This window comes from Pseudoliparis swirei, chromosome 12 (assembly GCF_029220125.1).
Source record: "Pseudoliparis swirei isolate HS2019 ecotype Mariana Trench chromosome 12, NWPU_hadal_v1, whole genome shotgun sequence".
NCBI classification, from domain to species: Eukaryota; Metazoa; Chordata; class Actinopteri; order Perciformes; family Liparidae; genus Pseudoliparis; species Pseudoliparis swirei.
This window is the reverse complement of record NC_079399.1, coordinates 16148142-16217939: the sequence shown is the minus strand read 5'-3', so window position 1 is coordinate 16217939 and position 69798 is coordinate 16148142. Positions and strand designations below refer to the sequence as shown.

The window sequence follows — 69798 nt, the reverse complement described above, 5'->3', positions numbered from 1 at the left end:
CTCGCCCCACGGAGAAGACCATCTTCATCATCTTCATGCTCGTCGTGTCCTGCGTCTCCCTCGTCCTCAACGTGGTGGAGATGCTCTACCTGACGTACTCCTGGATGTCCAGGCGAAAGGCAAAAAAAGCGCCGTCGGCGGCCATTGCTCTTCAACTGCGTTCAAACGGCGAGAAGCCCCGCCACCATGACGTCAGCCAGAGCGCCGCCTGAAGGAGGCGCGAGAGGGGCGGATACACGTGTAACTGAAGTGAGAACTATTGCACCAAGAGTTATTTATTTATGTGACGCAACAACAACAACAATCCTGAAAGTGATGTACATTTGGAAAAATGTAGACTATTTATGGAAATTTAAAAGAAATGCACAAGAAAAAATAGAATATATAAAGGCAATGTATCACTGAAGCAAACTGTTAAAGATTGTACAACATGTGAGCTTTTGTGATTTATATTTTGTTTTTTTTGTGTGTTTTGTACTTACCACCAGAGGCGGTTTTTCCTACAGGCGGTATAGGCGGCCGCCTAGGGCGCCATTCAGAGGGGGGCGCAAAAAAATGCGCCTAGCAAAAAAAAAAAAAAATGCCAGCCATTAACAGAACAGAAAACAAAAAAAACATCAAAGCTGCAAGCAGCGTCGAACGGGTCCTCGCTCATCTGACGCCGGCGCCCCCGAGCGAGGACCGAGGACGCAGGCACGCCGGTCAGACTTGACTCGGGCCGTGACTTGTAACGAGCACGAGAAGTTTGGGGCAGATTCGACAAAGTCCAGTTGAGCCAGTAGGTGGCGCTTTGAGTCTGTGAACATATTCATGCATCATGTGTCCCTACGTGAAGTGTAGAGCACGTCATGTAAATTCAATGTATAAAAAAAAAAGTGATGGAAAAAAAGCTGTCTTGTCCTGGAATCCATCACACATCTCCAGGTATCCAGTCAAGCACTCATCATGCTGAGCTATAGATCTAGCTGGTTTACAGGCAGCCGTAGGCGGTCACATTATTTTGGGCACGAAGAGGGAGTGAATGTGCACCGTTGATCAGGGGGGCGTGGCCGGAGCGTAGTTCAGCACAGACGTGACATTTTCTCAGGGATTTTGTTCTTTATTTAATGTTTGTTCATTGTTGCGATCGTTGTTCTGTTTATTTGAAAGAAATTCAGTCTTGCAGGGCAAAATAGCGTTTGAAAGTTGAAATTCTGTTTTCGTGCAAAAACGTTTTTAATTATATTTTTGGGGGGGCGGGGGGGGGGGGGCGCCACGAGTGAAGCTCGCCTAGGGCGCCAGATGTGCTAGGGCCGCCCCTGCTTACCACGATATATATTTGACTATTGCTCCCCGAAATGGCCCATTGGTAACTGAGACTCCCCGCTGTGGTCTGACCCAATGGGTTGTGTCCCAGTTTGCACTGGTTAAAGGTTAGTTAGTTTGTTTTTCAAAGCCGTGTGTACAGTTACCGATATCAGTTAATATTCTTAATATTCACAGGCATGCCTTTTAGGACTGTACTTTGTTTCATGTTTTGTATTGAAATATGATATGTGCGTGTGTTTGTAACTGACAAAAAAATTATTAAATTATAAATGATAATGTTTATTAAACATTTCAAACTGCATCTCAGTTTTTCTTTTGATGATTTCATGATTCATTACATTTTAATATTCTATAATTCACTGATTTAGATACATAAACAAAATAAAAACCACGAAATTAGAAATGTGTATATTGTTATTACACTATAATACCGTAAAATCTCCGATCATCGTATAATTTGATCACCATAATCACAATGCAAGTACAATCACAAATGCATTTTATGGACATTTCCTCAAGAACCCAGTGTCCCTGTGGTGTCAGTGTGAATGATGAACTGTGCAATGTTAGACTTTTGAGTTGCTTTGTTTAATACACTTTTATTACTCGTTCCATCTTATTTTATTAGCTTTATTTTACTTTTATAAAATGAAGAATGAAATGTAAGATTATTATATATAAAATCAAAAATATCACTAAATATACTTATATATTATTATTATTTTTAAGCTTTACCACAAAAATCAAATTTTTTGTTTTTTTTTTTTTCTTTTTTAATTTCATTGTTCTATACAGCTTCAAGAAAGTATATTTGATTTTGAGGACACTACTAATAATGTGTCTATCACGTTATCAACCCCCTATGACTACTACTTTTTCTTGACCAGCCAGGATGATTATTATTATCATATACACATCATCTCTATTTTATAAATTAGGTCTGGATTATTGTATATTCTCCACACGTGTCCCCTTACTAGTCTTTATGAGGGCGCGACTCTCTAATTCGGTAATCTCAATAACTCTCCTAACTGACGTCAAACTATTTCTATTCCACTCTTTTTGATAGCAACTTTAGTTCTTCTGTTGGTTGGTTAAACCTCGAGGTATTCACCTTTTTTAAGTCAGGCTAGATGTGGACCAGTCAGGCACCGGAGGTGGGAGCACATCTCTTGAAAGAAGGCCAAAAGCTTGTTCGTAAGTTTCACTATCAGTCCCCAAATGGGGTGAAAATTTGTGTTTAAGAAAAGATTAGGTTTACAAAAATAAAGAAACTCAGTCGAGTTCGCTAAATAAGTTCACATTACCTCGAAAGGTTATAAGTAAAAGAAATATGATCCACCCCAAGAGGGATTATCTGTCAAACACAGAGGATCTCTAAGAAAGAAAAAGGATAGAGAACGCGCTCTGCGTATAACAGGTGTTTCCTTATATACCCGCAGAAAAGGGCAGTGAAGAGTTGTCATTGCAGGAAGATGCTGATTTAGGTATCAACCAATAACCACAAACTGCTGCACTAGACATGTTACGCATACCTAAGCATTTTTCGTTTTGACATTTCCAAATAACACAAACATTTTCTGCAACACTGCTGAGACAGGATATGAGGGTATGCAGATGAGCAGGCACCTGTTCTTCTTGTGGTCAATGTCTCTAACATTAAGATCGGCTGTGTTAGCAAAATGCACTCACAGATTTGTAAAGGGATAGGTGTGGGTGAAAATCGTTAATTCAGACCTAATTTAGAAATAGAGGGATGTACATATGATACGAATAGTCCTGAGCCGGTACATGAGGTAATTAGCCGGGATAAATAAAGAGATAATAACTTGAATATAATTGTGCCTGCAGGGTCCTCAAAATACTTATTCGACTCAATGAACAATTAACTTTTAAAAGGAAGGATCACTAAAACCAATCTGAATGGTTTCGTAGTAAAACATAGAGTGATACAAGTGATCTTAAAAAGACAGTTTGATTTTAATCCAATATAAGCAAGGGATTAATATTCACTCTATAAAGCCGCAGGAGCTAGTAAAATAAGGCGTGATTTGAGTAATAATTAAACAAAGCAACTCAAAAGTCTAATATCGCTCGAGTCATCATTCACACTGACGCCACCCAACCTAAAATGACTCATAACAGCAATTGTTACTCCACCCGACCTGTGGGTGCTGCGCCGCACCACTAGAGGGCGCTGTTATCCCGCACAACGGTGTCCTCCAGTGGCCCCGCCCACACTGGCCCCGCCCACCCGCTCCCTTCGCCTTCTCACACAATAAACAACAGCTGGAAAAGCAGCTAAAGATGGCCGCCGCGACCATGGTGGGGCTCGACGCCCACAGGATGGAGGAAAAGAAGTTCGAATACTTCTCCTCCATCAACTCCATGGCGAGGAAGATAATGCAGGAGAGGAAGCACATCGAGGACAAGCACGGCCCGTCCTGGGAGGCGATGACGCCGGAGGAGCAGGACAGCGCCATTGACAGCAGCATGATGGATCCACACATCCGAGCCCGATACGCCATGCACCGAGTGGACCGCGAAGAGGTCGTCTGCTACCCGAAGCTGCTCATCCAAACGGGCCAGAAGATCGTTCATTTCGGCGAAGAGGTACTTAGACCGCATTTCAATTCATATGACGTGGTTTAGTGTGTTTTTAGAGGCCAGGGTAGTCCGTGTTGTTGGCCACGTAGCCCAGCGAAACTCATTACGTCATTGTAGTTCCCTGATATGTGACGTACGAGCTGCCGTTTGGAGTGACGTCTACTCACAATCACAGGAAATCATCGTGTGGTAAATATATATCGATACGTTCTGCTGGACAATCGGTTCATATTAATAAGTTTAACGTGACTATTACATGTGTGTGTGTTCGCTTCCTGTTGCTGTGGTGTGTGTGTTTTTGCTGGCTACAACGTAAATGTTGTAATTCCACTACTTTTAGCGGTAACGAGCGTGTAACGAAGTATTTTTTTAAATCAACTAACGCAGTTACAGTTACTGAAATGTAAATGAGTTCGTTACTCGCGTTACTCTCTTTTGTGAAAAATGAACACTTGCAGACAAGAAGACAAGCTAGGCTACTTTAGCTGCTTCTGATGTGACATCGCAGGACCTTGGTGGCGCAATGATATTGTAACGTCTCGGACGTTATGGCACTGATGACACGGAGACGGGACGACGTTATTATTCCTCCCTTTATTGGGCATCCACCAACACAGACAGCTGCTCCTCTCAGCTCAGCAGCTCGAACATCAACAACAACGGTACCCGTCAACCACCCGTAACTTCCGTTTTACGACAGGTTAACCCCGCCTCCCCTCTACTCCGCCAATCACAGGCACGCCCCCTCGACCAGCATCACGGTGCCACACTGTGATTGACAGCCACTTCCAGTGTTGCCAGGTCCGCGGTTTTTGCCGCTGGTTGAATTTTTTGTCCGCTGGTTCGGGTAGACCTATTTTGCATGCAAATTACATGAATATCTTTAAATAAAAATCCATATTTTAAATGAAATAATATATTTATACCCAAATCCTACCAAACTGACTCCAGATCAGCACGTACACGCCTCACTAGCACCTCCCCCCCTCAATTATATGCAGCACCTCAAGGCACCTTTGTTTTCTCTTTTCATTAGTGTTAATACTGTGTAGGCCAATCACTTTTATTTCATTGGGCCTAATGTAAAAAACCCACTGTTAAATGACTGAGACAGTTATTTTGTATTAAGTTAAGTATTAAAAGGGACTTTTGTACTACTGCTTGATTTGAAGGCCTGTTGCCCTGTTGATTGCAAGAAATAGGTCTACAACATATGTTTATTGTGTTTGACTGTTCAGTACTGTTCATTACATTAAAAAAGCAGACATAAAAGTAACTTAAAAGTTACTTTCCCGAGTAACTAATTACTTTTGATATACAGTAACTAGTAATTAAATTACTTTTAAAAGAAGTAACTATAACTAATTACTAATTTTCAGTAACTTGCCCAACACTGCCTAAAACTATATAAACTGCATTCTCATCATACCTATTAGGCTATTTAAGGAAATTCCTCAGTGCGTCATTGAACTTGTTGCCACACTGTCGTTTCTCTGCAGGATATCACCTGGCAAGACGAGCATTCTGCCCCGTTCTCGTGGGAGACTAAGGTAATTATGTTCATTGTTCAGTATTTAATTATTAAGTGTTATCTATTAAGTTTGATGTGCTCCATTACATTGAGAACAAGGACTTCACCGAGGAGAAGATGCAGTTAGGAGTGGAAGAAACTCTTTTGTTGACATTATCAACACACGGATTGACAACATTTTTAATAAAATAAAATAGAAATGTAACCATCCTCTTTAAGACCCAGAGAATGTTTGGTGTTGTTGCCGGATAATGTACTTAAATGATTACTCTACTATCATAATGTTCAGCAATCCCCTTCCAGGACTTTGTGTTGTAGTTTCAGGTCAGCTGAGGGGTCTATGTAGCGTTGTGACGTATTGTTGCTTCCTCCTCAGAGCCAGTTGGACTTCAGCTTGACGTTGAGTCCTTCCGACCAGGGGCTCTCCGCCTCGCAGGCCGACTCAAAGGCTGCAAAGGTCCCTCAGCTCGGCAAGAGCACGCCAGGAGCCAAGGTATGACGATTAGTGCTTTGTTGGCTTGATTGAATTGCAAGAAATAAGAAAATGTCCCAGGAATGTCACCAAAGAAACCAGGGAATGGTTTAAATCTAATGTGTTATTGTGTGACTGTGAAGGTGTCCGTCAGTGAGGTACGGAGGTCAGAGGAAGAGTCGTCTTTCTGGAAGATCAGCGCAGAGAGGTCCAGGCTGGAGGGAGAGCAAGCCGACTTCCAGTCCCTCACCCCCAGCCAGATCAAATCCCTCGAGAAAGGAGAGAAAACCCTCCCCTCCTACCTCCGACAGGTAAACGCTGAAACCTTCTGCGAGACACTTAAAGGGAAACGGACATGCGACTCTTCTTCGTCACAATCAGTTTTCTAACTATTTTAAAACATCTCCATGTGTTTTACGATCTCCTTTTAAATCTCATCAATTGTACCGGTGACCTTTTGATGATGTCAACAGTAAATGTATATTTCTTCTCCAGGAGTCCGCCGTCGGCACCAAGGAGCATGAGGCGGTGGACCCCCACCCTCCGGCTTCCTCCAGGTCCGCCAAGCAGCGAGCGCCCAAACCTCCCGCCCCCGACCCCCCCATCAGTATCCCCATCAGTATCCCCGTCGCTGTCAGCGCAACGCCTGCGTCCATCTCGCCAATTCCACCACCCCCTGTGAGCGTGTCGTCGTCAGTGGCCGGATGGGAGCGCTCTCAGAGCACCCTGCCGTCCGCCGGCAGCACCGTGGACGAAGTGTTCTCCCCCGCCCCGATGTCCAAGCCCGCCCACCGTCCCGCCAGGGCGGAGAAAGAGAGGGAGGACGACGGGTCATCCGCCAGCCCCACCTTTGCCCAGGTGAGTTGTGAAATATATATATTGATATTGCTTTAACGCGCATTCGTAGTAACGATTATATGTGACGATAATTGCTTCATTGCTTATAGAGTGTTACCTTTTTGTAAAGCTGTGCTCGCCTCTCAATATGTCTACTTAGAAAATAAAAGGCAAATTCCCACTGTGACATCACAGGAATGCAACGTCACTTAAAATCACGTTCAGCCCAATATTTATATTTATAGATCTTGTTCAAACACCAACTATGAGCTGTAAATATTTAGTGACGGTCAGTTGGTGGATTAATGCTACAAGATAAATCTCGCGGTCCTGCAGTTACTCTGCTTTGATGAGGCAGACGGGCAGCACCAGTCCACTTGGAGCTGAACCAAACCTCAGTCTCTGGTTGTTTAGTCTGAACCTGAGTTTCATTCTCAGCTTCCAGACCAGCACAAACAAACACAACCAAGTGGGTTTAAAAGCATCCTGACGGGTAACGAGGAAGAACATGAAAGACGGCTTCGTGCTCGAGGGAAATGAAATGGGCCGACTCTTGAGAGAAGCGATTAAAAGAGAGTCCAGCTAAATGAGTTGTAGATCGAGTAAAAATAATAATATTTACTGAACTGTGTCTCTCTCTCCAACCTCCCGCCCCCTCAGTTCAACACTAACAACAACCTCCTGAAGACTGGATTTGACTTCTTGGACAACTGGTAAACCTCAGCCGAGACCAGTCACCGCTCTGAATGAATCCTCATCATCATCCTCATCATCACTCTAAAGAAGGACCACACTGCCGTGACCACAGACACCCGTCTTTTAGAATGACCATGTTATATATTGTTGTAATTATCTTCAGTGGCTTGTTAAGACATTATCTCACTGCGTGTGTGTGTGTGTGCTGGTGTACCCATCCCCCTCTCTTAATCAGGTTTTCCCATTCGATGCCCACTAAGTGCAGAGTGAGTCGGGGTTGCGCTCCTCATTACTTTGCATTCACACTGCGATCAGCTCAGCGAAAAGATGACGACAACGTTTGGAACGGCATCAAAATGTCATAAAGTATATACATGCTTTTACCCCGCAGGCTGTTTGGAAAAAAAAAATTGGAATAAATAAATTGGAGTGAGGTAGTATGAAAACCCCAATGTGTTCATATTCCCGACACCAACACAAGTTCAGTCGTGGATACATTTTCAAAGATATCAGTGAGTTTCCTTGTAACTCTGCGTCTGCAGTGTGAGTCCACGGTAGCAGTGGGACGAGGCCGCCCTGCACATTTAACTGTTAGACACTAATGTAGCAAGCGACAACATATTTTGTACTACAAGCATGTCAAATTGCCTTGTGTGTAAAACACTAGAACAAACAAAAAAAAATTGTTTGACCTTTTTTTTGTTACAAAGATTTTGATCTTTAATGTGCTTTTTATTTATACGTACCTCTTTATTCCGATACACCTAGAGTGTCAGTCTCAGCCCACATGATGCAGTTACCACAGACGATGTTCCTACTGGTTATATATTTCTTGGAATATCATGGAATTTTTAAAGGATTGTTTTCCAGAGGGGAATATTACAGAATTTTGCATTAGGCAGAAATGAAACTAAATGTTCTGTCCTTCTGTACGCATTACATCTATTGCATCTGTCCATCCTGGAGAGGGATCCTCCTCTGTTGCTCTCCTGCAGGTTTCTTCCCTTTTTTTCCCCCTGAAGGGTTATTTGGGAGTTTTTCCTGGTCCGATGTGAGGTTTTGGGGCAGGGATGTCTATGTGTGCAGATTGTAAAGCACTCCGAGACAAATTTGTGAAATTGGGCTATACAAATAAACTGAATTGAATTGAATGTATTTCCCAACATTCACACATCTTTGAGGCAGATGGTGGTTGAAATGAAGCGGAACCCAAAGAACAGGAGGGAAGAGCGGCCATAGAAGTGTTCAAATGTCAATGTCATTGACCTTGAAGGCTAAGTGGCAAGCTGTTACGGATGCCCTGTGTAGATTTTAGTGTCTCCACATCGCTCCTCCATCACGTCGCCGCGCCCAGCCGCCACCGCGAACGGCAAACTAGCGCAGAGTAACGCTGCTGTGCATTTATAGTGAAGAAAGATGCAGTTTTAGATAAATAGGCCGGCATGTCGTGATTTGTACCGCTTGTGCCCGGTTTACATGATTAGAGTACTATTTTACTGAATTTTATATTTATCGGCTGATTGTATCTAAAGCTATACTTGTATATTGCCCTCGGTGCATTTTGAGGTCAAACATTGGAAGAAAGTAAATAAATAGGTCAAATCTGTTTCTTGTCTTTTTGTCTTTATTTTTCTGCGTAACCACAAAACATTTTAAATGACGCAAACTGACCCTCCAGAGAGGGGAAAGAGGATGTCACCACCACCAGGAGTGTGTTATGGTTACACATGCAACATCAGTCAATCCCTCCAGGCTGTATTTCCTACCAGGAGGAGGAGGAGGAGGAGGAGGAGGGATGGTGTCTGGTGCTCAGAGGAAACTTTGTGCTGTGCACTTGAACAACACATTGGCCCAGTTTACAATAACCAGACGTCATTCCACCATCGCCCTCGGCACACAGAGCGCAGCGTGGCTCCGGAGTGTTGCCGTGTTTCATTCGTGGAAATCAAATGACATTGCAAAGCCAGAGAACAGGAGGTACATTTTTTTTTTATTATAAGAGAAAAGACAATACATAGACATAACACCTCCTAGAGGATGACAAAACAGTGGACAAAACATCATAAAGCCAGAGTATTAGAGAACGTGTGTGTGTGTGTGTGTATCTGAGCCTTTTTGAAATCAAAGAAACAAAATACATAGATGAGGGCAGATTGATATGTATGTGTGTATGCATGTACGTGGAAGGTGGTGTCTTCTTAAAGACACCACCTATAGGTTGAGGATCTACTCGATCTCTTTGAAAACCTTCATCCCGTCGGTTACCGTCAGTGAACTGCGTGACCAGAACACGTGAGCCGGCACAGCTGGACAGTGGTGACGGGCTCCAGGGTGAACAGTGCCGTGGCTGTGAGCCTTTGAATGAGAGCGTTACGCAGAACGAGGTGGCGTGCAGGTTTATGTTGACCCGTCTCATCCTCGTCTTCCTCGCATGTCCGTGTGGCACGCTGCCTTCTCGTATGGGTACAATGCAGCGTAGCATCTGTTGCTCTGAAGAGGATAAGGATGGTATCATTTTAACTTTCACTTGACTTCACGCTGCTCCCTCTGGAGCCACTTAAGGATTTTTTAAAGAACTTTTCCCCCCTTTTGCACTTGTACAACCCTGTAGCTACAAGACACGTACACACACTTATCACAATGTTTTACAATGTGTGTGTTAGCACTAATTGTTGATATTTGTAGGCCTTTAAACTGGCCGGGTAAAAAAAAAAAAGGTCCCGTCTAGAACAAAATATACCACAAACAGATTAAATCTAAATATATTATGTGTTGGTCTTTACTGGATGTTTGTGTTCATCCCTCACTGAACTGGGGCAGCTCTGTCGGGTCCAACCGCCTCCCTGCAGCACCTCCCTGCACCTCCACACTCTGAAGGGCTGCTTTGTGCTCACTCTCACTTTTTCTTCACTCCAAATGTTTGAATGAAAAAACGGCAACGGGACGGTTATTTTTGTTCTTAAAAAACGTGGCGGATTATTTTACTGAAAATTAATTAAACCATAGGACTGATCGGACGGATAGGGAGTTAGCTGTGCACCACACTGACAAGTTCTCCTATTTCAGAGGTCAGAGAGGTCAGCAGATAGTCGTCCACATGGCAATGTCATGTGGTCAGAGCAAAATATGACAAATATCTGCATTTCAGTGCTATATTATATGCACAATTACACAAATGTATAGACCCAAATAAATATGTATACATTGTAACCTTGTGGACAGCAATACCAAAGAGACACATTGGGAAAGTGATAGGGTGTTTTTAAATGTAATGCTCATATATTTAAAAAGAGCAGGTCTGTAACTTATATAATACTTAGTCATTGTCATTATTAACTATTAATCTTTGTGTTTATTAAATGGGAGACATGTTCAGGGCAATTCCTTGAAGCCCACGGTAACTTCTTCAAATTAGTGTTATTGTTGATGAACAGTCCATAATATCTCCAAATCATTCATTTAATATCGTGTAAGATAAATAAAAGCAGGACATTTTTCACATTTTAGACACTGAAAATGTGTGCTATTTCTTCTTCAAAAAGGACTGAACTTCTTTGATTCCTTGTCAGTCGATCGACAAGCCGAATAATTGACGAGTCATTTGACGACCACGATAAACAGACCCTTGTTCCAATCTGAAGTCTGGAAAAAGAGTCGGCGTTTTGGACTCCGCCGTGCACTGGAACAGATGTGTGTGTAGATGCACTGGAACAGATGTGTGTGTATGCAGACGTCCTGCACACTCACACATTCGTCCCTCTTACTTGACGGAGCTCCTCCTCGTCTCCGGATCACAGAGCCCGGCCTCCCCTCCCCTGGAAACTCTGCTGGATTCTTGGGGCATTTTAACTGGCATACCTCCTTTACAGCCTCCCCCCCGCACACACACACACACACACACACAAACATTTACTTGAGCGTCGTCATTTCCCCATAACCTCATATTTCTCTTGCTGAGGATTTATCTCATTACACTAAAGAGCTTGGCGAGCAGGCCTGACTTTTGGCCAAATTAATAGAAGGGCTGTGTGTGTGCATCTATGTATGCCAGCGCGTGCGTGTGTGTGTTAGTGTGCATAAGTGTGTGTCAGTGAGAGAGAGTTTATGACCACAGACTGCTACAGGCATGCAGGTTTTTTTTACTCGCCACCAGATTCAGCCGTAACGTTTAAGCCAGACATCAACATTCAGGACGTTAACACAAGATACAAATTGTACGCGGACATTGAGTTGAGATTATTACATAAAAGTCTTCACAACTGCTTTGAGCTTCATGTGCTTTACAGGCATTATAATTTACTTTAGTTTACACTGCTAGTGAACTGAGGATGTTTGTCAATAGGAATAGAAGTCTTGAATCTCCAGATAATTTTTTTTTTCCATTCAAACTTTCAAAATGTTCTCCTAAACCTCATCTCAAAGTTTGTCTATTTTAACTGCTTTTATTCCCCCGCGTACGACATTTGGGAGATACAGTACGTGGTTTTCTTTGGAAAGTTAATTTCTCTTTAGGCTAACATACCAAAAACTAACATTTAAAGGACCTTCAGATTGCATTCCCTGTGTTGTTATCCCCCGCATGCGTAAACACGACACAGTTCACACAAAGAGTGGAAACGGGAGGTGGAGCACAAACACAGAGCTTTCCTGTTGTTTGGCAGCAGAGGAGAGTGACATCCTGAACTGGGACGACTGGGATGTGACTCTGACTGGTTTTCCAGACAACTGGCATTTCGGCATCTGTCTTTCTTTTTTTTTTTTCCTCGTTCACATTTCTAATGGGAGATCCCATGAGAGAGAGAGAGAGAGTGAGAGAGTGAGAGAGAGAGAGTGCGAGAGAGAGAGAGACTGCTGCTGAAGTAAAAGCAGAGTTATGAGGACGCAGAAGATGGGACCGGCTGCCTCCACGCTCGCTCTCCTGTGTTTCTGGTCTCTGGCTGTGTGTGTTCCTCCAGGGACGGCCGCCGCCGCCACACCAACACAGGTCAGGACCGATGTGTGTACTGTGCGATTGTGTGTTACAGGTCTTTTTTTTTTTTTAGCTGACGCTTTTATCCAAAGCGACTTACAATCCTGTTACATTCATACACCGTAGACGCAGCTAAAACCTCCAACCCCCTGATTGAAAAACGGACCTGCTACCCACTGACCCGTAGTCGCCCAATGTGTGCGCGCATGGACTCAATTGACTTCAAACTGAGTACGTTATCGGAGGTGTTGCTGCTGTGCGTCTGATCCTTCGAGGCAGACCACCGTGCACAGAGCGGGTCGGAGGGTTGTGTGTCGGAGGGAGTCTGGTGGAGCTACATCAAGCCACAGATACATAAACAACCAGATGTCTTTTTTTGCTAAATATTAGGCGGAGATGTTCGGAGCGCACTGTAGCCAGACACTTTGAGGACGACGGCGGTCTCATGTGTATGATGATGTATGTGCATCAGTCCATGTGAGAGGCAGCGTGTTGACACACGTGGTGAAGCTGACGGTGATTACAGTTTACATGGTGTCAAACTTAAACAGATTCATTGGGACAATATTAAAAAGTAAAGATCTCAAACATGAAGAGGACGTTGAGGATGGATAATAATTGAAATATGTGCAGCCATTGTGGTCTGTTATTGAAAAATCTGTATATATTTTGTTTATGTGATAAACATTAAGTTCATTATTTGAGTTATTTAGGTCTAGAAGTTTAGAAATGAGTAGGACCTTATAATTGTGTACCTGTTGCTCATTTTCCAACATATATTTATTGATTGAGTTCTTTTAGAATTTGCTATTTATGATTACTGATCCTTTTTATTGGATTATTGTTTTGTCTCCTATCATCATGATCATCTCGTTATTATGTATTTATAACAGATACCCATAGCATTAGGATACACTTTGAGGGGAGGTTTTATTTTATTCTTGTAAACACTGTGGCGTTTCTTACCTTTTTTGTTATATACTTTAGTTGTAGTTATCTTAACACTTACTTGTGTGCTATAAACACAAACTAAAGTAGAAACCATCATTGACCTACAGGTCCAAAAGCCTGCAGTAAATGTATGAGAATATATTTTACCCATGCAGCCTCTGAATCCATAAAGAGTGAAATGACTCTTGACCCTCTCGTTCCATCATCCTAATAAAACTAAAAGTGGCTCACCTCTGGAATGCGAGACAAATTAAGAATTCAAAACAATTCCAGATGTGTACAGAGATGTCGTGTGTGTGTGTGTGTGTCAGGCATCCCTTTCAGAGGTGAAGAGGGTGCGAGGGGACGTCCCTGATATCCTTCCAGACCCTGAACCGGAGCCAACCAGCCCAGTGTCAGACTTTGAGAACTCATACAACTATGTCTGTGAGTCTGCTCGTCCAGACCCAGTTCACATTCAATGCTCCCTGTGTGCCGCCACTTTGGAAAATAACTGCATGATAAATGATTCCTAACCTAATAACTATGAGCCGTGTCGCTGTACTTCAAAGTAGCACAGTCGGATTTCATATGAATGCAACACATTCCTCTTTCCTGTTCCCCTGCTCCATCTGACCCCACTGTGTATTCTCCATAGTGTCCAGATTAGCCGACATGGACCAGGCCATCCACAAGCTGAATGTGGGTCACTACACCCTGGATGTTAAAGTCAGCCAGTTAATGGACCGCGTGATCCGGGTGGTCGGTGAGACCAGCACAACACATCCACAATTCACTTTTCACCAACTCATTTTTCTATACTCTAAAAAAAAAATTGCACCGTATGAAAGACGCAATATGAAAAAAAAACAATAAATGAGAATGAAAGAAAGGGAATTTACGCCCTCATCATACGCGGTGATGGTGCAATTCCTTGGAGAGTCTCATTTGCCATGGTAGATCTGTACCGTTAAAAGGCGGCCAGCAGGACGATGCCCTGTACTCAGCTTCCCGTCTCCTTGTCTCTGGTGTCCCCCGTCACTCACATGGCAGCTAAAGTGGAGGAGCTGGAGGACAGCGTCCGGGAGGTCTCCCGGCACAGCAAGGACAACCGCAAGGAGATGGGCCGACTGCAAGGTACCAACACGGTTACGACTGCTGTATGAAATAAGCAAACCGTTTGCTGGTCAACTTCTCTCCAGTTGTCTTTGTGTCCACAGCTCGTTGCGCTGCCCTCTGGTGGACAAACAAAGAAACACGTGTTGATTGCAGCTTTTAAGATTGGACGATTGATTGCGTCCCTTTATATTTCTCTGCTTCTCAGGATGCCAGAAGGGTCACCGGATGGGTTACAAATGCTACCTGGTGTACAACAGCCACGTGGACTACGCCGGCGCGTCCCGGAAGTGCCTGGAGCGCGGCGGCCGCATGGCGATGCCCCGCGACCGCCGCGAGCAGGAGGCCCTCGCCGATTACGTAAAGTCCTTTTTCCACCCGGGGAACTGGCCCGTCTGGCTGGGGGTCAACGACCTGCGGTCCGAGGGCACGTACCACTTCGAGGACGGGACGCGGGTCTCGTACTTCCAGTGGCGCAAACACTTCCTGTCCAGCCAGCCGGACGGCGGGAGGCGGGAGAACTGCGTGGCGATGTCGTCGGACGACGGCGACTGGTGGGACCACTACTGCGACCGGACCATGAACTACATGTGCGAGTTTGACAACAGGGAGGCGCTTTAAAAATGTTTATTTCCAGTATTACTCCTTTGCCACCTTACTTTGACCTCCAGTCATTAATTCTTAGAAATAAAAGCACACTATATTTTCAGATAACTTATTTCCCGTCGAAAGACACCTGAAACCTCTCATAGGAGAACTAATGTATTTCAATATGAATTTCAAGTATCATTTCACTTCTATATGCTTCATGCGAAAGTGTTTAACTAGTGTCAGTATGTTTGTAGGTTGAAAACATTTGGCCTGAAAGTATTTCAAGGTATTTTTCTTTTTTTGAAATGCCCTTTTTAATTTTACAATGCGCACAAATCCATGTAGTGCCATTTAAGTTCTTAAAGCACAGAATAAGTAAGAGTAGGTAACTTCATCAGAGGAAGTTAGTATAATACACATTATTGTATTCATACAGCTGCAGTGATATGAATGTAAACCAGTCACAACGCTGGGATTTCACGCAATTCTAAATATTTGCTGAAAGTTTACAAAAGAAAAGAGGAAAAGCTGGAGGCACTTTCTTCAGAATCAGCACATAATGGACCTCTTGAAGATATAAATCAATGTGTGTTTGGGCTTCACAGCCGGTGCTTTGTTGTTACTTCTGAGCTTTGAAGCCGTTTTGATAAAGTCTGGTCAAAGTGCTGATGCTTCAACATCTCTGGCCAGAACATTTTGACATCGCTTTGCATCTCTAAAAGTGACACACGATGACTGTAAATGTATTCTGAGTCCTACAGTATGTAAAACAAAAAAGTTGTCTATAAAACACTGAATTTAAATGCTTTTCATGACAGGCATACTTTTTTGATACCTTACTTTTGATTATTTAGGCCGAGACATATTCTTCGACAGAACCTTTTACTATTTTACCAAAGTTTAAAAGGTAAACAGTGTCTCAAGCAACTATACAAGGACTCTTGGCAAACATTTTTGATTTAAATCAAAAACAATCTCATCAAATTATACGCCAAGAAGACTACTTATCTGACCAGATATTCTATTGCAGTTTTTGGTACATAACTCTTTTGATACTCACCAGACACATTTTAGTTGGTAACAAAGAGGCATAAAGGTTTCTTACCCAGCTCCTACTCTTCAGAAATCGTGGGTTGTCACCTCGGGGGACTTAAACATCAAACACAAACAAATGATGTGCTTATTTATTTATAGATTCAGAATTTCATTAATTATGTCTTTTGTATTACAGTTAAATCTCAAAGTGCAATTTTTACAATTACATAAGAAAAAGAGGATGCAGCCACAAAGTAACCATTATTTTTGGAGAGTAGTCATTTTTCTCTTCCAAAACAAAAAATGTTACCTCTTACCGCCACTTTGGGCCGCCAAAATACAAACCTTAATTCACGATTAAAAAAGGTACGAAATGCCAAAATCAGAGCAAATTAGTTGACTCCACAAGGCTCTCAACATGGCCGATGACTAGTAGCGCAAATACAACTAACAGTGTACCTGAGTAGGAAACTTGAGGATGGGGCCCAGAGTCGGGACGGCGTGTTGTAATCCGAGGATTACAACGCACACAGAAGGGGAGGGGCTTAATACTCTGCTCAATAGTGGTTTGCTTCCATATTAATGCTCTTACTGTCGATTTCAGCCCGTTTAAAGTAAAGCCTTGAGGAATGCCATACGATCGCACATGACAGATTACAGTAAAATGCTCAAATCAGCATAATTAAAAATTACTATTTATATCAAATAGAATTAATTTCATACTGAATTATATTGTAATCCAGTTGAACCGCTCATTAGAAAATACTCCCTTCACAACACTGACACCACCAAGAGAAGATCATTTTGTATTTAATTCACAGTTCTGCATCGGCCACGTTTCTTCATGGTGTCATGAATGTGAGACGTGACGTCATAAACGTGAGTCAAAGAGCTGCTCTTCCTCTGTGGTGTCAGTGATGTGGTAAAAAAAGAAGAAGAAACCCCCCCGAGGAACTCAAGTGTCTCCAGTGTTCACGTATCTGGACGTTACTCTGCTGAGTCGGCGGAGCAGCCGGGAGGGCCGGCGGCCCGCAGGATGGCCGTCACAGTCGGCCGGTCCATTGGGCTTTCACACGGGTGAGAGAGAAAGACCTTCCCTTCTTCATCCAGCAGAAAGTTACCTCCCATCTGAAAACACAGAAACACATTCAAGCTTGTTCTATTCTTAAAATAAGAGTTGAGTTGAGCCTCACACTCGTACTAGACTCTGCAGCTCTATTGTTCATTGTTGCTGCGTGAACTAAAGTACAGAAGAGAAGATCTTTATCATGTCAATGTCATGTTTTGAGCGAATGAGGATTATTTAATTGAGATTGAAGACAATTAATTGAGGGAAATGACATTTAGATCACAACAGACGGTCTGTTATTGAGTCCCAAAGTATTATTTTCTGAAACAAAAAGACACATCTCTAGTGTTTTCAACTGAAAGCAGTGATTTCCATTAGTTATTTGATTTGAGATTTAGTTGTAGACGTCATTTCTCTAAAGTTGCACTTTAAAACGAGACTGATGACTGGAGGAAGTTTCCTTGTCGTCAAATCTGAATCAGGCAGTTATGAACCAAAGTCTTTTCTCTCCATTTAAAAAAGGCAGCCCAAAGAGAGGGAGAGAGAGGTGGGGCGAGCTTTTTGTTTGTAAACCCCGCACACGTAACCCATAAACATGTTGGCACGTATCTCCTCGGCTCGCGTCACCGATTCAGGTTCCCACATCAGCACCTCCTAAAGCATTTGCGGCCGCGTCGTCCATCTGTACCTGGTAGATATCCTCCAGCAGCCGAGGGGGGACGTCGGGGAAGTCTCTGTCCACAGCTCCGTACTCAGAGTACAGCAGCAGGCAGCCGAACTTCATGACCTTGGCGTAGGAGGAGCCGAGGCCGAAGCCCCTGTACACCTGTGGCAGAGACGACACGCCCTGCGTTAGGGAGGCGCAGTGTGTTCTGCAGGAGCACCATCAGAAGGGGGAAGGAAAGACATCCGCCCTGGATATGTGGCATGTGGAAAATCTTCTGTCTTCATATTTGGTTGAATGCCCTGGTTTCCATTTCACATCTGCGTGAACATCTGGCGGTTGACTTGTCAGAGTGAATGGTGCGGAGGCTTCCAGCTCGCTGGGCTTTCAGGACACATCGTCAAACAGCGGCTAAATATAACTCTGGTCTCATGCACCTACCCACCTGCGCTGCATATCAATATGGCCGCAGTGTATTAACATGCACACAGGTTTAATCTGCTGTAATCTGATCCTTTTATATAGTTGACTGCATTATGTCGACCTGACCTTTCTCTGAGGATCCAGCAGCAAGTCGAAAGTGCATCCAGTCTGCTCCAGCCACAGCTGAGCTCCCTCCATCCCGCCGAAAGAAACCACCAAGACGCGCACTGACCGAGCCTCCAGGGCAGCCTGCAGGGACGCAACATGAAACAATTTCACATCAATGAACATCTGTCAACACTAACCAGTCCTGTCCAAAGTCAAGTCATTTATTTATTTAAAAACCAATGAATGGTGGCTGCAAGGCAGCGGGGAAAAAACCATGTGGGACACTTTTGTAACCCAACATGGTGAATTAAATTCAGAAATTGCCTCAGAGGGCTTTACAATCTTGTGGGGTTTTGACCTTAAAGATAAAGCCCCGCTAGGTCTCTTATCAGTATGAGCTTTATGACCTTGAGTCCTGTGTGGTGTGGGTGAGTTATGTGGGGAGACCTGAAACAAACCCTTGTTCCTGTGTCTGCTCATTACTCAGATGTGACCCTGGAACCTTTTGCTCTCAGGGTGACCGGTATAGAATAAACAACACAGCAATAATATGATTGTAATTATTAATCTTCTTCTAATAATTACAACCCTGAGGAGTAAACAATAATTCATAGGGCGTATTCTTTAATACAAATTGAAAACACATGCTCTAAAACCTAACAAATCTGTACACCAGTGACGTGCGGTGAGGTTCATGGTTGGTGAGGCACTGACTCCTTTAGTGTCAGATTTACAAATATATAAACCCAAAAGGGGCTTATTCAATTGGCTCCTGGTTATTTCATGTCTCATCAGCATTCTTCACACAACACACACACGCACAAACGCACACGGTACATATTACAGATACGTAAAACTTACTTACGTACTTCCCGGCAAAAAAAAATTTATATATATATTATTTTTTTTAATGCAAAGTAGTGTGAATATATGTGCATAAACTTGACTCACAAGCATTATAGTCTTGTTTTGGAGTAATTTGATTCGTGTGTTTTTCTGTCTGTGTGCTTGCTGTTTGTCCTGGCGATTCGAGAATCGCCGTCCCACCCACCCCGATGTGGATCTCAGAACCCCCCCTCCCCAGGAGGGTGAACCCGCGTGAGATTCACAGAGTAAATTCCTGCTGGAAATCACTTCTATATATAAACTCTGTTTCGGCGCTCTGTGATGTCACTAGTGACGTCACAACACAGAACCAGAAACGCTAGAACGCTATTAGCATCCGCTAGCTAAACGGCGATAGCCTGAATTTTTGAAGCAAACCTTTTAGCTCCGGCGTTGGTCTACCTGTGTTAATCATGTCCACTTTTGACTGAAAGTCCAGTTTTGATACATTTTTAAGCTTAGATATATAATCCTCTTCCATGTTGGCAGTCAGACGTAGCAAAATATAAAAACAAACAGACTTGACTCGCCTGGCGCCTCAGCGTAGAAGAAACAGCAACAAGTACCCGTTGGCTCACTAGCGCCCCTTCAGTGAGGCAGAGTATTATCTGCCTCATCCTGCGCCTTTTCACTGCGGTTTTATTTATTTTAACTAGATATGTCACTTACAAACATTAAACTGTAATGATTAAAGACCTTAGCCAGACTGTGGGAAATCAGGGCAAATAAACATATCTGCAAACATTATATTGACGACATGCAGATACGGCAACCCGCACGGGCCAATTGCATCAACCCAGCTTGTGATGGATTGCGCAATCAGAGGCTCGGCTCGACTCGTCGCCTCAGCTCTCGTTTCATCCTGTATTTGAACAGGAAATAGGCAAATTCAGCGATTTTGACAATAAAATGTTCGAAATTAGTCATACATAAAGATCGGTGGACAAATATTAATATAAATTTGATGTTATCATTATTTTATTTTTTTCCGCACGTCCCTGCTGTACACATACGACATCCCTGACCCAGGACCTCACATCGGATCAGGAACAACTCCCAAGAGTTAAAGGAGCAGTGGGATCGTACGTGGTTCTGTGTGCTGGAGGATAAACTGTATTTTCTTTAACCAACACTCGCAGCAGTCCTCACAGAGCGCTGTCAGGGTGCAGCAACAGGTTGAGACGGTTGATGTTTAACAAAAAAATGTTTCCATTAGATTGAAGATTAACTGACCCGATTGGCCGCCAGCTCGGCCACGTGGTCTCGTCACGGCAGTCAAGCAAAATGTCTGATGAGGACCAGCAGCGGCTTCTGACCCCGACCCAGGTACTTACCCAGGGTCACACTCCTGGAAACAATGACGAGACAACACGGATTGTAATACATTTTTTAAAAGGCACCTTTGTGCTGATGACCAACCTCACTGTGGGTTTTAATCAGCAGAACGAGGCGGTTCAGGTTGTGACCGGCGGTGTGTGAACTCACTCTCCACTCCGTCCATCAGTGAACGGGGTGTCAGGGCTCAGGCGCTCTGCGATCTTCCCTCCCGACAGCTGCCTGTCTGTCGTCTGCAGACCTATGTCCACAGTCTCCAGGAAGGAGTCCCACTCCCGCTGTACACACACACACACACACACACAAACAGCACACCATACACCCCATAAATCACACACAAATAACGTAAAAGCATTTCAAGAAATTGTTTTATTATTTTTGAAATAATTAAAAAGGAAAAATAAAAGTAAACTTAACCCTTGTGTTGCCTTAGGGTCATTTTGACCCGAATCATTACACCCTCCCCCCGCCTTAGGATTAATTTGACCCCATTCAATGTTTAATGTCGGTGTTCTTTCGGGAGTCAACAAACAAACATAAAGTGCCTCACACTTAAACTTGGAAAACAATATTAATTCTAATAATTTTCTGGAGGTTTTAATTGCTGGCGTCAAATTGAACCCAAAGGGTAAAATATGTTAGTAAATATAAAGGTAACAGGAGGGTGAAACATTGAATCGGGTCAAAATGACCCTAAGGCAACACAAGGGTTAAACAAAACTGGACGAGACATAATCCAGGTTTACAAGCACAAAGCATCAACGTCTAAATGAATTTTTATGTGAAAGTCAGTTTTATCAAATGTTTTCATGTCACAGAGTCACAAACACACATTCTGCATTATGACCCAATTCTATTTCAGGAATCCAGGGGGAAACTTTTGTTTTGTTGTTGTTGATTTATTACTCATTTATAACTGAAGATCCTGGCGAATGAGAATACAAATCCATGTATATAAATACACACACTGTTGTGGTGGATAAAATGTGTTAAATTGTGTGCGTCCACAACAGGCACGTGCACAGACATTTTGGGGGGCAGGTGCTCAATCCTAAAAAAAAAGGGCATCCATTGCCAAAAAAAAAATTCTGGCAGAGTTGAAGCATAAGCAGCATTACACTGATGATGCCGTCCTCGGCCTGCATTTCCCCTGGGCAGGATTAGACAGCTACTTACATTTTCTTTATGAATAAAGATGAATTATTCTATGGAAACAACAGTACAAGTGTTCTGATTGGATAATGGGTCGTCATGCCAGCCACTATCGCCCTCCTCGCTGGTCTGATACAGACCCGTATTGCCCTCTGACCTCATTTTCAAAATGAGCGATATTGATCGACATCAACAGCCAAGAGGAAATTCAGAAGCAGCGAAAATGTGTTATTGAAAGTGAAGACTAAAACTATAGTTTGGATCATTTGTGTTGTTACTTTACTGTAAATTAAAACTATTTTAGCTGAACCGTGTTGTCCGTTTTCTACAAGATTGATCGTTCTAAGACTAGAACAGACCAAACTAGAACGGGCACTCGGTAGAGCGCAGACCTTCGCATATCACAAGATTGGGCATTGAATTATGACACCGAGAGCTACACCGAGAGCTAGCATTGTTAGAATAGTTTAGCTGCTATTTTCTGGCTGTGAATTCTTGTGAAATTTATAAACATACTTTCAAAATTGTCTAAACAGCATTTATACAACACAAAAAAGATTCTCTCTCTCTCTCTCAAACATGATGTCAGGCTTTGAAATCATGGATTTCTGAGTTTTTTTTTTTTTTTTTTTTTTTTTAGGAAACGTCGACCAGTTATGTTTTCAGCAGCGCTAATGTTGTGGTTACAAAACAACGTCAGGGGACAAACACCGTCATGCCCTGTTGGTCTGATGCTGCGGGTCAGAGGAGAAGGAGGGGCAGCCGTTTGGTGGCGTGAGGAGCGCTGCGTGGAGTAGGAAGTGGAGGAGGAGGAGGAGGGAGGGGCGCGGTGGGGGGGGGGGCTCGTGAGCGCCGCGGAGCATGTCGGGGAGAAATTCTCACAAGAACTCAAATAAATGCTCCGTCGGATATTAAAACACATTTGTGGGGAGTTTATGACAGAGAGAGTAACTTTTATTCTTAAATACTGATGAATGAAAAAAATGTGTCTCCAGCAGAAAGGGCACTTTACTCATCCAGGGCAAAAGGGCTGGTGCTTGAGCACCACTAGGGCTCTATCTGTGCACGTGCCTGGTCCACAACATATATAGTAGCGTGTGTTAATAATGGCCATAATGGTGTATTAGGCTTAAATTACAACTGCACAGATGACCTAGGGGGCACACACATCTCTCTACCTGAAGAGTAGTTACAAGAACACCAGAGTAGATAGACACAGCGGCCTCGTGCTGGTCCAGTATTAACCGGTAGAGAGGAGGCTGTAGAGCAATGGCCGGGATGCTCAGACACTAACGATAAGAGAAGTAACGAGGGGGGAGACGTCAGCAAGAAACCTCCACATTCCTAAAAATAACCGTCTTGAACTGAGACAGGGGTGAAACTGAGTGACGAGAAATAATATGTAATAAGGGAGTGGACGGAGGAGCACATGCATTGAGTGTGATGTTCTAATAATATGTCAATTTTATTTATTTGGCAGTTGGGAAAGACAGATGTGGAGGAGGTTGTTGTCTTTGAGACCGGATCCAGCTCAGGATTATTTGTGAAACTGTTGGTTACAAATAAATCTACGTGAATTGAACTCTGATCCGAACTCTCTGTGTCCTGTGGGTGTTTGATTACTGAGGTCCAGTGGGTGAGTATCCTGTGGCGTCTCACCAGCAGTCAGATAGGCGAGAGATACAAGTTTATATGATCAGGGAAAGAGATTACGGTAGTCAGAATGGACCAAAAAGGAAGAAATCCAGCCACAACACTGTATTTTAGGGAGTCGTTATATTAACATCCACCCAAAGCGTATACTGGTGTGGACCCCTATCTTCGCTGTATTCAGGGTGTAAAATGTCACTTTTTAAGTTTTTGAATGTTGCATATGGTCACTTAAATTATGATCAGCAGTAAAATTAGATTAGATTATATTAGATTAGATTCAACTTTATTGTCATTACACATGTACAAGTACAGAGCAACGAAATGCAGTTTGGCATCTAACCAGAAGTGCAACAGAAAGTATCATAATAAATACATGATATACAGGTTATAAATAAATAAACGATCAGCTTCACATACAGACCTCGAGCTGCAGGAGTTCCTCCACCTTCTCCCTCACTGCTGCAGTGCTGGGAAAGGAAGAAAGGTTACGTGATAAAGAGGCGTCGACTCTGAACTTGATCCATTACGTAACTAACCAATAATATGGAGAACAAGAGCCAACACCAGTCTGCAAGTCGAGTGGAGACTTAAGTGCAGGTTTGAGCAAAGTGTTATGGTTTTGGGGTGGATGGAGGCAGAGTTATGATATTTGTGTTCTCATCTTTTTCTGGCGTTTCCTCACTTAACATACTTAGATAATTCATCCCGATAATGTTTTATCACAAACAGACATATGTACACCATTTCAAATGCTGGAGGGGATGAAAAAAGGGCCTGGAAAATTATTAATGGACATTATTTCACATGTAAGATATAAACATCTGTATTTATCAAGATTGTTATCATCATTTAATAGGATTATATTCTCATACTTACTGATCAGACTTTTGCCAAATGTCCTCGGCTTCACTCTTCTTCTTCACTCCTATGCTGCTCAACAGAAACACACAGAATCATTTCACAGCATTGAAATATGTATAACTAGAAGGGGCACTCGGTAGAGCGCATACCTTCGCATATCACAAGATTGGGCATTGAATTATGAACATGTTGGCATTGGTTGCATGCCAATTGGATACAAATTGACCGTGCTATGGTAAAAAGAAGATTGTGAACTTGTCATGACCTTGACATTGACCTTTGAACCGATCGATCCCAAAATCTAATCAAATGGTCCCCGGATAATAACAAATCATCCCACTAAATTTCATGCGATTCGGTTTAATACTTTTTGAGTTATACGAGTAACACTCATACAAATAAATAAATAAATAAATACACGGCGATCAAAACATAACCTTCCGCATTTTTAATGCAAAGGTAAATATGTATCGTAAAACTGATTAAAATGCTTCTCCTCACGTTTTGTAAAAGTCTGCTCCGGCTGTGATCAGGCCGAGCAGGGTGGTGATCTTATACGGGACAAGCTTCTCCAGGGAGTCTGTCGGAGAACAGAAAGGGACAAAGCTATGGGTCAGGCTGATGTGTGGAATGTCACTGTGATCTGCTATAATCACTCATGAGAGGCGCATGTTGGAGCCATCTTGTGAAACAGTCAAAAGTTAAATTGTAATTATTCTGTTGTGGTATGTGGGGGTAAGGTTACAAGTGTGTTATTGTATGTATGTTAATGCTACATTGGATGATTGATCCTATACGTGGTGAAAAGCAACCCCAGACTGACATTAATTAACTTGCATTTTAATGAGGCAGGTTCCCAAAAATGTCAATGTTTCTTTAAATTAACTCAGTTACGTCACTGTCTCTTAACTTTTAGTTTCTTTTAACTTGTTCTGGGTTTTTTGTTTGTAACTATGTGTTTCATATGTTTCTGCCTGTCTTTGTAATTTCAATGGGGCTCACCTGGTTAAATAAACGTTTAAACAAAGATGTTGTTTTGCTTATTGGGCAAAATACATCGGTTATAAAACAACCTTTACACATTACACCCAAATTAATCTTTTACATATAATCCAATTCGGAAAACCAATTATGAATACATGTTTATTATACACATATATAATGACACAATGAGGGACAAGTGGAACAATTTAAAAGCAACTTATGAAACTAGAATTTGACGCTCGCCCATCGGAGAGCCAGCGACAGTGGTGCGTTCAGGTGCACCTGGGATCTACGACGCTACACACATTCCTCCTTTTCTCGCACGGAGCCGGTAACACGCGCTCCTCACTGTACTCTGTGTTGACATTAGCGGTGTGTGAGTTTCCATCATCCCGCCACTGGATCACATGATACTTTACACATATATTTTCACGCCTCTAATCAACCCAAAACGTCATTATTCAAGCCGCATCCTCCCTCCTAAGTGCTCCTACCTTCCGCGTCCTGCCGGGCCGTCTGCAGAAGGAGTCGGCCCAAGTTCACCAGAAGGGTCAGAGCACTCGCCAGAGTCTCCTCCGACACGGTGGCACCCTCCGCCATGGTCGGCTCCTCTCTCACCTGCACGCTGAACCAACTGCTGGCGCACGGACATCCATAGGAGCTCATGCGCATGGCCGGTGGTCACGTGGAGCCGTCACGTGCTCAAAGCCTCGTATGGGATAGTCTTTAGCTGATTTAGTCTTCCAGTGTTGGCCTAGTGTCCAAAACACATGTTGCATGGCCAATACGGACAATTATGATTCAAAGATTATACTAAATGGATCTCAAACAGATATTTTCATTATTAACGTGCATTTTGTTTATTCCACATAAATTGTATAATAAAGAATAAGCGCAGGTCCCATGTTGTGTGACCCAGTCAATCAAATGTGAAATCAACATATCCCTACACATGGAGCTGCAAGACACAACTCTTCATATGGGATTAAAGTATTAATACCATTTATTTATAATATTTTCATGGAGCTGGTCCTCATCCCACATTTTGGATCAGGTCAGTCAAACTTCGATCTGATGGACATTTGCCCTGGTATCGCTTTTTGTGTTGATCAACTAAAGCGGTTTGCGTCACTTGCGTTACATAGTGGTTACATAGTGTTTACATCTATTTTATTTCCCCCCGACTATTCTCAAATTTCTAATGTCTATCCTGGTGGAATACAGATATAGATAGATAGATGGATACTTTATTAATCCCGAGGGAAATTTAGGTCATCCAGTAGCTTATACACTTAACTTAACTCACAAACATACATACACAAGTCACAGTAGAATCACAGAAGAAAAACAATACACATAGGGAGAACATGTTCACAGGGAGTAGGGTGTATACAGATATTATACAGATATTACAGTGTGCAAAGTGATATAAATAGTACAGTCAGTGCAATGGGCTAGTATAGCCAGTAAAAAGAGTAAAAAGAGTAAAAAAATGGACAGTGGGATGGAAAAATAAAGAGCTGAAAAGAGGAGGGGAGACCGAGGTAGACTCATGCAGAGAAGTCCCTCCCCCTCCCCCTCTGCATGGCGTTGTACAGTTGTATTGCCCTGGGGACAAAGGACTTCCTCAGCCTGTCCGATGAGCATGACAGTGACAGGAGTCTGCCACTGAAAATGCTCCTCTGTCCGTTAAGAGTGCTGTGTAGTGGGTGGTGGTCATTGTCCAAGATGGTCAGCAGCCTACTCAATGTCCTTTTTTCTGATGTTAGGCAGTCCAGTTCCATGCCAACAACAGCTCCTGCCCTTCTCACCAGCCTGTCTAGTCGCCCTGCATCCCTCTTCTTCACGCTGCCTCCCCAGCACACCACCGCATAAAAAAGGACGCTGGCAACAACAGACTGGTAAAACATGCGCAGGAGTTTGCTGCAGACATCGAAAGACCTCAGCCTCCTCAGGAAGTAGAGCCGGCTCTGACCCTTCTTATAGATGGCATCTATGTTGGCTGACCAGTCCAGTTTACTGTCCAGATGAACTCCTAAGTACTTGTAGGTGTTGACCACCTCCACACAGACACCCCCGATGGAGACTGGTAGCAGAGGAGGCCGAGACCTCCTCAAATCCACCACCATCTCCTTGGTCTTGGTGGCGTTCAGCTGCAGGTGGTTCTGCCGACACCACTGCACAAAGGTGTCCACCAGGCTCCTGTAGGCCTACTCATCCTCCTGTCCATCCCTGATGCATCCCACAACAGCAGAGTCATCAGAGAACTTCTGGATGTGGCACGCCTCCGTGTTGTAGGTGAAGTCTGATGTGTACAGGGTAAACAGGACAGGTGAGAGTCCCCTGAGGAGCGCCAGTGCTGCACGACACAGTCTCAGACACGCAGTCTTTCAGCCTGACAAACTGAGGTCTCTCCGTCAGGTAGTCAGTGATCCAGGATACCAGGTGGGCGTTCACACCCATCTGCACCAGCTTGTCACTCAGTCGGAGGGGCTGGATGGTGTTGAAGGCACTGGAGAAATCAAAGAACATGATTCTCACAGCACCTTTCCCCTTGTCCAGATGAGAGTGAGCCCTGTGCATTAGGTAGACGATGGCATCTTCCACGCCCACCTTCTCCTGGTATGCAAACTGCAGCGGGTCAAGTGCATGGCGTATGATGGGGGGGATGCAGGAATAGGTGTTAGACAGTCATTAACACCTGGCGCTGTGTTGTCAAACCTGTTGTAGAAGTGGTTAAACTGGTTTGCCCTCACCACATCCCCCTCCACAGTGCCGCCGCTCTTCTTGCAGCCTGTGATGGTTTTCATGCCATCCCACACCTCCCTCATGTTGTTCTCCTGCAGCTTCTGCTCCACCTTCCCTCTGTATGAGTCCTTTGCCTCTCTCAGCTTGGTCTTCAGCTCTCCCTGTACGCGCTTCCGCTCTGCCTGGTCCCCCTCTTTGAATGCCCTCTTTTTCATGTTGAGGAGATGTTTAACCCTTGTGTTGCCTTCGGGTCATTTTGACCCGATTCAATGTTTAATGTCGGTGTTCTTTCGGGAGTCAACAAACAAACATAAAGTACCTCACACTTAAACTTGGAAAACAATATTAATTCTAATAATTTTCTGGAGATTTTAATAGCTGGGGTCATATTGACCTCAAGGGTAAAATATGTTAGTAAATATAAAGGTAACAGGAGGGTTAAACATTGAATCGGGTCAAATTGACCCGAAGGCAACACAAGGGTTAACATTAGAGGTAATCCAGGGCTTGTTGTTAGGGAAGCAGCGCACTGTTTTAGTGGGAGCGACAATGTCCATCCAGAAGTTCAGGCAGTCAGTAGTGCAGTGTGTGACCCCTTCGATGTCCTCTCCAAAAGAGTCCTGCAGCACACTCCAGTCCCTGAAGGCATCCTCTGCCTCAGGAGTCCATTTCCTGAAGGAGCGTGTGGGGGTTGGTTGCCTGCGCACTTTTGGTGTGTATTTGGGTTGTAGGAAAACCAGATTGTGATCGGATTTCCCGAGGGGAGGAAGTGGCGTGGCTTTGTATGCATCCCTCACGTTAGCATACATTAGGTCAATTGTCCTGTTCTTTCTTGTTGGGCAAGACACAAACTGGTGAAAAGCAGGCAGAGTTGAGTCCAGGGTTACATAATTAAAGTCCCCCGAAACTACAATGAAGGCCTCAGGTATGGACTACAAGTTGTCCAATCATATTTTAGCAACCATAATAAGCCTACATAATAGGGCCACTTTACTTGAATATTTCCATTTTATGTTGCTTTATATACACTTCTGGAAGTTTTCTTCAACATATTTTTTTTAAACTGCCAAGATTCTCCATTAAAACATGTGTAACATTCTTGAATAACACATTACTCGTGTGCTACATGAGGCCAACACAGTTTAACGTGTCCAGCCATACTTTTCACCGACAACAGCAAGGCAGCATGAAGGTTTGGAAACAGACGTCGTTTCTCTGTGAATACAGTGAAGCTGCTTCGGCCAGCAGCGACACAGGAGCACTGGGAGCTGCAGAATATCCAACTTCCTGTCATATCATGTCTACTTGCTTCATTACATCTACATTTTTGAACCTCACTTATAAGTTATATGACATCGGCACATTGAGCATAGTGTGACGACAGTGTGGTCTGAATGGGTAAACGCTCAGCCCGTCGGAGTAAGGATCAAAATCTCGTGGAAACAATCACCACCAGAGGCACAGCGGCAAAAGGGTTAGGGTTCAGGAAAAAGTCTCTCAACTCTGTGACGGTCCCCGTGTCTAATCACTAATCATGTCCTTAGGTGAGTGATTTCCTGATGCAGCACACCTGGTCCGAGAGCAGGAGGGCATAAAGGCCTTGATCTCACACTGTGCATGGCGCGTTGTTCAAAGTCAAAGTCAGTCAGTTTTATTTGTCAATTTTCCATATGTGCAAACATACAGAAGATCGAAATTGCGTTTCTCTTCTGTCCAACATAAAGTGAATTGTGCAACATAGAGTGCAAAAATAGTAAAAAACATGTAAACATATAGACAACATAAAGTGCATAGACAACATAAAGTGCAAAAATAGTAAAAAACATGTAAACATATAGACAACATAAATTGTGCTAGCAGCATTCAGACATGTGAGTCTGAAAGAGGACGGTCGGAGGATGGGGAGAGAGTTCAGTTCTCCTCACAGGTGGAGTGGTGGTGGTCGTGGTTTACTTTGCTGTTGGTTTCCTTTGTTGTTGGTTTCCTTTGTTGTTGGTTTCCTTGGGTTTGGCTGACAACACTTACACTCCATTACACACACATGCACATGGGCACTACTGATGTTACTGACTGCCACACTTCACGACGTTTTGTTTCGTTATTACGTGAAATAAACACTTTTCTTTGACTTAATGCTGTGTCCGCGCCATATTTGCCATGCCCTAAGAGCCGGGTTGTGACAACTCTCACGAGAAAGACAACGCTGACTGTGACAGTTTGGTAGACGCACAGTATAAAACTTACGGGCGTCACACCCATGTGAGAGGCAGAGTTTATCGCTCTGTGATTTACAACATTAATTATAGGTGCAATTGACACTTAGCAATTGAAAGCGGGTAAAGGTTGTGTCAGCCAAGCTGTAAAGAACAGAATAACTCGGTCCCTGAACTCGGGATGTTGTCTTCGCTTGAAGAATAAACTCTCTTGCATCGACCTTCAAAGATCATGAGTACACAAATAGGTAAGTATGGAATAAGAACAGAGGTGGAGCATTTATACTTGCAGGACATGAAGGAAGAACAAAGTCCTGAATTCACATTTATAGATGAAGCAACATTTTAATGTAATAATCCACAACGCTAACATTACCTACTTATAAAATATGCAAACTGTTAAGTGTCTATAAATGACAGCTGTCAGTTCAAGGTGCACTCACTCAGGCCAATTACCAGACACGAAGCACAACAATATACGAGATTGACTTCACGCATCACTAAAACATTTAATTGACGACATTTTCCCATCAGTCATTCGGGTTGAATGAGTGTAATTTGTCCTCAGTTAAAGAGACGCATCATAATATAACATGAACACGTTATTCTTCTTTAGTGCGTGATCTCTTGAAGATAATAATAATCATTAATAATATAATAATAATAATCATGAGCCGTTACATCTCCACAGAGCGGGTCCTGTTCAGGGAGCCGGCCTCCATGCTGCTACAGCTCAGAACCACGTGAAGCTGAGATATAGAAACACACAACTATGGATTATTCGCATCCTTGGAAATAATTCAGGCATCTGCTGTTTCCGTTTTTCTTTTTTAAGTTTCGTATTGATTAATCAAGATCGTCTTGTGTGAATGTCGGACTTGTTTTTATGTCGTCTCTATCTTTCATGCTTTTATTCTGTATTTTATTGTCAGGTGACCTTGGGTGGCTTGAAAGGCGCCTCCAGTTGGTCGGAAGGTGCTACCTTTAGGTTCGATGCCATAATAATAATAATGATAAGTAATAATAAGTATAGTTGATAGTAATCATCTTGGATCTATCTAATCTTTCATGAGCAGAAGTGGCTGCATTAGTTCCCCCCCCCCCCCAAAAAAGGACACAGCCTGTTAAAATTGTCAACCAGTTTTATTGACTACTGAACATTCAGTCACTCATTCAATAAAAAAAAGAGACAAAAAACAAAATCCCTCCTTCAAGTTTTAAGCTTTCCGATCCCACCATAGCACTTCATGGCTGGGTCGCCAGTGCAAACAAAGACAAAGGAAAGGAAATGACACCGATATGAACGACAAGAGGCAGAATGTCAGTAATGCAGCAAATGAATCTGATATGCCTTTAAACGGATCAATTTGTTCTTACTTTGTGGATATCAGAATTTAAAAAAAGAAAAAAGGACATTCGATTAAGAACTACTGCACCGTTGAGATAGCCGTCAGTGACGATACTTTTGCGTTCGAGGCAGCTTATTCATCAAAACTCTAATTAGAGGGAAGGAAAAAATGGCTGAAATTTGTTCAAAAGGACTCGGTCATCGTCCCGGGGGAGTCACCGGCCTCGCTGGTTTCCTCCTTGTGACGCACGAGTTAGACACAGAACACACCGGCTAATGTAGCCGCGGTATCAATCAAGTATTTTTGTTTCGTAAAAGGTTGTAAACATCACATTTCATTCATATTAAATCAAATAATCTTCCTTGTAAGAATACGCCATTTTATCTTGAAATATGGAGAGAAAAAAACATTATTTTTTTAAAGAATTTGTGTGTGCAGATGGCGAAAGACATGATGGGAAGACGAGAGCCGAGTGCGGCGTCCTTCACCTACGACTAACGAGACCCAAAGGTCAGAGAGGTCAGAGAACATTCAGGAGTCGTTGTTTTTTGTATTTACTTGAAAATTAAAAAGGGTACTTTGTTCAAATCCCACTCCGACAGAACCAGGCTGCCTCTACTTTGACTTTATTCACTTTGAGACATGTCGGCCAATACATCTTATGATGCGTATTTAGAGAGCGTCGCCGCCTCAGTTCAGAGCGAGATTAGAACATTAAGCCAGGGCTGTAACTTGTTTATTTTCATTACAAATTAATTATTCAAAGAGTATAACTTAATCTATAAAATATCAGAGTTTTTGTTCCTCTTTTCATGAACTTACGAGTCATCAATTCCACAGAAATTAATACTTTATATATATATTTATTTCTTCAGCTGGTCCAATTTTTGTTGTTGTCCCAAATGTATTAAATTTATAAAATAACATACAACTCAGGACCAACGGAACATGTTTGGTATTTGTGCTTGATGAGTCACTCAAATGATCAACCTTTCATCCGACTGTCTTCTGTTAATAAAATAATCAATTCACTCTTTTTGAGGACTTTACGTCACAAAAACAACAAGTGGCTCTCTGAAGAATCTCTAAAAATCTCTGACCGTTGCTTTCACACTAGTTCAGCAGCCCGTCCACCTCACGCCGACCCCTCAGTGGCCAAACAGACCCGGTCAGAGGAAGTGTCGGGAGAACCGATAAAAAGAGATGCTGCAAGTATCCAGAATGGAATTCAAAACTCCTGAAGGTTTCCAAAATGTCCCGAGACTCCTTCTCTGCCGATTGGCTGGACTGTGTGTGTGTGTGTGTGTGTGTGTGTGTGTGTGTGCATGTGTGCACAGCAGTGGTTAAAAAATATGTTTGAAAGTGCCAATTAAAAACTTGAATATAAAAAAAAATTGGTTTTAAATACCAGACAACAAACGAGCATCCAAATGAAAGTTCTGGGTAATCTGAAGCTACAGATTCCACTGGGATGATGCATCATGAGATTGTGGACTGTGTGCGTTGGCCGTTTGGCGTTGCCGATGAAGCAGAATCGAACAAAAGTTTGATTCAATATTGAACTTTATGAACATGATTAAATGTGTTCTGTGAGGTGAAATTCTAATATAAAAACAAATTGAGACCTGGAAAATAAAAATAAAGGTCTGCCTGGACGTTGCCGGCTGCAGTTGGCCACATGCTGAACTAAATGTAATAAATATTGCTGTTTATCCATCGCTTGGATCGGATTCACCAAATTCACATAAGAACACTAACTAACTAACCGATGGAGCAACTTCTGGGTTCAAAAGAGGTCAAATTACTGTTTTCTTGTCAGAAGGAGTGAAATGTGTTGATAGTCGGTTTGTTTGTCGTGGTGCTGAAGAATTGGCAAATGGATCTTTTCATAATAATTAGAGTTCATGTAGTCAAGCTTCACGTTTCGTGACAACAAGCATCCAGTCGAGGTGGCGGAAGAATTCTATTCTTCTTCTATGAACTCAGTTTAGAGTCACGTGTGGCGGAGGATGACAGAACGGGGCAGGACGTGGAGGGGTAAAAATAAATAAAAAAAGATTCATTCTAGCTTTCCCAAAAAAAAAAAAAACTCCTCACAAAGCCTCTTTAAATAATGTTTAGAATTTGTACCAATATCGCCAAATTCCTTCCAATTAAAAATGTAAACAATTACCGCTAAAGCCGAGAGGCTTTTGGAGAACTGGATCCAGTTTGGTTTGGGGTGCAGACGGCGTGTGGAAGCTTTTATTAATTAAGACTCGATCAAGAAGTCGCGTTAGGACTTCTTCGGGCAGTGCGAAGACGAGTCTGTGTTGAGGACCTCGATCATGGTTCTGGTGGACGGGAAGGTCTCCGCGACAGACGGAAGACTCTGGTACCAACCCGGTAAACTGTTGAGGAAGAACAAGGCGACGCGGTGAGAGTCGAGCCGAGGAGCGACGGACAAAAGGAAGAGTCGCTCCGTACCTCTTGAGGTTCATCCAGGTCTTTGCCGTTTTACTGAAGCTGTCCGGACTGGGTGTGGTCATGGCCTCAAAGTCCACCAGCTGAAACAAGGTTCAACGAATACGGTTTAGAGAAGGGGGTTCCCAAACGACTCGCACTGATTGGAAACACACAAAAACGTACACAAATTGAAGCGGAACAAATTGACATTATTTGCAGGCCGACGTCGTGGAGGCGTTTCATGTTGATCGGAGAACGCAAAAGGAGAAAAAGCCTTGAAAATCGTTTAAATAACAAAATAAAAATTCTCTTTTGAACTTGTGTCCTCGAAGCAGCAACACGTCCGCCAGAAGGATTGAAACATGATCGTGTTCTTGAACCAGCTTCCCGGCTGAAAATAAAAACGTTGAACTCTGATGAACTCTTCATGAGCCGATCACATTTCTCATTTCTCATGTTTCACGAACAGTGCGTCGCCCCGGCAACACGGTGAGCTCTCAGCCGGGCGTCTGGACCGACTGCTTTGGACACAACAGGCTTTGTGGAGCGCGTGGCTGACCCGTTAATGGACACCTTTCATTGGACACAAGAACAGACATCCGAGGTAGAGCCTTTGTCTTTTCATCCCTGGGACACAGCGTCGCCCTCAGCGGACGACCACGCGCTCACAGCTCGACACAAACCACGAATTAACGGTTACGCTTACGTTCTACTCAGATACAGAGCTGTGTGCTTGTGATATTTGGCCTCTGCTGAGGGAGAAGTCGAGCTATAACCACTGAACTAATTAAAAAAAAGATAAATGATTAAAAATATAAGATGTTTTCAGTTCAGGTCAGACATTAAGGTCAGACTCAAAGGGAATTCCTACTCCCATTCTCCATGTAAAGTGAGTGTTTTTTCACATTTATAGACTGATGACGTGAATAATCTCATTCTCAGCGTCTTTCTTTGGGTAGATTTTGTGGTTCTCTGATCGAAGCCAAACAGACGTGTTTATTGTCTCCGTGCACGGTTACCGTCACGACCGTCTGACGCCATTCAACTCAGACCAACACGTCGTCACTTACAGTGCATCCGGAAAGTATTCACAGCGCTTCACTTTTTCCACATTTTGTTATGTTACAGCCTTATTTCAAAATGGATTAAATTCATTATTTTCCTCAACATTCTACACACAACAACCCATAATGACAAAGTGAAAACTGTTTTTTGCAAATTTGTGCAAATCTGTTAAAAAATAAAGAACGAAAACATAACATGTACATAAGTATTCACAGCCTTTGCCATGACACTCAAAATGTAGCTCAGGTGCATCCTGTTTCCACTGATCATCCTTGAGATGTTTGATTGGAGTCCACCTGTGCTAAATTCAGTTGATTGGACATGATTGAGAAAGGCACACACCTGTCTATATAAGGTATCACAGTTGACAGTGCATATCAGAGCATAAACCAAGCCATGAAGTTCAAGGAATTATCTATAGACCTCCGAGACAGAATTGTATCGAGGCACAGATCTGGCGAAGGGTACAGAAAGATTTCTGCAGCATTGAAAGTCCCAATGAGCTCAGTGGCCTCCATCATCTGGAAATGGAAGAAGTTTGGAACCACCAGGACTCTTCCTAGAGTTGGCCGCCCAGCCAGACTGAGCAATCGGGGGAGAAGGGCCTTAGTCAGGGAGGTGACCAGGAACCCGATGGTCACTCTGACAGAGCTCCAGCGTTGTTCTATGAAGAGAGGAGAACCTTCCAGAAGGACAACCATCTCTGCAGCACTCCACAAATCAGGCCTGTTTGGTAGAGTGGCCAGACGGAAGCCACTCCTCAGTAGAAAGCACATGACAGCCCGCCTAGAGTTTGCAAAAAAGCACCTGAAGGACTCTCAGACCATGAGAAACAAAATTCTCTGGTCTGATGAAACAAAGATTGAACTCTTTGGCCTGAATGCCAAGCGTCATGTCTGGAGGAAACCAGGCACTGCTCATCACCTGGCCAATACCATCCCTACAGTGAAGCATGGTGGTGGCAGCATCATGCTGTGGGGATGTTTTTCAGCGGGATGAACTGGGAGACGAGTCAGGATTGAGGGAAAGATGAATGCAGCAATGTACAGAGACATCCTCGATGAAAACATGCTCCAAAGCGCTCTGGACCTCAGACTGGGGCGACGGTTCATCTTCCAACAGGACAACGACCCGAAGCACACAGCCAAGATAACAAAGGAGTGGCTTCGGGACAACTCTGTGAATGTCCTGGAGAGGCCCAGCCAGAGCCCGGACCTGAACCCGATTGAACATCTCTGGAGAGATCTGAAAATGGCTGTACACCGACGCTCCCCATCCAACCTGATGGAACTTGAGAGGTTCTGCAAAGAAGAATGGGAGAAACTGCCCAGAAATAGGTGTGCCACGCTTGTGGCATCATACCCAAGAAGACTTGAGGCTGTAATTGCTGCCAAAGGTGCTTCAACAAAGTATTGAGCAAAGGCTGTGAATACTTATGTACATGTTATGTTTTCGTTCTTTATTTTCAATAAATGTGCACAAATTTGCAAAAAACAGTTTTCACTTTGTCATTATGGGTTTTTGTGTGTAGAATGTTGAGGAAAATAATGAATTTAATCCATTTTGGAATAAGGCTGTAACATAACAAAATGTGGAAAAAATGAAGCGCTGTGAATACTTTCCGGATGCACTGTAGCTCACATTTGATTTGGTCGGAGCGTTTCCCGTTTACCTTTCCTTTCGGGATCCTGCCGATGATCTCCTTCCCACTGGCCATCAGCGCCCCCATCACGACCGAGTAGGCCACCACGCTGAGGAGAAGCGGACGAGGGGAAAGCGCTCTTACACACGGGCATCACAACGACCGTTAAAGGTAGAACAGGTTGTTCCTCGAGCGTCAATCACGCCCACGCCCTCCAAAACTGGCAGCCCGACAGGTTTCGTCTCTTGAGATTTGCCAGACGCACCCAACATTTTGAAGAAGGCAGCATGAATAGGATGCATCCGTTGCAGTTTGGAAGCACACGCTTCAGTTGTTTGGCGTATTGCGTCAATATATTTGGCAATTTTTCAGCGTATATCTTCTCAATATCGATACATTTTTCAGCGCCGTGTCTGACATTCTGTGTGTCTTCCCTTTGGGTGCTTGCTCGCGAGCTGGCAACTGCTCGCTACGTGTTTTTTCTCGCAGCTGACGCAGAGAAAAGCCCAGAACGGTGGAAAATGAACAGAAAGGATCAAAAACAGGCCGAGGGTCTGCAGAGACGACTGAGAGGAGAAGCATACTTTAATCTTACTTGTGCCTTTAATGGTAACTGCTAACCTTTTTTTGGGGGTCAAAGCGGAGCTCATTCCAAACGATACTAAAATGGCGGTTACTTGCACATTAAAGTGTCACAACCCAACCCGGAGAGACACACATGATTTATGTGCTGTGAACGATGAAACATTCAATAAATGTACAACAGACGTTTTGCCCTGGAACTTACCTGGATCCTCTGGAGAGGGGCATGAGGTTGCAGAAGTAATACACCAACGAGAGGATTAGGTTACACACGGCATCTGCATCCTAAAGGAGCAACAGATCATCAGAGTCAACCGTCATGTCACAAACCGCAAGAACACCGACATGTTCTGGATTAATCTTGTTCCAGAAATTGGTTTCTTGAATAGTGAGTACAACAATAGGGACATTGACGTGACCAGAAATTGGCAAGAAGAGATCCTGAACTCAGGTTGAGGACAGAACGCCGCTTTGATAGTTTGATCCTCTTTGCCTGAAGTCTAAAAGCCGGTTTGTCACGGTCTGAAAGTCATCCACAGCTGGAGAATACATCCTGCTTTAATTCCGTGAAGTGACCCATTTGTAAAATGACTAATATTCTCCATTCCAATTCGTGAGAGAGAGAGAGAGAGAGAGGACATTGTTAGATACTGAGGGGCAAACTGAGTAACTGCTGTGCTGACTGACGACTTGCATTTCAATTTAATATTTAACGCTCAAGCTTTAAAACAGTCGGATGCCGAGCCCAGTTTCCTCCTCCTACTTCAATAAACCTTGCAGTGAATACATATAATATATATATATATATATATATTTAGATTAGGGCTGTCAATCGATTAAAAAAAATTAACGAATTAATCGCACATTTTGAAATTCATTAATCGCGATTTTTCTTCTAAAGACTAAATCTTCTAAATGAACGAGTAATCCTTTCAGACAGCGTGTATTTTAGACACTTGTTTAATTGTATTCTTTTTTTAAAGACAAAACTTCACACAGAGCTGTGTTTTCAAAGAGGCTCCTACCTATAAAGTGCCAGCGAGGTATTTAATATCGTGGATGATAAATTGTTTCTTCAGTGAAACATCAGATTAGTAAACAAAGGTGTATTAGAGACACATTGGTCCTGTCATCTTTAACACTGAACAGCAGAACCAGTGGCCTTGGTAAACTGACACATATGTCACGTTAACCCTCTGGAGGCTGGGCTCATTTTCTCGATTTTACAAAACTATGTAAATTCACCTTTTAAAGGCTTTTGACACATCCCAGTGTTTCCCCCACCATTCTATCAGGGTGAGGCCCCGCCCCGCTGAGATGTTCTCTATAGCGCCAGATTACAGCAGAAGTAACGTCAGGTTATTTTCTTCAAGACGTCTTTGTTCTTGTATTAAACTAAACGTCTGTTGTTGGTCGTCTCTACAGCAGCATGTCATTCTGTCTCCACGTGTCGGTCACTCTTCTCGGCTCTCCGTCTCGCGGCCGCAGAGCTCCATGCCGGCGTGTCTGCGCGCGCATCGGGGCGGAGCAGCAAAAAAAAGTCCCCTGCACCTTCCGCCCCACGTCACCGACACGTCGCCCTCTGCTTCTCTGTGAATATCGAGGAGCAGACGGGAGGAAAGAGGACTGCCGCGGCTTGACACTCAGAGGAGTGCAAAAACTTCAACGACACCGGAAGTAAACAAAGTTGCGTTAATTGCGTTAAAATATTTTAGTGCGTTAATCGCGGCCAAATTAATCGCATAGATTAACGCGTTAACGCTGACAGCCCTAATTTAGATACAACTGCAACACCGGCTGCCACTAATTATTTTCCCATTTATTATTCTAAAAATGCCATGAAATATTATTTTAGATTTGCCGATTAACTACACACTTGTATAGGTGTGCCTCACCCAGCCGAGGGGAATGGACGCCTGTTTGCAGCATTGAAAACAAACGTCCTCGTAGCTCTGGATAATCTGCAGACCAACTGTTCTCTTTGGGAACTGTTTTCTACTCCAGACAATATTTAAAGCTGTCAAAAAAACATTTTACGCTTCAAATCATGAACACAAATCCCCGTAGTGAACATGCTTGTGCTTCTCATTATGTATGGAATGTCAAATTTGACTGCAGAGATCCTCTTACCCCGAGTTCAGTGGACAGCATCAACGCCTTCCCTTTGGCGGTGAGGTCTTTGTAGATGGACTCGATCTCCGACTGGTACTGCTGCGTCCGCTCCTCCGTCGTCTGAGTCTCGACTGAGAACAACATGTTGCCCACCCTACGGCACAGAAACACGTCACCATGGGGATTAAAAACCCCTGAGAGCAAACTAACTGGAAGCTGTCACAGATCGTGTACACGAAGAGTTCCTAGCAACATTCACATGTTTTAATGCACACGCAACAACAACAATTTATAAACGCCACACTTTCGTCTTCATTCCCATTTTTCACTAGTTTGATCAAAATGAAATATAGAAATAAATACATACAAAGACTTGTTCTATGCAAATAAAAGACGTTCCCCTCTAAATGTGTTGAATCCATTTAAATAGCGGCCTTCTCCTTTGCTAAAATAATCCACCCACATGAGACGTTTGGCATTTCAAGATGCTGATGAAACGCCTCGGGCGGGTCCCAATGAAAAGGTCAGTCTAAAATGCGCAATTATGTCTTTAAAAAGGCCGTTTATTCGACACTGAACTATGGATTTTGCATGAATAGGGCAACAGATATGATTTTGTGTTCCCTTAGGATTTACCGGTGGAGAGAACCGGTGCAGACCGTCAGTTCATCGTACCTGTCTCCAGTGATCGTGATGGTGAAACCATCGTACTCTTTCCCAGGATCCTTCACGCTCGGCACCTTGGAGTTGACCGTGAAGCCATCTCTGGTTTTACTATTGAACTGCTTCAGGAAATAAAATAGAAAACACACACAAACAAGCGTTCTGGGTTTTCACTACTGAACGGCGACAGGACATGAAACCAACCAAAACATTGTGCCGCTGCAGAGGTCCAACACAACAATCTGAACTCAAGCTCCACTTACATATTTCCACCGCAACGCATCATGTCTGCTCACGAGGTGTGAAATAAGTACATGGAGCTTGAGTTGAGTGTGTGATATCTCAACTTGAATCCAGTTCATTCAGACCTGCACATATCTTTATCTCCATTTAATGCTCTCTATGCATTCCAGATGTCCATCCTTACCTTCATTATAGGAAGCAGGTCTTCTACTTTATTCACATTTTCAAGAGCTTGACGGACCTCTAGAAGTCCTCTGGGGTTGTACGCCCTGAGACGCAAAACAGACACTTGTCAATTAAAGAAGCAGCAAGAAAACTGAAGAGCGAGGACACTGATGACGAATAAACATTCATTTACATATTTTTAATAGACAGATCTTCAACACTCATGCAAAATGAATAAAGCCGGGGGGAAGCAATCATTCTCGTACAGTAGGCGAGGGTGTTAACATAACTGCAGTCAAATAATTTAGGTGAAACATGCTGATGCTATTCACAAAAGTGTTTTAAGTCACAGAAGATAGAAAGTGAATGAAGTGTATTTACCCGTGGTACACCAGTATTCTGTCTTTGATAAAGTCGAGGATGTTGTCAAAGTACGCCAGGTACCTGATGTTGATAATCTGTCCCCTGAAGCAAGAAAAGAAAAAAAAGGAGTTCAACAAACTGAAGGAGCTGGGTCGAGTTACAAGGAATTAAATCTTGTCTTTTTTTTTTTTCACACTAGAGTTGAGAAAAAGCCCAAAAGCAAAGAAACATAAAAATTCCATTTGCTCGAGGGAGTCATGAAATTGTGCCGCACGGCCCTCTGGGAGCCAAGTTGGTACCTGATGAGATTGATGTGATTGTTGAAGCCTCGACTGAGGCTCCTGGCGGGCATCTGGTCCAACCACAGAACCGGCTGGTCTGGATCCGCGATCCTACGAGCACGGGAAAAACCCAGTTAGTGTCACGACACTGAAATCCAGTCAGCTGAGGACCAAAGATTCTTTGGTGGAAAGTGTCAGGAGGACAGAACGGTCCAGTGGACTCAGTGTTTGGTGTTTGGTCTGTTGTCATGCTAGAAGCAAAGAGGTCGACGCAAGTGATTGAAATATAGCAGTTTAAAGAGATTTTAGTGGCAGACTTCTCAGTTCTGAGCTTTAATACAACTTTTCTGATAAATATGAGCTTCCAGCTGGACTTCTTTTGTTCCGCAAAAAGATGAATTGGTCACTTTATATTATTCTCTTCTCTTTATTCATGTGTGTTTTCGGGTTATTTCCTGATCAGGAATTCAAAGTTGTTCTCGCTGCTCGCATCACGCCAAACCAAACAGTTGGATGCTTTTCACTGAACACTAAATCCACTTTGAGTCAATACATTGTTTCTACAGTCGCTGAATATTCATTGTTTATTATACCATCAATTGAACCTGTGCTAAAGAGTTTATTACAACACAGATTATTTGCCTTTTTCCAAAGAAGAAATATTCAAAACATCTCCAACATTGTCTCTGCATTACATCGCATTCACCCCCCGATATAAACATCTTGGTTTGAATGATTGTTTCTTTTATATTGATGAAACGCCTCCTCACCTCCTCCATTTCACAGCTATATCGAACATGTCTCTCCACTGCATTTGCCTGGTCTTGCCGTTGACTCGCACTTTGGAGTTGCTCCATGTTCGGTGAATGGCCTGCATCACCTCCAGGGTTGCTAAACCCATGGCTGAAAAGGTAAACAACCTGTCACTCTTCTTCTTCTCTGTTTTACTGCTGCCGGTAACACTTTACAAAAAATCGGCATGAACCACAGCATTCATCAGCGGTACCTCTGTGTATTCTCCTGTTGGGTAAGAAGCCAGGAGTGTCGTACTGCATTAGCGCCCCCAGGTGGTCGGCTGAGCAGATCAGCTTTTGAACTTCACTGCTGTAGCTGTCGAAGTTCTGCGGCAGCACGTCCCTGCAAACCACAAACACAGGAAGATGTGGAGGATGAACTGAGTGAAAGCTTTCATGAAGCATGGAGGGGTTTCTTTTTAAAGTCAGGCCTCAGCTCGGAGTTTGCTCCAAACTGCGCTTTGAGAATGTGGATAATGATGGATCCAGGTTTCTCAGACTTCTTGACGATGATGATGATACACTCACGACACAGGACACTATATATTAAGGTCAAATAAAACCAAGAACACCGATGAATCTTCTCCAGTAGATATTCTTATATCAAAGCTCATTCACATTTATAACGATAACTTTTGGTCAGTGTTTTTGCTCCAGGTGTGAACCGGCTGTCACGGACTCCTCACACCTACTTGATATGGGGCTGCAGGCCGGGCTGTTCGTCATAGTCTTCTATTAGAAAAGGCAGGTTTTTGGCCCAGTGGTTCTTAAAGTTCCCAGGTAAGTCCTGGTCCACGTTGTACTCGACTACTGGGATGTCGAGGTGGGAGTGCAGGTAGCGAGAGTACTCTGGTAGGAAAACAAGGTGGGGCGAAGCAGACTATAAGACCTCATGTCAAAATGGTCTGTACTGAGGTATTTCAGAAATGGAAGTTTTAGCTAAGCCTCACTTTTGCCGTTATTACCTTTATCGAGTATAATTTATAAATTAGAAGTTCAAACAAACTCCTGCATCACAAAAGTACTAAAAACAAGTCTGAACCAGCAAATTAAAACTAAGAATTTTACGGGGGTGTGGTGAAATTGTCATGAAATAAAATAGTTTAAACTGAGTTTTTCGGTTGTGTGAATGAAGGCGGTGCAACAAACCCTGTGACTGTCTATTATGGTATCTTGTGTTTGCATGCAGTGACACTGACCTCTGAGGTATTTAACTTTGAGGTATTCGGAGCTGGCCTTCTGGCCCAGCAGAGGGTCGTTCAACATGACTTTAGTCTGAGCCTTGATGCCCTCGTAGAACTGTCCCATCGCCACGTGACTCAGCCCCTTCATGTACTGACACACCTCGTTGTAGGGCTCCAACTGAAGACATCTCTGGAGGACCAACAGGAGAAGAGAAAATCTGAGACTGTGAGAAGGTTTGGACTGAAGACGTTTGCTGGACATACGTGCCATGCACACAGTTCAAGGTCGATGAATTTGTGGATGCTGTCATTTGTTTGTGTTATTCCCTCCCTCCAGAGGAATAGAAGACCAAGCTACTTGAATTCAGTTGTGCATTTCCCCCACCTTGAAGTTGCCTATGGCTTCCTGCAGCGAGCCGTGGTGGTACAGCATCATGCCTCGCAGCTGGAGGGACTGGATGTGGTTCTGGTTCAACATGAGGGCTTTCTGGAAGCTCTCCATCGCCGATTCAAAATCCCCCAGCTCTCTGGAAAGAGGAAAAAGAGATACCAGGAGAGCAACAGCGCACATGGTGTTAGTGAGACAGAGGGGATAGGCAGGTGCTCTTAATTATTGAAATACAAAAAGAACAGATTGTGTTTGTATGTTGGGTAAAAATGGTAACATTGTAAAAGGTGACCAGTGAATAACAAATATGGCTGTACCTGTAGGCCTGTCCAAGGCTCTTATAGGCATCTATGAAGTCAGACTTCAACTTCAGTGCCTCTTTGAATGTCTCTATGGCCTCCTGACGACAGAAAACCCAACAACCTTTCATAAGTGACGACACAAGAGGAACGTGCACGGACTGCAACATCTTTCCATATAGCAGTATACAATGATGCTTGAGGAGCTGCCGCAGATTCCACTATCACAAAGCAGCACTTCTTACGTCTACTCTGCTACAAGTCCATCATACTACTCTTTATGATGATGAGAGTGCGTCTCGGAGTATGAAATGTACGACTGGCTTCACCGTGAGGTACATTCAGAGTGTTGTTGTTGCCTGTAGTCGTCAGCTGTCTGCAGGTAATACATGTTCAGGGTTCCCTCATCGAGTTGGTGAGCAGAGGTGATAAACACAACCAAAAAGAAAGAGCGAAGAATTGCACACGGGACTGAATTAAACACCGCAAAAAGGTTTTGCAGACAAGTCTTGCAGCTGAAACCCGCAGCTGGAGGCACCCGCTCTGCACTCCACCATGTTTTTAAAAAAAAGGCAGAAGTGGAGACATCTCCTCCTTTCTGATCTAAGCAGACACGGGAAACTCTGGTGTGAAGCACGGCATCCTCTTCCTCCTGCTCGAAGAAACTCTGTGTGATGTGTACACATCTGAGAACTTGGCAAAACCAAAATCAAAAATAGACATGCAATCCCCTTTAGGAGCACGATAGTCTATTTACGTTGCAGCTGCTCAAAGGTCATTAAAAAGAGTAAGTAGATGTCAAATGTGCATGCCACACCAGGAGCTTCAATCGTGTGTAGGTCAATCTCTTTATCTATATTTCTGCTTGGTGCAAATATACACTACCGTTCAAAAGTTTGGGATCACCCAGACAATTTCGTTTTGAAAACTCACACTTTTATTTTTCAAATGAGTTGCAAAATGTATAGAAAATATAGTCAAGACATTGACAAGGTTAGAAATAATGATTTGTATTTGAAGTATTAATTTTTTTCTTCAAACTTTGCTTCCGTCAAAGAATGCTCCTTTTGCAGCAATTACAGCATCGCAGACCTTTAGCATTCTAGCTGTTAATTTGTTGAGGTAATCTGTTGAAATGTCACCCCACGCTTCCTGAAGCACCTGCCACAAGTTGGATTGGCTTGATGGGCACTTCTTGCGGACCATACGGTCAAGCTGCTCCCACAACAGCTCAATGGGGTTGAGATCTGGTGACTGTGCTGGCCACTCCATTACAGACAGCATACCAGCTGCCTGCTTCTTCCCTCAATAGTTCTTGCACAATTTGGAGGTGTGCTTTGGGTCATTGTCCTGTTGGAGGAGGAAATTGGCTCCAATCAAGCGCTTCCCACAGGGTATGGCATGGCGTTGCAAAATGGAGTGATAGCCTTCCTGATTTAAAATCCCTTTTACCTGGTACAAATCTCCCACTTTACCAGCACCAAAGCAGCCCCAGACCATCACATGACCTCCACCATGCTTGACAGATGGTGTCAGGCACTCTTCCAGCATCTTTTCACCTGTTCTGCGTCTCACAAATGTTCTTCTGTGTGATCCAAACACCTCAAACTTGGATTCATCTGTCTATAACACCTTTTTCCAATCTTCCTCTGTCCAATGCCTGTGTTCTTTTGCCCATACCAATCTTTTCTTTTCATTGGCCAGTCTCAGATATGGCTTTTTCTTTGCCACTCTGCCTCGAAGGCCAGCATCCTGGAGTCGCCTCTTCACTGTCGACGTTGACACTGGCGTTTTGCGGGTACCATTTAAAGAAGCTGCCAGTTGAGGACCTGTGAGGCGTCTATTTCTCAAACTAGAGACTAATGTACTTGTCTTCTTGCCTCCCACTTCTCTTTCTGCTCTGGTTAGAGCCCATTTGTGCTGTTCTCTGAAGGGAGGAGTACACACCGCTGTAGGAAATTTTCTGTTTCTTTGCAATTTCTCGCATGGAATAGCCTTCATTTCTAAGAACAAGAATAGACTGGCGAATTTCACATGAAAGTTCTTTTTTTCTGGCCATTTTGAGAGTCTTATCGAACCCACAAATGTGATGCTCCAGATAATCAACTAGCTCAAAGGAAGGCCAGTTGTATAGCTTCTCTCATCAGCAAAACAGTTTTCAGCTGTGCTAACATAATTATAATCATCCATTAGTCTTCTAAGGCGATTAGCAAACACAATGTACCATTAGAACACTGGAGTGATAGTTGCTGGAAATGGGCCTCTATACACCTATAGAGATATTTCATTAGAAACCAGACGTTTCCACCTAGAATAGTCATTTACCACATTAACAATGTAGAGAGTGTATTTCTGATTGATTTAATGTTATCTTCATTGAAAAAAACAATGCTTTTCTTTGAAAAATAAGGACATTTCTAAGTGATCCCAAACTTTTGAACGGTAGTGTATTATCGTTAGGACTCAATTCCGCTGTCACATAACCAACATTTTCTCAAAGAAGTGGTTTGGTTTAAAGAGATTTCCCCCGAGATCTTTGTCTCCAAGCACCCACACATAGTACGTTGTGTTAGGAGCAGCAGTTTGCAGGAAACAAAAGCCTTTTGTCACGTCGACAACTCACAGGAAGTTTTCAATGATTGACAGTCAAGAACCAACTGTGAATAGAAAGCATAAATGTGGACAGATTATCCACTAGAATCCCTCAAAATGAGTATTAAAAAGCACGAGATGGGAGTTTTTTTGCTACCAATGCCATTTCAAAAGTTTGCTTTTCATCCATTTCTAAAGAATGAAAACATACCCAAACAAAGATGTACGATGCATGTTAAAAAAATGAAAGAAAAAAATAAATAGGAGACATTGAGCAACTTACCTTGAGCATTCCTCTGTGGAAGAAGGTGAGGCCTTTATACAGCATGGCGATGGGCTGATTCTTCTTCAGCTCCAAAGACTGCTGGAAGTCTTCCATGGCTGCCACGTAGTCCTGGTGGGAGGAAGGCACAGCACAGGGTCAGCGAATGGACATGGACATGGACAGACACACACACACACACGGAATGTGATGATCACACCTCTGAAATGAAGAGCAGCGTCCCTCTGTGTCTGTAGAGACGGGCTGAGGGCTGCAGCTGGATGGCTTTGGTCAGATCACTCAGAGCCTCACTGATCCGGCCCAGAGGAGACAGGATCTGAAGATGCATGAAGATGGAACGCTTAAGTCCACGCACGTCCTCAACTTCTTTTAAATGTTAAACACTCGGATAATCATGTCTTTTCATTTGGCGAAATTTTGGTTTTTCCTCTTCTTTTCTTTGGACTGAAATGGCTTCCCCTGAAGATTACGCAAAGCCGGTTGGATCATTCCACCAGCTGAAAAGGAGTCTGTGATCGTCTCCTTTAAAGTGAAACACACAGACGTACAGATGGAAGAATAAATACTGCACGTGATCCACTATTTATGGTTGATATTCTCTTGTGCTGGATTTCCTAAGTAAGTAAACCAAATATTATTTATTTATTTTTGGTGGAACTACTTTTGTGTGACTTGCATGTCAGTCTACTTACACCAGAGATGCATTCAAGTGCCTTACAGCTCACAAAGAGGAAACAGATTTTTCTTTAAACAGACAGTGTGAGTCTTTGAACGCTGTGGTGAAATATAAACTCACGTGATTTCACGCTTGTGTCACAAATCTAAACGACGTACGGTTTTCCCAATTTAAAAACGGCACAGATTTGCCAAACTGTCATTGAACATCCCGCATAGAATTGATCAGATGTGGTGAAGATTAAAGATCAGTTCCAATTTATGAAGAGTACAGATCCTAGCATAATGTAAATTGATGCAGCCAAACAATTTCCATTGTTGCCAAGAGGTGGGTGCACTTGAAAATCTTCTCTAAACTACTTTTGAAGGAGTTTCAGAGTCCGTGAACCACAATACAAGAGTTACTCCCTCCCTTTAACAGCTTCTCTGTACCTCTGCTCTCTGTTCGTAGACCTCCGGCCAGTTCGGCTCCAGGGTTATGACTCTGTTGAGCTCGTACAACGCCAAGTCAGCATTCTTTATGTCCTGGCGGGGAGACAGAGTGGAGGCCGTTACATTTCGTAGACACACACACACACACACCGCAATGTATAGTGAACAAAACTCGGAGCCACCAACAAGAAGAACACAAAAAACTGCTGGGTGGCCGTTTTCTCTCGAGGGCACGCTCTCATTCCCGCAGAGTCCTGGCAGATTGGATTTGCATTCATTAGATGACACACCGAGTCATTCTGCGGTCACGTGAAACTGCTGCCGTCACCGGAATACAGGGATGAATGAGAAAATGCAAACGGACAACAACTCCGCCCGGCTGGCAAATAGTTTTAAACGTCTGGCATGGACGTGAAGAGGAGTCGACCAATGAAACTCATGGTTCCGTTCAACACACTCAAATTTGAATGCAAATAAAGGAAGTATATTTATATAGAAAACTAACACAGCGGCACTGTGTCACCTGTAATGTAAAGTCATCTGCTAGGAACCAAGTGATGCCCCGTGACGACAGCGCAGTAATGAATGGTGTATAATGCAAGTATAATGTTAATGTGAAGCAAGTTAATCGAATCTCTTTCTATTGCACATCTCAATGCTTCACAAGTGCAGTGAAATTAAAGCACGGCAAACGACAACAATAAAGCCAGGGTGCTCCACAAACGTCGAGAGGTAGAATAAATGACACAAATAAAGGAAGCTGGCAAGCTGTCACTCACCTGGAGACTTTTCTTCCCATAAGCTATCCCTCTCCCGTAGATGGCACTGACCAGCTCGGGGTCGCCCTTTAATCAAAGTGAAAACACATCTTTACATAAACATGAATATTCTTGGCTTCAGCAAAACGACGTAGAAGGTGACAAAATAGCTAAAGTGACGTAATATTAAAGACGTGTGGTGCATTTTGAGAGGGAACACCTGCTCCTCCAGTGGCACACACACCTGAAGTAAGAGTGAGAAGTGTTTGATGGCTTCGTCATAAAGGCCGTTGCCTATCAGAACGTAGCCTATAGCTGCAATGACAAAGCCAATGATGGTCAATAACTGGGAGAACGTGGCAACAACGTATAAAATCCACTCGGCGTGAAGGACGTTTGTATTCTGGAACGTGCCGACTTACCAAGTTCTTCGTTTGTGTTGGGGTCATCTACAGGAAAGGGGATTTTTTTCTGTTCTATAAACAACTTGGCTTGGTTCTGTGTGAGACGGAGACAAGAACAAAGAAAAACAATAACTGATACACTGCAATACAATATAATATGTCGAGAGACAGCGCCGACACGCAAAGGTGGAACTAATGGTTTCCTGTGTGAAGCCGAATGGAGCCCTGAACAACACGCGAGTCTCAAAGGTGGACAAAATAAAAAGTTGCAGAATCAAGTGACACTTTGCCATATAGCAACTCTATTTAATATACGTGTAGATATAGAAAATGCAGTAAAACCGTTGTTGTGGAAATTTAAAAATCGGTTTAATCTCTCAAGGTTACTCTGAGCAATTAAGCCCCCCAGTGATCATGAAAGCCTCTCGATTGTCAAGGTCGTTTCCGACCGCCGAGCCAAATTCTCGTGAAGCAATAAATATTCTTTCAAAGGGCTATTTTACTTCCTCTTTCTCGCAGTCTCACTTTGTATTCACGGTGTCATCCCAGGAGAAGGACGGCGGTATAACATAGACCATTACAGGATGCAAATGTTGCTGTGGCAGCACGTTTTAAAAACAGCAAGAACACAACCGACAAGGGAAAAAGTAAATGTACCACCAGATAGCCCGACATTTAAATGACCGGGAGCAACTCCATCAAAAACGATGAACTCTCTTCCAGGAACAAGGTCCAAAGCGAGTCGCCTCGCTTCCTAACTGTAAATCAGTCACAATACAGACTCGCGAGTCATTTAGGAACTACTGCGCATGCATGCCTTTAGACCTCCTGGAGAATGGGAAGCAGATTTGGATGAACTTATTTCTGGGCATGAACTCAGGTTTTTTTGGTGGAAGAATCAAAGCGCTCTGAACTTGTAGTTGGAGGTGTACCCAGGGAGTGGTCAGCACATCCTGACATCACTGTCGGGTGTCATTACACACACATCGACCACTGGAAACGATCAACCAGAGGAGGTCACTGATTCTTTTCAGCTTGTGAAATGCTTATTTCATTTCTTCGATATCAGTAAGTCGTTAGTGTAGCTCAGGGCTATTCAACTTCAGTAGCAAGTGGGCCGAATAAGAAAATCACGGGGGGTGTGAGGGCCGCACAGAATATTGATCAAATAATGGCTACAAATTAAAAACAGTAATGTATATTTCCACAGGTAAACAGTCACACACGAAAATGCGTCGGTATTGTGTGGCAAAAGTGTTGCGAACAAGCATCACTATAAACATGTTTCAAAGTGTAAATATCCGCTCAAGGTAACCAGTTGTTTCAGATCCTTTCAACCAAACTGTTCCCATGAAAACATAAGAAATGTGACTTAATGGATCAATATATAAATGACACTAATATCTGGTGGCGCAGCGCACAGACTGCATGTCTTTGAGTGCAGACTCCTTTTGCGTGAAAGGGATCGAAACCAGGTCGGGCGATCTTTTTATTTTTTCTAAAATGTATTTCTTCATACGTGGCTGTGATGCACTGCTCACTTATACAATCGTAATCGCCGAAATAGATATGAACGGTGGCTTGAAGATCTCCAGCAATATGTTTGTGAATGTGTGACGAATCTGGTGAGCGAGACAGAGCCCCGCTGCAGATGTTAAGAGAACAGAACGCACGCGCAGAGAAACCAGTAGGTCTGAAAACCAGTAGGGGTGTAACACCGGCAACCAACACGGTGCGTAACATAAAGATGTAACCATACAGGTTTGGTTGAGGCAACAGTGAAACTCAATGGCTCTGGGTTAGATGTCTCAATGCATAAAAGAGGCGTGTCCGTCAGTTTTATTTTTTCTTACCAAGCTATACTGATTTGCAGGCAGTCTTGCGGGCCGTAGTTAAACTCAAACGGGCCGCTAGTTGAATAGGCCTGGTGTAGCTGTACGATTTCCCTCGGAAATAAAGAGTTTGTCATCACAGTCATTTATTTTTGGCTCAACGAGTCAGAATGTCAAACCAAGACTCGAGGAATCCGTACCAAATTAAAGCGTGGGCATAGCAGAATGTTTCACCAATGAAATGGAGTGAAACCCCGACAAATAATAGAGAACACGGTGTGTCGCGTGTCTCAAGAAGGAAGGCCTGGGGAGTTTCTCACACAAACATCTTGCACTCAGCGCAGCGTTGTGCTATTTAGATCTAAACAAGCGTGTGAGTGTGAAAGAGAGAGAGAAATCTCACCAGGATCTTCTCTGCGTTAAGTGAGAAGACTGACTCGCAGGGTGGGTTGCTTCCCTCCTCGCAGTCTGGGTCTTCCAACTGTAAAATGGAGGATTCTGAAAGGACAAACGTGATTCACCTTTTATAACACTTGACACATGATACAACAATGACTATTTGAATGCATTGTATTCGGATTGTATGCATGTAAAGAAAACGTTTTAACTTAAAATGACTCAGACTCATCCTGCCAAAGCATTAGTCCTTCAAGTGACATGTATTATATTTACCTCTCTCACGCAAAGATAACATCTCTTTGATTGTAATGCGAGCTGCACTGAGCATGCTGATTGTACAGGAGGCAGGAAGACGCATCCCAAAAGAAAAGGGGTTACAATTGGGCTAAAACACGCAATAAGCCGAGAACGTTTGCTTTTGTGCTTTAAAAATATCGATTAGAAATCACTCAGAATATCTCTTCAGTTCTGCAATGAGCCAAGCCGCAGTAATCTCAACTCATTCGACCGGTTCATTTCTCTTAGTCCTCCCTTCCTCCTCTCTTAAGCAGTGGTTCTCAAATGAGGGTAGGTGAAGGCACTCCATGGGATATGGGAGATGTATAACATGTGTATTTAAAATGAACATCCATTGAAAAAAATCCTTTAAAAATACTTATTTAACAAATATTAAATAAAAAAAGTGTAAATTCATATGCGGAATTTTATATATTCTATATTAAATCAGACACTGGTGGCACAGTGGATTACATAGATTTTTTTTCTACAAAAAATGCTTTGCACTGGTCAGGGGGTAACACATTTCACAAGGGGCACACCACTGAAAAAAGATTGAGAACCACTAATCAATGGACTCAGACACTCTCCCCAATAACTCATCTTTCAACCCGAGCCACAACTGCAGTGCAACTTTACAGTGTAATTGGCACAATGTCCACCTCACACATATTTGTAGGTCAAAATAAATGACCCCACTTGTTATTATTGGCTGCCTCTCTCTCACTCACACACACACACACACACACCAAGTTACCTCTCATCCGTTGCTATTATGTCTTTTAATAGCTTCTATGTAAAGATCAATATGAAAATGTGAACTATTCAACATCGTTAAAACGAGCCATTCTGTGACACACACACACACACACACACACACACACACACACACACACACACACACACACACACACACACACACACACACACACACACACACACACACACACACACACACACACACACACACACACACACACACACACACACACACACACACACACACACACACACACACACACTCACACACACACACACTCAATTGGGAACAGTGTGTCCTAAAAGCTGATCTCGTATAACAAGTAATTGGTGAAATGTGCCAGATGGACAGAACCCAGCCGCCTCGTCGGTTCTGCTCCGCTGTGTGGTTCGTGGTGGTTTCGTGGTGGCCCGCATCGTCCTGAACAGAACCCGCGCTGACCTCTTCGAGGGGAGCTCCGACATGCGGTTTCTTTTTGTGGAGTTTCCTCACTGTTATGAACACACCGATACACTCTCCCTCCTGTGTCACAACTCCCCTTTTCTCCTCCCCTCGGTCTCAAATCTCGTGTCACCTCTCCGGCGGTGAGAGCGCGAGCTTCTCTCCACCGTCTCCCCCGGGCCGTCACCGCTCGTCGTCGCGAGCTCGTTCCGAACGTTAGCCGTCGAGCGGCTAAGCTAGCCGGGGTTCACGCGCAGTGACAGTTGAAGCGCGGAAGACGTGGCAGAGTAACAGCGAAAAAGGAGAGACTTTTACCGCAGTCGGCCGCGTACTCTTCCCACTCGGACAGCGAGCTGCATCCCTGCTTGTGGAGCTCATTGTTGAACAAAGTGAGGGTGGAGAAATACTCCGAGGAGAAGATGGTCCGGCTCAGGTACAGCAGTGAGAGCGCGACCACAACAACAGACCGGCTGGCAGGGGCCATGTTGTGTTACATGTGTGACGACAGAGAGAGAGAGAGCGGAAGCTGCGGAAGCTCGATCAAGAGCGAACGGACCACGCCCCCTCATCACGCGCGAGCGTCTGCGGGAGGCGAAGAAGAAGAAAGCCGGAGAGGCCGTTTAAACGACATTTCCCAACATGCTATGCGGCTGTCAAACCGGTCGAACGTGTTCGTAGATCCATCCTGTACAGAACAGAAAAAAATACATATTTCCGGTATGACTTTCAGATTAAAGTCTACTTTCAGTGTAAATGTAATAACCGCTGATGAGATGGGCTTATTGATTTACATATAATAATATAATGTACGAAAAGTGTATTCTTAAACACATACAACACTTTATCTGTGAAATTACAAGTAAAAACCGCCACTAACAAAATATTATGAACGCCCTGAGTCCTTTATTGTTTTCGTTTTATAAATAAAAGTATTTTCCATCGTATTAATGTATTACGTGTCGCACGAAATAAATCAGATTATATTGATTTGAGAATATATCTTTAAATTGCAGTTTGATTTTGAAGGCGAAACTGGATGTAAAAGTCTCACTTCCGGTGTGCTCGCACGCTCGCTGTGTTTTGTGGTCAGTTAGCTATTGACAGAACGGGAAGAATGGGGAAAGATGTCTTTAGGTGTGTTGAATGCAACGAAAAGGCCCTGGAGTTACACAGGGATTACAATCACGGGATCCTGAAGATAACAATATGTGTGCGTCCACTGTTCACTTCTTGTATTTGGGTAATATTTAGAATGAAAGTGTTAGCTAACAATGTTTGCCTTAAAAGATGAAACGGCTGACTAAGTTAACGTATTATTCCTCCTTTCTACAACTAAAGTAATATACGTGTGTATAACCCAAGTTGGACCTCCCTCTTCTTTTAATTTTAAGGATAATGTCCCGTGTGTTTGTTTGTGCGTGTGTGTGTGTGTGCAGGAGTCGTGCCAGAAGCCAGTGGACAAGTACATTGAATATGACCCAGTTATCATCCTGATTGATGCCATTCTGTGCAAGACGCAAGCTTTCAGACACATTTTGTTCAACACAACCTTGAATGTAAGTCCTCTTGATCGTGCACACACAATCATAGATATTATACATGTGTGTGTGTGTGTGTGTGTGTGTGTGTGTGTGTGTGTGTGTGTGTGTGTGTGTGTGTGTGTGTTATTACAGGGCTTTTTATGGACACTTAAGGTACAAGTCAAAAGTGGTGGAAGAATGTTACTGTACTTACTGAAGTACTGTACTTAAGTACACATTCGAGGTACTTTACCTGAGTATTTCCATTTCATGCTCCTCTATATTGTACTTTCTACTCCTCTACATTTGTCCGACAGCTTTAGTTTCCTTTCAGATTATATTATTCAGACATTTCCTCTCCATTGGAAATCATGAAGAGTTACTTCATGTGTTGAGAATATTCTTCTTGTTAATGTAATGCATGAATCTTGGATCGACAATCTGAAAGCTGTTTTTCTGATCTTCTGAAAGGTTGACTTTTAAGAACCACATGGTTCTCGCAGGACAGTTACGCTACAAACCTAGAAGGGTCTTATGGAATACAATGCATTGCTGCAAATTAAAATACCCAACAGTATTTAAAGGAGGTCAAATTAGCACCGGATTACATCTACAGCAAAAATGCACCGATACACATTATTGCAGCAGTAATATGTATCCAGAAACATCATATATGATGGTAGGATTTCTGGTTTTGATAATTCAACTACATTTTGACTGATAACACTCACATACTTTTACTACAGTGCACTTTTGAATGCAGGACTTTTGCTTGTCGTGTATTATTGTGTTATTAGCATAGTACTTCTACTTAAGTAAGGGATCTGAATACTTCTTCATGTGTGTGTGTTTGTACATGTTCTTCCCCCCTCCAGATCCACTGGAAGTTGTGTGTGTTCTGCCTGCTGTGTGAGGCTTACCTCCGGTGGTCCCTGCTCCACCGCTCCGAGCCGAGCAGTGACCCTGCTGACATCATCAGGTACACCAAGGAATGGGAGTTCTACGGCATGTTTGGATTGGCCGCCCTCGGTAAGATGATTTATCCAGATCTCTGTTGCATGTCTGTTACTGTTTGTGTTATTATATATATATATATTTACACACACACACATACATGTGTTAAAAACATGCTTTCACATGAAGACATTGCTAATTATGAATCAGTCATATAAAAAGAACCATTCTTAAAGTAAGTAATTTGACTCGGTACAGTTCAGTACGGTGTACCTTTTTGGATGTATATTTTGATGTTAATTTTGATTGCAGGATATTTTACTTACATAGTACTTTTAGTTACTTCTTTGTTTGGCTACTTAAACTATCATTTTCTTTTAAAATACTTGAAATAGCAGCAACTCGGAGGGCTCCCCCTCTGTTTACCTTTGCGTCGTGCTGTGATAAATGACTTCGCGTTTCCACTGAGATTTGTTGATTTTTGTTGTTTTCGTTTCGCCTGTAAAAGAAATAATCAAATAAAAAAGCCCCACAGGGTCGCTCGCAGTGCTGTCTATAAATCACAACAGTCCAAATCCAAGATATTTAATTTGCAATCATAGAAAACAGAGAAAAGCCGCAAATGCTCACATTTGAGAATACTTTACCTTGATAAATGCCTGAACTGGTTTAAAAACTCAGTCGGCGAAACATTTCTGCCCTTTTCTGGAGTCCCTGAACACATCTTCTCGTGTCTGTCCGCTGGCGGCGTAGAGCTGTCGGCGTTCTGCGGCGGCGTGCTGTGGTTCCTGTGGGTGGCGGCGGGGCGTCTGCACGGCGGGCCTCTGGAGCTCAGCCCGCTGCTCAGAGCCCTGCTGCTGTCCTGCTACGGCAAGGTGCTCCTCATCCCCGCCGTCATCTGGGAGCACGACTACTCGCCGCTCTGCCTGGGCCTCATCAAGCTGTTTGTGCTCACCTCCAACTCGCAGGCGATCAGAGGTGAGAGGTCGCGTCGGTTTGAGGGCCCTGTCCTCCAACGCCGGGGTTATAATCCAGCACGGAAGGTCAAGGAGCTTTCGCTCGCCCGGGTTTCTCAGACGGACGCGGATAGTTTTTAAGCACTGATTTTGGTGAATGTGAACCTATGTAAAATAAAAATAAAAATTAAGAAAAAGCAATTTACTCAAATGATTAACAGCCTCCTTAGCTGTTACATTACCAGAATGAAAAGCATAGTTATTTAGCGTCTTTGAGTATTCTGAAAAGCGCTATAGAAATGAAATGTATTATTGTTATTATTATTATTTATTTCAAAGTCTACACAACTGTCACGACAAAAGAAAACGTATGTAGATATGCTCATTCATACTGTATCTTAGAGCTTCAGTAATATTATTGTGGCTCATTTAAAAGCGCTGAATGTCTTCATGGAACATTAAAAGTGTGCATGCAAATAGTCAGAGGGTTTAAGGCAGGTTGTACACACTGCTGCTTAAAATCCTCCCGCATCACGTTGCAGTGATTTCATTAAATAATAGTCGTGGACAATACTGAGTCACCGGTGATGCTCACATTTTGTTCGAAAAGACCAGATCTGTAAATAAACACGTCACAGTTACCTGTACGTTATCGATCAGAGACGCTCTGGTGCTTCATTCAGTTTGTTTAATGTACCAGCAGGTGGCAACTAACTCTCTCAGTTTGAATCCCCCTTTCCTCCCCTCCTCCTGGTGCTCCTCTCTACATCTCCCCCCCTTCATTAAACATAAATACATTACATAACACACAGTTTTAGTCCACGTTGCTTTCGCAGCAGCTGCAGCTCTTTGTCTTCAGCAGCTCGCCCGTGGGCAGCAGACAACGACGTGTTGTTCACTTACAGTCTGCCACTCACAAAGAACTAATTAGAGTCATCAGAGAGTTTAATTGTATGGTTGTCATTTTGTAAAAATGTTAAATATTATATATGGTGAAGGCTTCAAATAAGCCCAGTTGGCTTGTTGTCTCTTCCTGCACTGCGATATTCATCCATCTCTCTTGTGATGTTTATTTTATTGTTTGAATTGTGCAAAATAAATAAATAAATATGTTAGACGGCAAGTGCAACCAAGTCTTTGCACTGCTTTACTACTTTTTTGTTGTTGTTTTTTTTTCGATACCACATTGCTGCTCGTTGCTTTACAAGCCAGTTAGTAAAAAAAGTGCTCGGGCAGGTTTGAAAACTGAACTTCTCACAGGAGACCTTTTTGGGTTTGCACGTTCTTTGTATGAGAAAAGATTTGTTTATGAAGATATATTTTGTTAAGAATGTATATTTTTTAAATGATGGTCTCATCTCTCTCTCTCTCCGCCAGTGACCCTGAACAGCAGCAGGCGTCTGTCACTGATGGCCGTGTGCTTGGGCCTGCTGTCGGAGACCTGCGTGTCTCAGGCCTGCAGCAGGTGGAGCGTCCAGGACCTGCTGACCTTCGAATGAACGAGAGAACATTTCGGTCACCGCACGAAGCGACGAGTGATCCCGGGAGGTTTTTAAATGAGCACTCTACGCGCTGCGGCAGGAGAAGGAATGTTTTCTTTGAAGCGTTTTCGCTCCTCTAAGCCAACTGTCAAACGGAGACAGAGCGCAGCGGTAAGAGACGTTGTTATTCATATTTCTACGTCCTTTTTATAGAGAAAAAGAATCCACCTTCATTTCTGGAAAGATGTCGAGGAGTTTCTGTTTTTCATTTTGTATTCTCGAGACTTTTTAGTGGGATTTTGTTTGTGACTTTATTGAGCCAGACGTACGGAGCGGAGCTCGAGCACGGGACAGCCCCCCTGACCTGAATCACCGTCTCCAACACACACCCAGAGGTTTTGACAATCACTACTTCTGTGTTTGGACAGGAACCAGACGGCACTCTGCACATTCTTTTGACTCATTGGTGAAATGCTGATCTGAACTCTCTCTCACACACACATAAGCACACACACACACACACACACACACACACACACACACACACACACACACACACACACATGTTGAATTGTGAGAATGAAATGTGGTTAAGTGGATAAATAAAGCAGACAGAATACTTTCCCTTTTATTTATTGCTGTATTTATAGCATTGAGATGTATATATTTATTTTCTTAATGCTCTTACTCACCTGTAGTCTTACAAATGGAATTTTCCCAAAACATGTCGTTGAAGGCTGTTTTCTCACCGTGAGATTTTGCTTCTCTGACTTTGAGCCAGACGTCTCCCCTTCAGCAGCACTTGGATACCCCAAACCTTCCAGTTTAAGTCCTCTCAATATTCTGAAGGTTATTCATAGCTGCAAACGTGTCACCTTTCGGTGAAATTCGCCGTTTTGAAATCAAAATAGGTCATCCACTAAAAGAGCTCTTGTTTTGGGATGGGGGGGGGGGGGGGTGGTCAACTGGCCGGCCAGCGTTTATGAGATTGGAGTGAGACACGGGCTCATGGAACAGGCTCATGGAACAGACTCATGGAACAGACTCATGGAACAGGCTCATGGAACAGAATCAAAGCTCAGCAGAGCACACGAGTCAATAAAAAGGAAGTTGGATCATGAATGACTTTAACCATATTATATATAATGACAATGTAAAGTTGTTATTACTATTATTAGGGCCCGACCACTATTATTCAAAGGACCTTTTTTCTTAAAATGTTTGTTATTATTATTATTGTGGTCAGAACAATCAAAAGACTGTAGTTATAAAAGCTTATCAAATATCACTTTAGAAAATGTGTATTACAAAAGTAATCTTATCAACTGGGGCCGTTTAAAGGTATCTAGTTGACTGTTAACCCTCTTCCCCTGCAGTCTCCCCTCGAGGCGGTCAGACGTGTTTGTTTTAGAGCCGAGTCCTTCAACACTCGACATCTCGCCTCAATACCTGGATGAAGTCATACTTGTGGAACGTGTGGGCAGACTGCACAACGCCTCCGCTCACCGGCCCCGGAACGTATCTGTGGGTCTGGAATGAGGGGAATGTATCCGCCGCCCTTCCCTGCAGCATCAACCACCCGAGCCGACCCTCCACCCAGATAACAGATTATGTTTTCAAAACTATTAACAGCCTTTCATTTACAGAGTCACGGATTTCTCTGGACCTCCTTAATATTTGTAATAAGTCCTTTATGTTTTAGGATCACGCTTCATCAGAGGAAATATCCTAAATGCATGAATTTATCACGGTGCTATTAGCGTGGACCCAAAAGCACGACTCAGACAGGAGTAACAAAGATGAATGTCTTTAGTTAAAAAAAGGCTGGGTCAAAACCGGGAGATCAGTCCAAGAAGCAAACAAGTTCAAAAAGGGGCGGGGCAGAGAATCAGAGGTCAGGGCAGAGAATCAGAGGTCAGGGCGGGCAGGCAGGGTCAGAACAGGCAGGTCAGGAATATACTCTAATAACGCTGGAGAACTTGGCACGAAAACACAAGACAATCTGGCAGAGGACAAGTGGAAGTGAGGGAACCTAAATCGACAGGGACTAATGAGGGGATGGGCTGCAGGTGAGATGGGCATGAAGACCAGGTGAAGAGAATGAGGGACTAACGAGGGAGTGATCAGAGGCAGGTGAAGGGAGTTGGACTGACGAGATGGGAAGCAGGATCTGGAATGACATGATAGTCAGTGAGACAGGACGAAAACAACGAATACAAAAAGGAACGTTTGGAGCTAAACTGTTACAGAACCCATACTCGTAACTTTCAGTGTTGGCGTTTGCCTCTGTATGGATGTTGAAATCGATGTGGCCTTCTGGCTCAGGCGAGCCCTGAAGTTTGGCAGCGACTCCTGCTCCTGTGAAGGATTATGGGAAATCAACTTGTCGAGCGAGTTTGCCACAAGCTGCAGAGACAGCGTGTATATGTATATTATATATTTGTATTTAATTAAATGTAGTTTATTTTATATAGCCCAATATCAGAATTTACAAATTTGCCTCAAAGGGCTTTACAATCTGTACACATGCGACATCCCTGTCCCAGGACCTCCCATCGGATCAGGAACAACTCCCTATATATTAATATATACAGTGGGTACGGAAAGTATTCAGACCCCTTTAAAATGTTCACTCTTTGTTTCATTGCAGCCATTTGCAAAAATCTAAAATATCAGTTTTTCTTTTTTTATAAATTTGCAAACATTTCTCCATTTGTTTTTTTTCTGTCAAGATGGGGTGCTGACTTACATTAATGAGAAATAAAATGAATCCGTTTGACTTTAGCAAATGGCTGCAATGAAACAGAATGAAAAATGTAAAGGGGTCTGAATACTTTCCATACCCACTGTATATTAAACATTTGACAGTATATGCTCTCTACATTCAATTATAACGAGAGTCAATACAGTATTTGTATTTAAACAGTATATTTGTGTGTGTGTGTGTGTGTGTGTGTGTGATTACAGGCCTGTGAATACATTTCTTTCATCGAGCATGATGGGGATCGACACTTGTTGTGTCCGTAACTTGTTGACTCGGCGTTCGAGGCTTTGTGAGCAAAAGCCCCGAGGCAGTTTCTAAATGTGGAGTCTTGGGCGTGTCGGTCAGTTAGCACGGCGTGCAGCGGTTTAATCTAACTAATCAGATTACTGGAACAGCAGTCACCTCGCCGCCTTGGAGCTGGAGCTGGAGGGTAAAGCCGACCGGGAGTCAGTCTACCCTGCCGGGACAAACGCTTTGTCTTGGCTGGAAATTGACGTCATAGTTTAATTTCTCATCTAATGATCCATCATTATCGATTGGACAAATGTCAACAATTCATCCTGGCCGGATCATCAAGATCACCAGATTCCATCCAATCCGTTGCGGTTGTAAAAATGCAGATTAAATCCATGTCTGTCCAAAATGTCATCGCTTCAGCGTGTTCATCCTTTTAGACATTACCGTGACGTTATGATTAGTGTCTGAATTCTTGAGTTACGGCTAGTTCACAGTGACCGTGACCTTTTAACCTTCGACCACCAAACTCGGTTCATCCTTGAGTCCAAGTGGACGACTGGGCCCGAAGCTGACGACGTTCCCTGAGATGGAGTTGCACTGCAGTTGAGTCTCGGTGTCAGCGGGACGCGGCATAAGGACATATAAATATTTAAATCATGAGCTATTAATTTAGCACGAAGTGTGTTGCGCGCTAGCCAGCGGCCATTTGTCTCGTGGTCAGAGAGACGGCATGTCCGCCCCAGAGTGGCCTCACTGGGACCGACGGACTGGAACCAACAACACAAAGGAAACAAAAGACAGCACAACAAAACGGAAAAAAGGAACACGGGAGGAAAAAATATGCTCTTACAATATTTTTAAAGAATTATGAACAGAAATAGGCGAATGTCGAACCTGGGCTGGGCTTCAGAATTAGTGGGAATATTTTAATACTGAGTATTCAAATATTCCCACTAATTCTGAAGCCCAGCTTTGTTGTGAAAGACCAGCTGGTCCACAGAGACGCCTCCGATGTGGAAATCTGTCTCATCGCTTCCTGTGGAGAGAGTGAAGCGCACCTTGGATTTGCTCTCAGACGAGATTATATGTTAATCTGCTCTAATCTCCCAACCGACCAGAGCAGAGAGAGAGAGAGGCCACATGGGCATCAGCATCGAGGGCCTTTGTTCAGAGAACATGCCAGAGCCCGGTCTCAAAGCTTTACATATATGAGGCTTTTTATTGAGTCCTTTCATTCGGCTCCAGAGCAGTTCGACTCGTTTGCTCTTCGATTCTCGTCGTCGGTCACATTTTTGGGGATTGACGAACTGGAAAGGCGAGAGGAGGGAGGCGCATTGAATGCATAAACATGTTATTTTGCATGAAAATGCAAAAATTGAAAATGCCATCAAGACTAAATTTGCTGTTATTGCAAAGGCAGAAAAAAACAATAAACGCTAAAAGCAAAACGGTATATAAGAAGAAAAAAGACAAAGCGCCACAGTATTGCCATGACAATAAAAGCCCTTTATTAATGGTTAACTTGAGTACAAGTGTACTGTTTTTAAGAGGAATATGTATTTTGAACTATTAATTATACGTGCATCATATTGCATTAATGTTAAAGCAGCATTTTTTTGCATTGCAGCTGATTTGACCTATTTTTTAAGAATGGGTTGATTTGCTGTACAATAACGCCCCATATGTTATGTGTTCAATTTAAAAAACATGTTTTTAATCTGCTATGTATTCAGCTGTCAGATAATTGAATGTTACAGTATTTACCTGTGAGAATGTCAAACCAAGTCATACGATGGTTTACAAGAGTAGCCTTTATGAGTCATAAAGTGCTCACTGGTACGTTGGTATTTGACCGGCTCCAATAATTCAGTGAGCAAAATTCACAAGCTGAAATCCTTCTGCACACATGCAGTTGAAACGAGTGACGCGTGACCCATTTCCCTACGAGTCTCCCAGTGAGGAAGGTGTGTGAGAACTGAAATAGAGTCTCAGTATGAAAATATGAACGGCATTGTTGTCATCAGTAATTCATCCGAAGCTCCCAGCATCAGGACCGGCAACATCACAGCCGTCACATGATCAATTAAACCGGAACCGCTCCGGCGTGGCAGAGACTCGAGAACCAAAATGCAGATGGGTGCATTAACATGCAGGTCAGAGGGAGAGAACGAGGAAGGAGGACAGAGAGGGGAGGAAGGAGACTGCAGCTCGGGCTGAGAGAGCTGTGAGGTCCTTGTGTCCCTGTCAGGGATCAGACTTTATAATTTGTGTCTCATCATTTTTTAGCCGTGTTGTATATATGACATGGCTCAATTTGGTGGATTGGTTCAGGGTGTCATGTTCCCCTCCGGGTGAAGCAGAATCCTTTAATTTAATTCACTTTTCATATTCAGCTCTGGCCCTGATCAGGTCAAAATGTGTCCAATACTTAAGATGTATGACAGATATACAAAACTAATGACATTCCCAGTGGTGAAAGAGTTAATTTAAAGTGCCATAGTGTAGGATACTACTTGTAAATGTCTGACCTTCAAAACAATCCTTAAATATAAGTACACAATTATTAAAATCTAAATATACCTGCTTATTATGCAGAATGATCCATTTCTGAAAAGTTTATATTCTATGATTTGATTATGTGTACGTCACTTTAATGCTGCACCTAAAGAAGCTCATTTCAACAAATAAATTAAAAAACATATATATATATTTGAAATAAAGAAGCTCACTCCAAACCTGAAAAGTCTGGAATCACTTTAATTAATATCAGTATAACTATGATGGAGACTAATTGTCCATAGAAACCGCCGTGTGGTGATTAAGAACAGGAGTCCTGATGGACAACAACATGTTCTCTGAGTAACTTCTGTGACACAAAATACAGTAAACACATGTTCTTTCCCACTAATAGTGATTTAATAAATGATTATGATGAATGATACAGTATAAATACAAAGTCAGACATTTCATTCTCAGATTATAACGAATTTAACACTGCAGCCAGTAATTAGAAAAAGTTGGATAACAATCTGAATAATCGGCTGTAAAAAAGCATCGGTGTGTTTATTACTTGTACTTGGCTGATTCACATGCTACGATTCCCCTGATAAGACCCCAGCTTGGAGAAAAAGTTGGAAAACTCTTGGACTTTGAGGCATTCGCAGGCAAAAGCACGATTTTTTTTTATGACGACCACGGCCATTGTTGCAGCTCATCTTATTCCGCCCTGCCTACATGTCCCAGAGTGCTTAGTAACATTCACTAAAGTAGGGGCCGTGAGGTGAAGCACGAGCATTGGAGTCAAAACGCCCCCAAGTCATTGTGGTTGCATTGCATTCTGGTCTATTGTGGTCAGTCTCTTCTACCACTCGACCTTAAGAGAGCGGCACAGTGAGAGGGCGACGCGGCACACCGAGCACATTCACAATCGGGTTCCAATGTTTTTACATCCCTCCAAAGTAAAATACCCGTTGATAATCTTCCATCAGGGGCAAAGAACAAATCACAACAATAAAATGTTGCCTCAAGGTTACCCTGAGATGACCTCACCGCATTGCACATCCATCAACACGAAGAGGAAAACATGTGTGTGTGTGTGTGTGTAGGTGTGTGTGTGTGTGGGGGGGGGGGGGGGGGACACGACAACAATACGTTACAATATGGGGCACAACTCGCTGGTCAAGTTTAAGCACGTTTCTTCTTACTCTCCATCGCTGGATCACAAGGAGCACCGTGTGTCTGTAATACTGAGCACCTGAATCCGGACCGGGCAGATTTACTTTGAGGAGATATTCAACGCAACAACCACCACCAACAGGTGCAGGATGTTACGGCTGCGACACGTTCCGGGATGCGAGCGCTTCCCAACAGCCGCGTCCTCGTCAGGAATATGAAAAAGGAGCAAAGAAAAACCAGCAGAGTGAACCTCCAAAATCTCTGAACAGCCTTTAAATCACCTCTGAGATCTGCATATCGGTGATCCACTACCAGTGAGGGGTGCAGCGGGTTGTTCTACAGGTAGCAGCATTAAGCACCGAGTGCGTGTCACGCGAGTCAAACGATACAAACGCTCCGTGGTTTATTATTCTCGTCCAGTCTGAAACCTGGAAGGTTTTCAAAAGGCACTAATTGTGTCGACATCCAATAAATAACTCGGGGGGGGGGGGGGGGGCAGCTCTGTGCGGAAGTGTTACATCGGTAGTTTTCTCCAGATTAGTTTGCAGTGATAACAGGTGTTTTTTAATTTTTTTTACTGACCCTCAACAGGTAATTTAATAGGTGACATTAGAAAGATCCAGACGCACGTTTATAGCCGAAACCTTTGGACCGAGGAGAGCGGCGGCCAATAAAAGTGAGCCGACGATCGACCCGACTGGTCGCCGCCATGATGTTCCACAAAGACAGAGTTGAGGCCTCTGGTTCCATTCAGAAAACTCACATGATGGACAATAACAGCACAAGATGTTGAAAGCGAGTCGGTAGTCGTGTGATATGAGGTCACGATGAGACACACACAGCTGCTGAGACTTCACCGTTGACCGACACCAACATGACGCAACGGAGACTTTCACTTGTCAATCAGCGACAAACGTCTCAAAATGTTACGCGGCCAGAACCACCGCCACGATGAAAAATGACCGAGGACAGAGACGCCGTGTTTATAACCGTAACGACATCACGTGCCTTCATGTTCTGGACATTTGAAGTCAAACGTAACTATTCAAGAGCAGTTCATGATGGAGAAACGGCCTTATTGCAGCTCCTTAAACCAAGTACATTTATTTTTGAGTGCTCCCCTTTCTTTGGTTTGTGGCACGCGCACGCCTCGAAACAGGCGGCGGCATAAGGGCGCTGACATGTCATTTTAACAGCCGTGTGGCGGGATGTGGTACTGCATGCTACGGGTTCAGCTCAACGCTTTTCTGTGGAGTTCAAGAGATCAATAAGGAAGAACACCCAGTCACAGAATAGAGGGTGACGGCAAAGAGAAAACAAGACTTCTGAAATAAGGCCGTCTTTGTGGAGGGTTTCAATCAGAAGCGCCAGCAGACACCCATCGAGGTCTCCAGTTAAACCGCTTGCCGTTACAATCTTGTTCGTGACCAGGAGTGTCTCGTAAGCTCCACATTTACTTCCGTTTTTTGGAGGTAAACTGCAATTAAAAACACCAATTCTACCCTTTATACCCACTACGCCCCTGTGACCAGCCTGGTGATGATCCTGTTGAGCGGGACGTCCACGCAAAAGCTCATCCAAACTGGCTGGCCAATTAGGTTTCTGCTCCTTCTCCATCGGTGTCACTGAGCCGACATCGAGCCACTCGCGGTTCCTCGGCCACGCGCATTTGAGAATATCAAAAGAAGAAAAGTCTCAGCGCTGGTTGTGTGTAATGGCTGAATCAGACATTTGATCCAGGAAACATTAATTAATGATTACCATTTTTTTTCAGCGTGTCCACGCAGGCGACCGACTCTTTGCAGCTAGTCTGCCGAGTCCAGAATCTGCTGAGTCCCAATTTACCCGAAATGTCTACACACCCTGATACCTGGGTAGAGTTGCGGTACTAGACCTCCATTGAAAGCACCAGAAAACTAAATAGCTTGATATTTATATTATATAATAAATAATACAACTTTGTTCATAATTTTTTCATGAAAAAAAGGGCTAGCAAAACCACTTGATATATATAAGCAGCAGCCACAGAGCTTTTTTTAAATAAAAAGAACTATATATATATATATTTCCTAATGTATAGTGTAGATGGAGTCCTGGATTACAATCCATCTCAACTGCTGAGTTTGAGAGGGCGTCAACAAGCGGCGTGTCCAAACAACCAGCTCCCGAGGGAGCTCCCGGTCACGCTGCAAAACATTCAAAATAAACAAAAACACTTCTGCAGCACAAGCAGGGGCGCGTTTCACCTGAGGAGGAGCTGGACTGAGTCTAGTGTGGCGTCCCATAAACTGCGACCTCGAACTAACTGGTTCCTTCGTGGGGAGCCACAAGGTTTCCAGAAACTCGAGTCTTTTACCCCCCCCCCCAAATATGTATCCATCTGCAGAAGAAACGGTATGCTGAAGGCGAGGCCTCAGATGGTGATGTGAAAGGAGTCCCAGCTGTCGTCTTTGCCGATGCCGCTCCCGTTCTTTGGCGTCCCGTCTCCGATCGCTCCTTCCGGCTGCTCCCCGGTGGGAGTGGCGCCAGGCTCCGGGTAATCCTCGTCGTCCTCGTCGAAGTAGCCGTTCTCCATCATGCCGAGGCTGGAGGCGGAGCTCAGGTCCTGGCAGCTGCCCTTGTAATCCTGGATGGACTCGTGGAGCGACCACAGCTGGCACAGCAGCGACATGTCCTGCTGACGCAACCCCACCTGAAGAGAAACGGGGGATCGCAATCAATACAGGCCCATTTCTGATGAGCCGTTCTTTGAGAAGTCCCCCAAAAACATCAGAGCTAAACATTAAATCTGGGATTGGTACTCTGGACTCTACTCGAACAGCCTTAGAAAACCAGAGATGCAACTAACGAGTTTTGCCATCATTTTATCCAACAACCAGTCCGAAACTAAAAAAGAAAATGCAGAAAATCCTCACACTTTATTTATTACTATATTTATTGATTATCAAAATAATTAGCGATACATTCTCTCAACCCCCCTCGCCAAAAAAAACAAGCAATAAATGTAGGATTTTTAGATAGTCACGTTATAATTTTCCTCGCCTCTCAGATGTGAGAATTTTCCGCATTTTAAATGCATTTGTCATCTGAATATCTTTAGGTTTTTGGACTGCTTGCCAGACAAAACAAGTGAGGCCAGATGGTCTTTTTTATCATTATTATTAATAAATGGTAAATAAATCAATAAATTCTGTCAATAAAATAAATTAGTAAACAAATACTCATCCATCACCCAACCTGACATCATACAATAAATAATTCAAGGGGGCATTTCTATTGCATACCGCTCAGCTGACCATGCAGTATGAACTACGGGTCACTGCTTTGTCTTCAGTGGGCAGACATGCACGTCTGCCCCGAGTGCTGTGGCCCAAACACCGGGGAGCTTACTCCATGCCAGACATTGACTAACCCAAAGGCAACACATTTACAGCATCAGAGCAAGTGGTGCTGCAGTGAGAGTAAAGCTCAAGGGCTGCCAGAGGATTCAGCGGAGCCTGGAACAGAAATCCAAATGGCAAAGGGATCGTGTTTCAGCAACAGTTTGACCCCTTTGATCTGAATGACTGGCTATGAGGAAACAGACTATTGTTATGGCTTGAGCCACAGCCATGCAGGGGGTCTGCTGCACTGGGTCTGGGTCTGTCATGAAAACCCTGCTGCTGCCAAGAGAGCAACATACTGCAAGTGCCTCACTCTGGTCACACCTCTGTAGCAACATGTTCACTGCAAAGATTTTATGAAAACTCATGAACAATTTTTTTAAACTGAAGCCTAACTAAATTGAGCTTTGAATAAAAATCATCAGAAGCCCAGATGTGTGTTTTCTCTTTCTTGGTCTTATCCAGTGAAAAGATGATGATACTCCTCTTATTTAATGCCAGACTCCCTTTATAAAAATAGTTTTATCTGGATGCTTCACGAAACAAAAATATACACGTTAAAAATAAATATGGTCTGTTGATAACTTCGGCAAACATACAATTCATAGACAATACAATGCTAGTGGTTTTGCGGGCTGATGCTGTAAAGAAGGTCCGCACCTGGAGATTTACATTTCATTCACGTGCGGTGACGCATGGCGAAGGTACGGAAGCCGAGATACTGAGGAAACGCGAGTAATTGTCAACACGCTTCAAGTCAATCTCTCAAGAGGTGAGCAAGTGTTCCCCAACAAAACGCAGCGTCAACACAACGTGTGTATTTGGGGAATGTGCAGCGGATACAAATTAAACAACGGCCGACAAAAACACGGGTTGAACTCGGGGTCTCTCCCCCTTTTTCTATCGACCATCTCCCTCTTTTAGTTAAATACATGTGTGAACACTCCCCGGAATGTTACCATCTCTTTCCGCAGGAGAGCCAGGGCGGCGTCGAGGCTGGCCGGCTTGTTGGCCAGCAGGTTGTCGGCGTTGCTCCTGCCTCGGCTCAGGTCGTCCTGGATCATAGTCTTCTTCACGTACATCCTCTCCATGTCTCTCCAGGAGCCGCCGCTCGAGTTCAGCAAGCCGCTCAGGCTCTTCGGCAGCGGGGGCAGACCGTCGATGCAGGCCATCCCCCCCAACGAGCCGTTCGTTGACTTACCATTCATCGTCCCGGGAGGTTAATGTGCCGCCCAGAAAGAAAACAGAGACGGGAATGCGTTGCCTGTTACGTCCGTGTGGGCTGTCGACGCGGAGAGTAAACACGTCTCTCCCGCAGCAAACAAGCCGCGCAACAGTCCTGGTTTTATCTGCCCAGGGCGGCCGGAGACGCTACATCAAGTTACCTGGATTGAAGTAGTTGAACTTCCGGTAGGCTGATACAAAATAAAAGCATTAACAGATTAACGTTTGTTCTTTTATTTAAAATATAATAATGCTCCTTTTCCCACACATGATATTATGAAATGTGATTGTTTTCATATGTATGATATCGGACGATAGTGACTACAATTGTATTGTAATGTACTGAATTGTATTGTAATTGTTAATTAGTCAGTATAGTCCGCGTGCCTATTCTATAGTTCACTACATACCTTTTATTTATTATTTTAATTTCCGGTGGATGTGAGTTATTATTGTTAACTTGCTACATCGTTTGGATCAGTAGTAAAATCCACTTCCTGCCCTTTTAACACTGCGACTGCTGGGCGTCTCCCTGCCAATGCCGACACTTATAGGCAGGAAAACAGTCTTTTTAATAATGTGAATCCATCTAGACAAGAGATAAGATGAGGTCTTTGTTTATAATTAGAAATGAGATGCACGTATTTTTTTTATTTATTTAAATAAAATACTTTTGTATATACTTATACATTGATACACACTTTAATTAATAATTAATTAAAGAAACTCCCTCATATAATATAATTAGAAATTACGTTTTTACACTTTGAATTCAATCTTAGATGACAAACTAGTCTGTTTATTAACACAAAATGTGCATTCGACGCTGTTAAGAATAATTTATTCAAATTCATTGAATAAGCTAAGGAATTCCTGACAGGTCTTACTCTTTTGGATGTCTGTCTATCTGGTTAATAGAACATTGTGTCTATTTGAGCCCCTACAATAAAACACATTCATAGGTTTCCCCCCAGCACAGTGCAGCCAGAG

General features: G+C 43.3%; 7 protein-coding genes and 1 long non-coding RNA gene across 11 annotated transcripts in view; 4 read left to right on the top strand and 4 right to left on the bottom strand.

The window, feature by feature from the left end:
• The window catches only part of LOC130202244 (gap junction Cx32.2 protein-like), a 4848-nt gene extending 3239 nt beyond the window's left edge, over positions 1 to 1609 (top strand). For both annotated transcript variants that reach the window (XM_056427612.1, XM_056427611.1), the window contains one exon: positions 1 to 1609. This exon is cut by the window's left edge and continues 424 nt beyond it. In XM_056427612.1, the coding sequence (XP_056283587.1) occupies positions 1 to 212 (212 nt within the window). In that variant the 3' untranslated portion in view covers positions 213 to 1609.
• Positions 1610 to 3605: 1996 nt separating this feature from the next.
• On the top strand, positions 3606 to 9057 carry c12h1orf198 (chromosome 12 C1orf198 homolog). Of its 2 annotated transcripts, none has more exons than XM_056427604.1 (6): positions 3606 to 3921; positions 5415 to 5465; positions 5823 to 5939; positions 6062 to 6229; positions 6414 to 6776; positions 7416 to 9057. In XM_056427604.1, exons 1-6 carry the CDS (start codon positions 3616 to 3618, stop codon positions 7470 to 7472), a joined length of 1062 nt encoding a protein of 353 aa, XP_056283579.1. In that variant the 5' UTR covers positions 3606 to 3615; the 3' UTR covers positions 7473 to 9057. The 2 variants fall into 2 exon arrangements, with proteins under 2 accessions (XP_056283579.1, XP_056283580.1); XM_056427605.1 differs by lacking the exon at positions 3606 to 3921 and adding an exon at positions 3929 to 4577.
• A 363-nt stretch (positions 9058 to 9420) lies between these two features.
• Positions 9421 to 14362, bottom strand: LOC130202249 (uncharacterized). The gene is made up of 2 exons (XR_008833322.1): positions 14319 to 14362; positions 9421 to 11312 (listed from the first exon to the last, which is right to left on the bottom strand). It is a non-coding gene; the product is annotated as an uncharacterized LOC130202249 (long non-coding RNA).
• Positions 11303 to 15864, top strand: clec11a (C-type lectin domain containing 11A). The gene is made up of 5 exons (XM_056427610.1): positions 11303 to 12435; positions 13683 to 13797; positions 14009 to 14116; positions 14404 to 14487; positions 14675 to 15864. The coding sequence occupies exons 1-5, from the start codon at positions 12325 to 12327 to the stop codon at positions 15085 to 15087; spliced, it is 831 nt and encodes a 276-aa protein (XP_056283585.1). The 5' UTR covers positions 11303 to 12324; the 3' UTR covers positions 15088 to 15864.
• A 363-nt stretch (positions 15865 to 16227) lies between these two features.
• selenol (selenoprotein L) lies at positions 16228 to 25862 on the bottom strand. The gene is made up of 9 exons (XM_056427608.1): positions 25721 to 25862; positions 24744 to 24822; positions 24258 to 24311; positions 23803 to 23848; positions 20727 to 20854; positions 20475 to 20589; positions 18375 to 18497; positions 17850 to 17987; positions 16228 to 17220 (listed from the first exon to the last, which is right to left on the bottom strand). Exons 1-9 carry the CDS (start codon positions 25824 to 25826, stop codon positions 17080 to 17082), a joined length of 930 nt encoding a protein of 309 aa, XP_056283583.1. The 5' UTR covers positions 25827 to 25862; the 3' UTR covers positions 16228 to 17079.
• Positions 25863 to 31311: 5449 nt separating this feature from the next.
• ttc13 (tetratricopeptide repeat domain 13) lies at positions 31312 to 53242 on the bottom strand. Of its 2 annotated transcripts, none has more exons than XM_056427599.1 (23): positions 52930 to 53242; positions 51142 to 51236; positions 48925 to 49000; positions 48747 to 48817; positions 48524 to 48589; positions 47745 to 47837; positions 46837 to 46953; positions 46638 to 46748; positions 43781 to 43863; positions 43461 to 43602; positions 43091 to 43265; positions 42584 to 42740; positions 42104 to 42234; positions 41868 to 42000; positions 41116 to 41208; positions 40835 to 40918; positions 40473 to 40557; positions 40058 to 40164; positions 39401 to 39536; positions 37476 to 37555; positions 36719 to 36797; positions 34003 to 34082; positions 31312 to 33926 (listed from the first exon to the last, which is right to left on the bottom strand). In XM_056427599.1, exons 1-23 carry the CDS (start codon positions 53096 to 53098, stop codon positions 33812 to 33814), a joined length of 2478 nt encoding a protein of 825 aa, XP_056283574.1. In that variant the 5' UTR covers positions 53099 to 53242; the 3' UTR covers positions 31312 to 33811. The 2 variants fall into 2 exon arrangements, with proteins under 2 accessions (XP_056283574.1, XP_056283573.1); XM_056427598.1 differs by having other exon boundaries at positions 40058 to 40167; positions 52930 to 53241.
• A 455-nt stretch (positions 53243 to 53697) lies between these two features.
• arv1 (ARV1 homolog, fatty acid homeostasis modulator) lies at positions 53698 to 58147 on the top strand. Its single transcript, XM_056427613.1, has 5 exons — positions 53698 to 53824; positions 54051 to 54170; positions 55010 to 55163; positions 55842 to 56066; positions 57422 to 58147. Exons 1-5 carry the CDS (start codon positions 53729 to 53731, stop codon positions 57541 to 57543), a joined length of 717 nt encoding a protein of 238 aa, XP_056283588.1. The 5' UTR covers positions 53698 to 53728; the 3' UTR covers positions 57544 to 58147.
• A 5273-nt stretch (positions 58148 to 63420) lies between these two features.
• On the bottom strand, positions 63421 to 69027 carry fam89a (family with sequence similarity 89 member A). The gene is made up of 2 exons (XM_056427614.1): positions 68544 to 69027; positions 63421 to 66893 (listed from the first exon to the last, which is right to left on the bottom strand). The coding sequence occupies exons 1-2, from the start codon at positions 68790 to 68792 to the stop codon at positions 66615 to 66617; spliced, it is 528 nt and encodes a 175-aa protein (XP_056283589.1). The 5' UTR covers positions 68793 to 69027; the 3' UTR covers positions 63421 to 66614.
• Positions 69028 to 69798: the final 771 nt, after the last annotated feature.

What these genes read in the sequence shown, in the direction of transcription:
- clec11a (XM_056427610.1), top strand. Translation starts at nt 12,325, where the DNA reads ATGAGGACGCAGAAGATGGGACCGGCTGCCTCCACGCTCGCTCTCCTG. An exon ending in CCGCGTGATCCGGGTGGTCG is followed by an intron (nt 14,117 to 14,403) that starts GTGAGACCAGCA and finishes CTCACATGGCAG; the next exon opens with CTAAAGTGGAGGAGCTGGAG. An exon ending in GGAGATGGGCCGACTGCAAG is followed by an intron (nt 14,488 to 14,674) that starts GTACCAACACGG and finishes TCTGCTTCTCAG; the next exon opens with GATGCCAGAAGGGTCACCGG.
- arv1 (XM_056427613.1), top strand. Translation starts at nt 53,729, where the DNA reads ATGGGGAAAGATGTCTTTAGGTGTGTTGAATGCAACGAAAAGGCCCTG. An exon ending in TCCTGAAGATAACAATATGT is followed by an intron (nt 53,825 to 54,050) that starts GTGCGTCCACTG and finishes GTGTGTGTGCAG; the next exon opens with GAGTCGTGCCAGAAGCCAGT. An exon ending in TGTTCAACACAACCTTGAAT is followed by an intron (nt 54,171 to 55,009) that starts GTAAGTCCTCTT and finishes TCCCCCCTCCAG; the next exon opens with ATCCACTGGAAGTTGTGTGT.
- c12h1orf198 (XM_056427604.1), top strand. Translation starts at nt 3,616, where the DNA reads ATGGCCGCCGCGACCATGGTGGGGCTCGACGCCCACAGGATGGAGGAA. An exon ending in TCGTTCATTTCGGCGAAGAG is followed by an intron (nt 3,922 to 5,414) that starts GTACTTAGACCG and finishes GTTTCTCTGCAG; the next exon opens with GATATCACCTGGCAAGACGA. An exon ending in CCAGCCCCACCTTTGCCCAG is followed by an intron (nt 6,777 to 7,415) that starts GTGAGTTGTGAA and finishes CCGCCCCCTCAG; the next exon opens with TTCAACACTAACAACAACCT.
- fam89a (XM_056427614.1), bottom strand. Translation starts at nt 68,792, where the DNA reads ATGAATGGTAAGTCAACGAACGGCTCGTTGGGGGGGATGGCCTGCATC. An exon ending in CTCTCCTGCGGAAAGAGATG is followed by an intron (nt 66,894 to 68,543) that starts GTAACATTCCGG and finishes GTTTCTCTTCAG; the next exon opens with GTGGGGTTGCGTCAGCAGGA.
- ttc13 (XM_056427598.1), bottom strand. Translation starts at nt 53,098, where the DNA reads ATGGCCCCTGCCAGCCGGTCTGTTGTTGTGGTCGCGCTCTCACTGCTG. An exon ending in CAACAGGAGAATACACAGAG is followed by an intron (nt 42,001 to 42,103) that starts GTACCGCTGATG and finishes TTACCTTTTCAG; the next exon opens with CCATGGGTTTAGCAACCCTG. An exon ending in ACCTGCTTCCTATAATGAAG is followed by an intron (nt 40,168 to 40,472) that starts GTAAGGATGGAC and finishes TATTTCCTGAAG; the next exon opens with CAGTTCAATAGTAAAACCAG.